The sequence below is a fragment of the Prosopis cineraria genome, unplaced genomic scaffold (assembly GCF_029017545.1).
Source record: "Prosopis cineraria cultivar Desert tree isolate PC_DT_omini unplaced genomic scaffold, ASM2901754v1 PC6, whole genome shotgun sequence".
Lineage (NCBI taxonomy): Eukaryota > Viridiplantae > Streptophyta > Magnoliopsida > Fabales > Fabaceae > Prosopis > Prosopis cineraria.
This window is the reverse complement of record NW_026555337.1, coordinates 24,132,366-24,204,454: the sequence shown is the minus strand read 5'-3', so window position 1 is coordinate 24,204,454 and position 72,089 is coordinate 24,132,366. Positions and strand designations below refer to the sequence as shown.

The 72,089-nt window shown below is 30.4% G+C and overlaps 2 protein-coding genes across 2 annotated transcripts; both read left to right on the top strand.

Annotated features, from left to right (window-relative positions):
* The first annotated feature begins 40,846 nt into the window (after positions 1–40,846).
* On the top strand, positions 40,847–41,503 carry LOC129314017 (receptor-like protein 35). Its single transcript, XM_054957397.1, has one exon. The coding sequence runs from the start codon at positions 40,847–40,849 to the stop codon at positions 41,501–41,503; it is 657 nt and encodes a 218-aa protein (XP_054813372.1).
* Positions 41,504–62,368: 20,865 nt separating this feature from the next.
* LOC129314016 (probable LRR receptor-like serine/threonine-protein kinase At3g47570) lies at positions 62,369–65,358 on the top strand. Its single transcript, XM_054957395.1, has 3 exons — positions 62,369–64,271; positions 65,062–65,192; positions 65,341–65,358. Exons 1-3 carry the CDS (start codon positions 62,369–62,371, stop codon positions 65,356–65,358), a joined length of 2,052 nt encoding a protein of 683 aa, XP_054813370.1.
* Positions 65,359–72,089: the final 6,731 nt, after the last annotated feature.

The window sequence follows — 72,089 nt, the reverse complement described above, 5'->3', positions numbered from 1 at the left end:
ATTTTGTGCTAGTCATGACTTATTTTCAAGGTGTGATAAGTTTAATATTAATTGTATATAGCTACAATATAAGTAACTTACAACTATTACTTTAATATTTTACAAGTATGACTTTATATATATGATAGTTATAGTTGAATAAGTAATTATTTCACATGATCAGTGTAATTATTAGACCTGTAAAGTTATATTTGTAAAAAGTTCTAGTGATATTTATGATTTAATGATGAAGCAGTTGTAAACAATTAGTATTAAACTTGTTAGTAATGCATGATAAGCTTAACTATTAGATATATAAAGCTATAGTTTAAAATATTGAAGTGTGTTGTGCTTCACAAGTGCACTGATCGTATCAAGTAATACAAAGTGAGTACAGTACTGCTCCCGTGAAAATTTATATTTTAAATATGATCGAGTAAAAGACTATGCAAATTCAATTAAGTTGAACAAAACACAATTAGTCGGAGAAGCTGATTTTGCAAATTATATTAACATTAGAAAATAAAGGAAAACACAAATTTCAAGTATGGATTGGGAGTTAGGATTATTTATCCCTCTTGCATTCATAACACTAAAATTACATCATCTCATAATTGTTGTTAATGAAAATAAGTGCTAACCTAGAGTTTTAAAAATACTTGAGCAAGTTGTCTCAAGTCACAAACAAATGTTTAACTAAATTAATTGCCTTATCTCTTGTAACAATTAATAAAATCCAATTTTAAGCTTCAACTATAATGTGGCTATGTAAGGTTAGCAAGTATACCTCTATCTTACTAATAAAACCATCCATTCATCATGCAAACTTCAAGTTCATGCACTAATTTACCCTAGTTCCACACCCATGCTAGCCCTTTCAAGCATTACTCAAGTGAGCAAATTAATTAAATGGTGGCCAATTACTTAGAAGCATTAGGAGAATAATAAAATAAACATATATATATATACACACATATATCGTTAATCACAAAAAAGAGAAAAAATTAGTGTTAATCCATACAAGGGTTTCAAACAATCCTAGAGCAAAGTATTTATCTAATCATAACCATCCACAAGCTACAAATATACAAAATAGTTGAACCTAGATTAGATTTCAAGATACAAAAAGGAGAAGAAATGGAAAAACTAAGAGAATGAAGCTCCAAATGTCTTCAAATTGTCATTCCCATGCTCCCAACTCTTTCAATTCCAAAACCCTAGCTCACAAATCTCCCAATAGTATCTCAAAGTTTGAAGAATATGCTTTGGATCCAGCCCACATCATATATACAACAACTATACAACAACTCTAATTTTTTAGCAGTCTAAATATACATTTATTTTGAGCCTATATAATGAAGAAATATATTGGAGTTTGTAAATGCAGTGTGTTGTAAGTGATTGTGAAATTTCATAAAAATACTATGAAATTCCTCCTCCAAATGTTTTACAATGATTACTAGAGGTGTAAAATTTTAGATATGTCATAATCATCGACTTATTTTACTCTACAAATGCATAATTGCAAAGTCTAAATAATCTGTATTTAAGTCATTGTCATTTTGATCACTAAGGTTATATGAGAAAATGGTCTGATAATAGAAGTCTTGGCTCTTCTCAATTCATCAATGAAGAACAAGAAAAAGAAGCCATTAAATGGTAACAATCTATCTTTTAAAAATATTGTCAAAATATTAAATATTTCAATATTTAATAATTTAAATATTATTATTTATAAATGTTCATCCGAAATTTATAAATTATTTTTAAATATTAATAGCTTAAACTAGCTTTTCATAAATTAATAGATGACTTGTATTTTTTATACATCAGTCATATTTTTAATATTGATTAAGTTTGTAAAATTTTTAGGTCATTTTTTGTAATTTTTTTTGATTAACTAATAATCTTCCTTCAAACTATTGCACCATCTAAATTTAATACTCTATGCAGACTATAGTATTAGGGGTAAAATCGAAAACATGACAGACCAAGGCCAACATACCAACAAAATTGCTTATTTGGAAGATAACACTTGTCCAATTAATGTGCTACAGAAAGAGCCACTTAATAAGAGAATAATGGAGGGATGAGAGAAAAAATTCCTCTGTTACTTTGGAAGTTCATTCCTTTTGTTTTTAATACAAAATTACAAAATATCAAAGTATTAAATTTTGGTGGTGCAATATTTTGGAACTTAATGAATATAAATTTAATGAATATTAAAAATATAACCAATATATAAAAAAATACAAGTCATCTATAAATTTTTGAAAATCTAGTTTAAGTTGTTAATATTTAAAAATAATTTATAAATTTTGAATGAATATTTATAAATAAATTATTAAATATTAAAATAGTTAATATATTTAATAATTTAATAATATTTATTAAATTTTATTTTAACAATACTTCAGGGTACATAGAGCTCTTGAAAAAAGAGTATAGGGGCAAATTGATATCACAAGACATATTTATAGTCCTACTTGTCACTGTAGTAAGTCCCACCCACATGCCTTATTAGTAAAAAACAACAAAGTTAACAGTTGGCTAACATAAGGAGTTTTTTGCTCCTCTAAGAAAATGGTTCAAAAAAAAAATTATCCCACTTATTAGTACAAAGTGCCTAGCGTTTCTTGAAAGAAGTTTAGGACGAAAAATAAACCTTAACCCTATATCTTAATAAAGAAAAGGACATAATAATTGGAATTTCTTAGTCTATGTTATAAACTAAATCCTTAGTAAATTTAATTATTCAGTTCAAATATTTAAAATATTATTTTGTAAATGGAGTAAAATAAGTGTCATTTAAAAAAATAACCATCATTAAAATAATAATAACAATAATTTTTTTTCCCAGTTCCAGTGCATGGGTGCATGTATTAAGCATAGTGCAGATATTTTATTCTATTTTTACCATCTAAGCTATCTTAAAATGACTAATTTGTATCACACGTCTAATATAATAAATATTTTCTTTTAATTCCTTGGGCATTTATATTTCTTTAACGTGGGGGATTGGCATTGAAAGTAATTTGTGCACACCGATACTGTTGAGTTATGATTGTAAATGTGTACTCCATCAAGTTAATATAATTAATTTATATTGTCAACACTACTATAGAAATTAGAAAAAAATGATGCCTAATAAATGACAGAAAAAAAAAAGGTGATATTTGGTGAGTCATTGAATGGAGGACACAAAAATATGAGGGTTAAATTAATACCCCTCGTATTTTGTGTCCTCAAAACAAAAAGGGCTGTCATATTTAAGTAGTACCCGAAAATGATGGCTAAGTAGTTATTGATTTTGATTATTGATAATTAATTAATTCATTAATATATATAATTATTGGTTCTTTATAGTGCCTTAGACAGAAGCAACGTAATGTGGATTGTGGCTATTGCTTGCAATTCATGAACGAGATCATTGCCCATGGTGTATGTCAACAAGATTCTCTTTATAAATACTAATGAGCAATTTAATTTATTTAATTCACACAAGGGATTTTATTACACTCATTGCATATTAATTTTACTGTGATCATTTCATACATTGCAGTACTGTGATGATTCATACACTTATGAGTAAGTTTTGAACTGATTTCTATACTACTTTTATTTGACATTGCTGGCTAGATAAATGCTGAAAATCCTACTATAGATTTGTATTATTGTAGGGAAGATGCTGTGAAGGCAGCCTCCCTATATATATATAAAAGCTAAATGAGAAAATATGATACTTATTTTAAAAACAGTTGGATTTACTCGCCATTTATATTAGACTATAAATGACAGGTATTAGAAATATCCATCATTTAGTATAAATGATAAAAAAACAATTTATTAGTGACGGAATTTTCCGTTACTAACTAGTGAATATTCTGTTGATGAACGGGTTAGTGACGGAATATTTTCGCTGGTAAAAATATTGTCACTAATTTGTTAGTTATGGAATTTGTAATTCCATCACCCATTAGCTCTAGAATTAGTGATGGAATACTGATAGAAAATTTCCATCACTAAATAAGGATAAGTTATTTTGATTTTGCAATGAAATGCATTTTGTCGCTAATCCGTCGCAAATTTTCCAACGAACTTATTCCATTACTAATTTTTAGGTAGACTAAAACATCATTGCCATGCCACCTGCTGGACCAACACCACCTCACCACTGCTTTGTTATCTAATGGGCTAGTGCCGCCTCAGCACCACCTCATCGCCACATCATTTGTTACTGCCATGTCAAATATCATTACCTTTAATAGTGCCTCGGCCAAGCTCCAACCCAGAACCTCACACTCCCTAGTGCCTTTGCGTCCACCTTATTACTGGTTGAGTTGAAAGAAATTTTCAGTTTTAATTGATAAATTAAATATATAATACTTAACCACACACACATATAATAACAAATATATTATTTAAATTACTATTAAACATAGTATTTAAATTTAATTAATTTTTAACTTTATATTTATTTATTAATATGGAAAAATTAGTTTATATATAATAATTGTTTCTATTATATTTTATTTTTAAAAATTATTTTTGATAATAAATTTAATATTAAAGTTATAAATATTCATTTTATTTTAATTTTTAAATAAGAATAATTAAGTGTACAATTAAATTATATTTTTTAAATTATTTATTTATAGCATAATAATCTATTATTAAATAAATTATATATAAATATATATTATAAATAATAAACTTAAATTAAAAATAATTAGCGATGGAATTATGACAGAAAGCTTTGCGAACGAATTTTTCATCTCAAATTCCATCATTAAATTGGAATAAGATATCCTAAAAATTAGCAACAGAATTTTTCATTGGTAAATTATTTTTTAGATTAGTAATGGAATAGTAATAGAATTTTAGTAACAGAATATTTTGTCATTAAATTCCATCACTAATTTAGTGATGGAATTAGCAATGGATTAGTGGTGGAAATTTATTCTGTCACTAAATTCCATCACTAATTTGTTGTTTTTTAGTATAAAGCGTTTACCCGCCATTTATATGATCCTCATCACTTTGTGAATCCATCCAAAACCCATCATTGGATAATATCTTAGATGTTGGTTTTCCATTTATGACCCCTATAGGGACTTAAAATACTCTATCATATTTTGATTTGACAAGAGCACAAAGACAAAGAGTTGGAAAGGAGTTACAAAACCAAGAATAAATAGATGTCCCTTTCCTATAGTGATTGAACCACTATGGGATGCTTGACCTCAGCACCATGAACTTTGTGCATTGTTTAACATCTCTAATCATCGCAGCTTGAATTAGTTCTTAAGAAACAAAAGAGATGTTGGAGAAAGATATATATATATATCTAACTTAAATATGGATGTGATTAATATCAAAACATCAAAGACAAGAAAATTAATGGCCTCACTCAACAATAAGTTTCTTGACTTTGAACTTAACAATATGCAATCTCTTGCATACAGCTGTTTTATGTTTTATGTTTGATAAAATACCTTCTACTTCTTGCACATGCCTACACCCTTCTAAAGAAAGCATTTCTAAATAAGGGGCATTCTTTTATGCATACTGGTAGAATTGTCAAGTCATTGTTGCTCAAGTTCAACTCTCTCATGTTGGAGAACCAACTAAGATAAATTTGAAGGCTCTTACTATTGGAAATGTTACATTCTTTAAGGCCAACACAAGATAAGTTTGGAAATGGCAAAACTTTTGTTAGTAACTTCCTATAACCTTCATCTAAATTTTCACATTTTTAGGGCAATAGAAAATCCATACTTGGCGGCTCATTTATCCCTTTAATCTCTATGCCCTCAAGCTGAGTAAGATTGCAAATTGGTGAAGGCAATTTTTCTATGCCAGTTCCAAACATAGACATATGTGTTAGTTACACTTTCTCTAGTATTTCTAGAAAGTACTTCACACTTGTGGAATGCGAAAGATTAAGCTATTTAAGATATGGTGACTTCATAAAATGCAGAAAGGTTTTAAGTTGGGCACAACCATACACATTCAAGATGTCAAGTTTTGCTAATTCTCTGGCTGAGTCATGTAATGTCCATCTTGACATTACCAAACACACATGACACCAACATGGAACAAAGATCATGATAACCAAGGTTAGACTAATCCCATAAAGAGTTATCATAATAAGGGTTAAAAGAATATTTAAGGGAATAGGATCCTAAGAAAAACCCTTTTCAAAATTCATTTAAGCTCAAATTATAGGTTAAAATAAATCATATGCGAAGACGGAAGCATAGGAAATTCATCACACATTCAAATAATAAGTAGAATTGAACAATTCTAGCATCAAGGCATAGTGTGCTGTAGCAGACTATACAAAGCAAAACATCCCTCTCTATGCCTCGCGCCACGATGTGATGGACAATGAGCCGTAGTGCGCGTCCCTTGTCATGATAGCAAATTGTTATCATGACAACTCTCCAAGCCAACTTCTAGAGCCTGCCTATCCAATATTCGATTTAGGTGATTCAAATGTCTATGTGTAGCTTTTAGAGCCACCTAGCTATTAGCATCAGTCTCACACCCAAACACTAAGTCAAATGAGATTTGAACATCTAAACCCAAAATGGCATATTTTCTTTCAAAAACCACTACCAAAGTATCCAAACTCCCAAACCAAGTGCCAATACCCGTGGAACCACTTGAACTAACTCAAATGGACCATAAACAACATGTACAAACATTTAAATCACAACAACCCAGACAATATTTGACTACCAAAACCCCATATTTGGCATAAATTCCTCTAGGGGTAAAATATGCAATAATCTTTCCAAATGGCCAAATAATATAAATCAATATAAAACTATCACTTGCACTAGTATGTCAACCTCCCACAGCTATAATAACACAGATACAACATCTCAGGCTGAGATACCTACAGTTTATAGTAAAAATTCAAGCAACAATGAATCCTAAGTTGACATATGCATATGCAATTTGTTGCAAAACCCAAAATAAATGAGAAGGACTATAAAATTACAAACTAGTCTTCTCAATGCTCGATTGCATCTTCCTTTCCTTTGCCCCTAACGAAGCCTTCACTTATAAAATGTAACCACGGGGTGAGTCGAGGACTCAGTAACCATATAGTCTAATTAACTTCTCGTGTGTGAGATCAATTTGTGTGTATGTGAAGTGACATTATAAAACATGTAACAAGTCACATAAATCCACACATATGGTTATAGTGTGATATGCATGATTAATACACCACCTAATATCCTCCTTATGTCTTTCAACTAAATTTGTGTGTCAACAACTCAATAAGACCAAGTCCATGTGACTGGACTGGCCTAACCTCATCATTAGTAAGAGGTAGTCTCGGCCAAGAGTTCCTTCGCCCACCATGGACCATAAATTTTCCTTGTCCATGAATAGGGGTATTGATGCCCAATCTACCTTATGTAGTATTGGGACTTTCAGATAATATAATACTGAGCACTAGGGTCTCCATGGTCCCAGTGTACTATATGAAGTTTCAAATAATGTTCCAACAACACACTAGGGTGAACTCCCACCCTCTCACAATGATCATGCCAAACATGCTTGATACTGCAACACATAATCATAACATATAAATTATCATAAAATTCTCATTTCTACTTAATCATACAATTTTGTAATTAGTTATACTTAAAAATAGCATTTAACTTTCAAATACTAAAACATTAAAACAACATTTCATTTCACTTCACATAACTTAAAAAATCATAATTTCATATTATCACTATGCTAATACAAAACCAAAGCATTAACTTGAAATCTACCACATAACTATCTAAACACAAAAAAAGGGAGAATAGACAATCTAGTTATCTCAATCTTTTTATCACTAAAAGGGTTACTGTGTGTGAACACTGTATTTTATCGAGGCATATAAAAAATAATAAATTTAACTCAATATATATATCTATAAATACACAATGAAATTTAATCCTTTTTAGGATTATATTTTCAAAAAAATAATAATAATAAAAATAATCTAACAAAAAAGAAGAAGGTATTCTTGCTTAAATCAAAATCAAATTTTTCTCTGTTAATTTGATTTCCAAAATTATGATTAACATAATATGAAAAACAAAAAAAAAAGAAGTGCATTAAAAAAGAAGAAAAATACATTAAAAAAAATATAACTAGGCGGATGAAATGCTGAAAAGATTAGCAATTTCACCCAGTCCACATATACGGGACAAAAGAACAGGCTGACCAAATCAAGCATTAAGGTTGAACACAGAAGCACACACGCAACATGGAGTAGAACTCACACACATGCAAAGCAGAGTATAGAGTAGCCCTAGATTGAGCTTTTTGGCTAGAGTAGAGTAGAGTGAGCTACACATGATGGTAGGGTGAAGGAAGAAGGCAAAACCCAAGACAAAAAGCAAAGTAGAGCAAACCAAGCGGCGCACGGCAGTCATGCATGAAAAGAGGAAGAGGAAAGTAGAAACAACGATGAAAAGGCAACTAGGGTCCAAGCATTTCAACTACCCCTGAGTACTTTTGACCAAACGCAGAAGAAAAGCAGAGAAATTAGAATAAAAGTGAGAAGATGATGATGCACACAAACACGGTAAAGGCAAAAACTTGACAGAAGGGAAGGAAAAGCAAAAATAGAGATGATGATTGGAGAACAAAACATGTAATGGTAAGTATTAGTTGGCTCTTTATATAAAATCCAAGCCTGGAACTGAAAATGAGGGAGAGTTGGCTGAATCCCTGTGGAGAGGAATCAAGCAAGAAGAGTCTGAAACCTCTGTATATTTTTCTGGGGAAGGGAACCAAGAAGAACTGAGGGAATTCATGGCTAATACTGAAAGTAATATGAGTCTCTGAAGGCGAGAGAGATTTGAAAATTCGCAGCTTGCTCCAATAGGTTCGAAATTCATGAGCTAAATTACTCTGACTTTGATCGATTAGCTTATGTTACCTGGTTCAATATTTTCCTCTTGTTCTTTCTGACTATGATTCAGTGTTAGGAATCTAGAGTTGAGAATTAGATAGAATTTCTGTGTGTTTTCTTTCTTCGGTGAGCTTGCAGGGGAATCTGGGTTAGCTTAATACATGTATGCATTGAACGAATGATATGGGTTAACTCAATATATGTATGTGTTAGAGGAATGTTTGGGTTCATCTCTATATCTGTATGTGTTGGACGAGTATTAATTCTGGCTGAATAATTTGTGTATGATTGAAGTCATTTAAAAGTTGAAAGACAAATTAGAAATTTAAGATATCATTTAGTTAAAAGTTGGTTTCATGACCTGGCGGTTGACATTGCATAAACTATCCAAATTTTAGTATTTAATGGTATATTAGTAAAATATGAGAGTGTGGTTATGGGGTTTGAATCATATTGTTTTTGTTTTTTATTTCTAAGTTTTCATGCCCCTTAGTGATTAGAAAATGTAGTTCAATTGAATTTCTAGCCTCATGGTATTTGAAGATTTATCATCGTGTTTACTTATTAATCATGAGAATTTGTTAATTTCATGGTGACCGTTTTGGGTATGGTTGTATCATAATATTAATCCTTATCCTTTTTTTTTGATTCATTAGCAATGTGAGATTTTAAGAAATCCACATAGGCACTCAAAATGATCATCTACTATGAAAATCAATAAGGTTTTGCAGGTAGATAGATCCAAGTTGTATATATTGATTGGGATTCCAATGATCCTCCATAATAATTAATTTTTTTAACTTAAATCGGTAAAATATCTAAGTTTTTCATGTGAAAGGTCAAGGAATTTTCAAAGAGATTTAAATTAATTGTATCATCATATGGGATAATAAATCCTCACAAATAATGTGATTATCAATCTATATATAAATTTTTGTAAATAAAAATAAAATAATAATTGTTTTTTAGAAAATTAATTAATTAAATTAATATATTTACGTGATGACCATAAAATCTTTTGGCCAAATGAGATTTCCTAATCTCTATAAATTACTAAGATAATTATTTTACTGTGAGTTAATAAGACTCTGCTATTATGATGATTACGAGTTTTACCATACTCTGTGAGTGATAAAACCTCCTGTTAGCATATCAAATAAATTTTCAATATATAAAAGAATATATATTAAAATAAAATGTTGTGTAAATAATCTACAATTTCATATGGTAAACACAATACGGAATTTTAAAAGGCATTAAGGTCATTTGAATTATTTAAATGTCCACTAGTGACAATAAGTCTCCGTAGACATATTAGAATTTTTTTTAAATATATATATATATATATATAACAATAATACTTTTCTATTTTGGCAAAGTGAATTTTCAAAATAAAAAAAAATTATAACAAAGAAAATAGTTTCAAAAATATAAATGGAAATAAAAAAAATTATATTTGCAAATTAAACCATACCAACTCACAGTTTATAAAAATTGTTTTGTTTACGATTGATAAGTTATTTTTATTCCTCTTTTTATGAAAATTTTAAATAAAGAAAACCATTGATAATATTCTTAGCCCGAACTATATGGACTTTGATCCCTATCACAGGGTATATAGGTCTCAGAGTCAGATTTTGAGTCAAGTTCTCCCTTGGAAATAAATAAATATTTTTCACTTAATTATTATTATCTTTATATCAAATACATGAATAAGAAAGGGATAATTAAAATAACTTTAAGACCATATTAATTAAACATAACAAACTTTAGGTAACCGTTCTCATGAACGAGGTGTTGTGGAGTGCCTAACACCTTCCTCACACTCAATCGACTCCCGAACCCATTTTCTATTTTTGCAGACCATCCTTATTCTCCTTTAAATGGTTTCTCAAGTGGCGACTCTCATTTCTTTGGTCTTCTTTTTGAAGGCTAAAACCTTCATTCTTGTATGCCGTCCACGTCGCATTTACGGGTGTGACAGTTGGCAACTCCGCTGGGGACTTAGAGAGTCAAGCCTGTATAAGTTTGTTATGCTCAAAATATAATATGGTTTTTCTTTTTATTACTATTATCCTTTCTAATTTGTGTGTGCTTTTCCCCTTTTTTCCTCTTTTCTCTCTTTTCGCTTTTCATAACATGTCTTAGGATAGATAACATGCGGGATAAACCTTAAGATAGAAGACTTTTATTTGTACATATATTTATCTCTTTGTTTGACTTGATTGGTAGATGAGGGATAGGTAATATTAGGAATAGGATGAAAAGTTTGCATGCTCACTTTACACATTAAACACTTACCCTCACACACATAATGGGCCCTATACCCAGGTCTTAGGGTGCCTTAGGTTAGCAGAAGTTGGTAATGTTTTTCCAGAGGAATGTTCATGTTCCCAGAGATTACTATGAAAACTTTGCCCGAGTTGCTACTTATTTATTAAATTTAGTCCTTGAAGGGTTGAAAAGCTTTCAAAGGAATAAATTTATTAAATGGGGTTTCTATCTTCATGGTGGAAGCAACTTGATTGTTAGATCAACCCAAGAACTTTGCACATAATAAATCAAGCCTGCTAATATCCTTATAGTATGTTGATGAGTACTCCTAAGATATCCCAACTAAGGATAATAATTGATGTAGGATAAGAGAAAACTTTATTCCACATCATTTCCTTAAACAAAGAATAGATAACAAATTTATTAATTTTCTTTTATGGGTATTAAATGTCATCAATGTTAAAATACACTATTTGGATTATAAATATCTCATAAAAGCCATCAGTGAGAAAAGAAATATATCTCTCTTAATTGATGGGCATTTTCCTTAAGGAGCAGTAAGGAATCAGAGGAGTGAGTAAAATTGTTAATGAGTTAATATTCATTAATATAGTAAATATAGTATTAGACTTGCAAAAAAAAAATTAACTACAATTATGGAAATACTCCATCTCTTATAAAATAAACTCTAGTTTTTACTCCCTTGAAATTCAATAAGGATTTGGAGGGATAAAAGCTATGACTAAATTTAACAAGTTTACTCCTCTAAAATTATATTTGTGACATAGTTTCTTTTCCTTTCCTTTCTTTTCTTTTTTTCCCCTTATTTTAATAGGAAATAAAGTGGATTGTTAAGAAAAGTTAGCATGCAAGTGAAAAGCATAATGAATGCCATGGATGCAATTCCAACGGGAGTATTATATAGAGGCATAGGGATAAAGTTGGAGGCAATGATGGAAACATTAGACAACTTAAAGGGAACTTGTTTGACACATCAAAAAGAATTCATTATCTGATTTTAGGAAGAAATATGGGGATCTTTTGGACTTGCTTTACGTACCAGTTCAAACTGTTGCAGTGGTTGTCTTGGGATAGTATTAGGATGATACATTGAGATGTTTTACATTCCAAAACTTTCAACTCACTCCTACAATAGAGGAATTTGGTGCTTTCTTGGGGATGCCTCTTGAGGAAGGAGATCAAGTTTATAAATACCCAGGATATCTACCATCAAAAAATAAAATTGCAAAGCTTCTCGACTTAAACATTGAGAAAGTCAAATTGTTTTGTCTAGGAAATGAGGAAGGAATTTCAAGAGCATTTATGGAGAAATACTTAGTCAAATTGGCTGAGCAGAAAGATGGATTGTTTTCAATAGGGTTTTTGCTATAATAATTTACGGAATAATTCTATTCCCATTTGCTATATGGGTAATTGATTTACACACAATCAGTGTATTTTACATGGTAGAATATCACTGAATTAACCCCGTACTAACAATCTTGGCATAAACTTACATGACCTTAAGCCATTGGCATACTAAGAAATAGGCAAGATTGAGGTGTTGCCTTTACTTATTAAATGTGTGGATCATGAATCACTTATACGAAAAAGAATTCCAAGAAGGAAAATGGCATGATTCTTATAATCCACTTACTACATTTAAAAATAAAGAAGGCAAGACCATATTAGATTGAAAAGGGTAGAGCAAAGTTTTAAATCAACTTTCAGAAGGAAGAGTTTATTGGAAATTGATATAGTGGAATAATGAAAAAATAATTTATCAATGTGGGGATTTCTTAAATGTTCTCATGGGCCCACGGAGAGGAATAAACTACAATCTTGCATTATTATTGAGACAGCTGGGTTTCCAACAAAAAATCCCTTCAGGAGGTGTAGTTCAGAGAATTTAATTTCTTCATGATGATGCCACAACTAAGGATCTAAGTTAAAAGGTGGCAAGTGCATGGGGTAAAGTTTTATATAGAGGGAAGTTAGAGTTAGGGGTGCGTTTGAAAAGGGTAGAAGAAGGTTATCTAACTTGGTTAACAAAAAAGATTAAGGGAACTAATCTAACATTTGCTCACCCTGATCCCTTGCTTAGCAATGACATAACAGAAGTACAAAAGGAATTAACAAGGCCATTCAAAAGAAGGGGTAAGGAGATAGAAAGGTTTACTAAAACAGATCAGGAGAACAAAGAAGCTTTAACCCACTTGCAACATGAGTATGCTTCTTTATAAGAGCATGTAGAAAGGATGAAGAGGTAGGATGTGTGGCAAAAGAGTATAAAGATAGATCAATTGAAAAAAGAGAATTTGAAGCTCAAATGCACAATGTGTGACATGCATATATAACTTAAAGAGCATGATCAAAAGATGAAGGATAATATAATTAAGTTAATAAAAGTCACTAAAGAGAGGGATGCTCTCAACGATGAAGTACAAGCCCTTCGTCCTTTAAATAGTTTATCACAAAAGGTGGGGATGGTTACTAAACAGTTGGAGGCAAAAGCGAATGAATTAGCAACAGTTAGAAGAGATATATCTGGCATAATTTAAAATTTATTGGAACAAATACACCAACAAACTGATGCAATAGATGATTGGAGGACACTTTATTCTAGAAAAGTAGAAGAGGCAAAAAAATGGAGAGATCATGTTGAAAGTTGGATTCAATTAGAAATATAACCATTCCAAAATTCTAGAAGGTCTACACATAAGTAGACCACATGAGCCATCCTTTTAATACTTTAATAGAAATATCGGATTTCATTATACTATGTGATGATGTCATTGGGGAAATAAGGGTATTAGAGTAATCATGGTGATACGAGGGAATTATATGTAAACATTCTTGTAAAACATTTAGGCTGTTTGTATTTGCACCAGGAGGTTCTCTTTTGCAATAAACATCATTTATAAAGAAACTAGAATTCTTATAAATTGATTGCCAACCTTATATTCTTATGAATACAATACGTATCTTAAGGGAATAAGGAAACTATGATAATTCTTCAAATAAGTGGTGATTCACATTCAAGTAACCTAGTATTTGTATGCTAACTCTATGTGACAATCCATTAATTTTCATTTTTTTAAACGATCTATAATTTATTTATTTATTTATTTATAAGGAAGATAACATTGCTCTGGTAAAGAATTCATTTAACCAAACTCATCACTGTACCTGAATTTATTTGACTCGTGCCAGAGTTAAGGCTTTAGCAATAGAGGTTCGTGACCTTGAGCATGAGGAAAGAATGGAAGAAGAAATATCATCTTTGAAAAACCAAGTGACCCTTATACAAGCTCAAATGGGTGAAATGATGAAGTTGTTACAAAATATGAACACAAGTGGGACAGTTAACACTAGTAACACTCAACCCCCTAGTGGAAACCAAGGAAATGAGTCTTTACAACCATAAAGGGGGGTTGTTAATAGTACCGCAGTTGATAGAAGGATTGATCCTATAGCAAAATCCCCTGAACAACCTACCCAAGAGTGGAATGAGGGAGAAGTATATACATATAACATCCCGGTCATAGATCTAACTGAAGGTTTTAATAATGCATCACTTAAAGGCATGGAAGACAATTACAAAGATAGCTGGAAGGAAGAGATGTCAGAAATGAAGGATCAACTTCAAGCTTTACAAGGTCTTGTCACCTGGGGATCTCTTAAGTTTGACTAACTTTGCTTACCACCGGAAGTAACTGTTCCAAAAAAATTTAAAGTACTAGAGTTTACCAAGTATGATAGTAGTGGTAATCCTGGATATCATTTGGTTACTTATTGCACAAAGATGTTAGTTTGGTCAAGGGAAGAAAAGTTCCTCATCAATTTCTTCTGGGAAAGTCTCATAGGGAGTGCACTAAGGTGGTTTATGAAATTTGATCGCTCCAAATATAAGAAATGGGGTGATTTGGTTAATGCATTTATGAAACAATACAGGTTTAACTTAAGCATAGCCCCAACAAGGGAACAGTTAGAAGGGATGAAGAAGAAGGCTAATGAGACTTTTAAGGAATATGCCCAAAGATAGAGATCAGTTGCTTTTGAAGTTCAACCTCCTTTAATTGAGTCTGAATTATGAACCTATTTTATTAACGCTCTAGTTGATCCTTATCATAAGATTATATTAGGAACACAGGCTCAAGATTTTTCTAATCTTATTGAAGTAGGTGAACAAATTGATACAAGCATACAGAGAGGAAGATTAGAAAATACACCTTCAGAAGCTAAGAAAGCACAAGGGGGAAGAAAAAGGAAGGAGATGTCAATTATGTGCAAGGACCCTACCAAAAATCCTTCAATTGTGTCCATAACCCTTCATATTCTCAACCAAACAACTTTACACGGTTTGATTCAGCATAGCCAAGGGAAGAATTTTATCATGCCCCTCTAAATGCTCAATTTAATCATCAAATAGGTAATCAACACCATAGTGGATTAAGACTAGTAAAGCCGCCTCAAGACGAGCACCCGTTACCAAACTTTAATGTTACACGGATAGAGTTGTATAAAGATTTAGTTGCAAAGAATCTCATGGGGCCTCAACCTGTTAAACCTCTTCAACTACCTTTCCTAACTTGGTATAATCCAAATGCAACATGTGAATACCACATGGGGGTTGTTGGCCACTCTATTGACAAATGTGATACTTTTAGAAGACATGTACTTCTTCTATTAGATAACAATCATATTGGGATTAAGATAGGTAACAATCCTAATATTACCATCAATCCTATACCTGAGCAAGAAAAGGGAAAGCCATTTGCCATGATTGATAATGACATTAGCCTCTAAAAAGCAATAGAAGACATTCCTTATACCATGAAGTAGCTGTATGAGCACTTAAGAGAATTGGGTTATATTCAGCAAAGCTTTAAGAGCAATAAAAGAACTACTCAAATTATGGTTGATTTTTATGAATATCACCAAGAGCCTATAGGTCATGACATTGAAAAATGTATTCCCTTCAAAGAGCTGGCTCAAAAAATGATAATATTAGGGATTGTTGATAGAAAAAATATGAGAAATATATGTGTAGTAGATAAGAAGGTTACTTATTTTGTAATCAATAAGGAGTCGCAAGCTACAGAACGAGAAAATTCATCCCTTAGGACAAATAAGCCAATTTATGAAGTGAAGGAATCGGCTGAAAAATCCCTTTTGCTTGTCAGCAAAACATCTCATAATGTCGATGACAAGAAGCTTATCGCTCTCCTCCACGTACCAGTACCATTCCCATATCATAGCAATCATGCTGTGCCTTAGAATTATGGCTTAAGAATTGAAGGCCCTTTTGGTAAAGGGACACTAAACAAAGTTAGTAATGCTGACAGTACTGTTAGTGGAATTACACGAAGTGGTCAAATTTATGCTAGTGAAACCTATATGCCAGGGAATAAGGGTTTAGAAGTTAGAGAAAGCTCAGGCACTAAAGAATTTACTATGAAAGGAAAAGAAGAAGGGACTGATGAATTTTTAAAGATCATAAAACAAAGTAAATATAATGTTGTGGAGCAATTGAATAAGATACTAGTGCGAATTTCTACATTGTCCCTCATTTTGAATTCTGAAGTGCATCAAAAGGCTTTATAAAAGGTTCTGAATGAAGCTTATGTGTGCCCAAACATAACTCCTAAGAAAGTGGTTAATCTGGTTAATGCTGTGAAAAACTCTACATTGATTGCATTCTCTGAAGATGAGATCTTCCCGACAGCTTCTCTACGTCTAAAGGCACTCCACATTACTTTGAAGTGCCATGGTTATGTAATAGCCAAGGTTTTGATTGATATAGGTTCTGTGTTAAATGTCTTACCTCGATCTACACTTTTACCTGTTGATGCATCTTGTATGAAACATAGTGAGGTGGTAGTTAAGGCATTTGATGGGACAAGACAAGAAGTCATAGGCAATGTCTACCTTCCATTATAAATTAGACCAAGCACTTTCATGGTAGAATTTCAAGTTATGGACATCAATGCTACATATACTATGTTACTTGGTAGACCTTATATTCATGATGCTGGAGCTGTATCCTCGACTCTACACCAAAGACTCAAGTACATTGATGATGGAAGACTTATTACCATAAGAGGAGAAGAAGAACTGATAATTAGTAAGCTGAGTGTGGTACCTCATATTGAGAATACTGAGCAATCTTTTAAAAGTGCATATCAAAACTTTGAGTTTGTTGAGGTTAACTAATCAAGTAAGGAGGTGAATCAAGTTGTGGCTAAGATCATGAAGAACCATGGATTTTAAGTTGGGAAAAGGATTAGGAATAAAGTTGCAAGATGAAAGAGCCAATAATACTCCCAGAAAACCTAAAACATCAAGGTTTGGGTATGAGCCTTCTTTAGAAGCATCAATGACAAGGCAAATGAAGTTGAAGAAAGGAAAGAATAAAGATAAGCTAAAAATAACACATATTTGTGAAACGTTTCCAAAACCTATAGAGATAATCAATCAAAATGGTTTTGTAAATATGATGAATAAAGAAGACAAAGGGAGCTCAAAGGAAGTATGGATACATCCAGACATTCTAGGAAAAGAGTTGGGCAATTGGGAATCTAAGGAGATTGCTGATGTCATGTCACTAAAGTAATACTTCAATTTGTTGTTTCACTTTTTAAGTTAATTTGTGTACTCCTGAACCTTATTTTATTTAAGGAATGAATGCAACTTTTTTTCTTCTTTGTCTTCTCCCTTTGCCCTTTCCTTATTTTCCTCCTTGTCATTTTTTTTCTTTCTTTCTTTCTTTTTTTTCCTTCTCCGCTCTTACTTTCTCCATCCATAATGTTTTTCTCATATTCCTATTCGTACCTTATACGTATAAATACTCATTCACCTTACATAATAATCTTCCAAGGAATTAGAATTCTCAAAACTCCTGTCTAACCCATTGGTTCCTGAGTATAGTTTGAATGAACCATGTTTCACTATGGATACATATGACTATGAAATTGATGAAGATGAAGAAATGCCCCCTAATATTTGTAAAAATGATAGAATCTTCTGAACGAGGCATCATGCCACATAAGGAGTTAATTGAAATTGTAAATTTAGGGACAGAGGAAGATAAAAAAGGAGTTAAAAATTGTTGATAATCCAGAGAAAGAAGAGATGATTAGTTTGTTTCGAGAGTATCTTAATGTGTTTTCATGGTCATACTTGGATATGCTAGGGATTAATTCAGATATTGTTGCTCATAGGTTACCTTTACATCCTGATAGTAAACCTAAGTAAAAATTATAATGAGCCCTGATATGTCACTTAAAATTAGAGAAGAAGTAAAGAAACAATGGGAAGCTGGATTCTTAGAAGTTGTCAAATATCCACAATGGTAGCACTATTTCATGATATGATGCATAAGGAGATTGAGGTGTATGTGGATGACATGGTAGCTAAGTCTGCTGAAGAAGAAAGCCATGTTGTAGTTCTTCAAAAATTGTTTACAAGCTCAAGTTAAACACTAATAAATGCATATTTGGAGCCTCATCAGGAAAATTGTTATGTTTCATCGTCAGTAAGAAGGGCATATAGGTAGATCCTGACAAGGTCAAGGCAATTCGTGACATAAGGCCACCACAAATAGAGAAAGAGGTTCGCAGCTTTTTAAGGCACTTGAATTATATATCTAGATTCATAGCCAATCTAACTGCTACTTGTGAACCACCCTTTAAATTATTATGAAAAAATCATATTGACAAGTGGGATGAACATTATCAATAAACTTTTGACAAGATTAAGGACTACTTATTGAACCCTCCACTATTAGTACCTCGAACACCTGGTTGGCCTTTAATCCTTTACTTAACCATAAGACCTACATCTGTGGGTACAATGCTGTGGCAACTTGATGAAGCTAGCAAAAAGGAAAAAGCAGTTTATTATTTGAGCAAAAAGTTCACTGATTGTGAATCCCGTTATTCACTAATTGAAAAGACATATTGTGGTTTAGTATGGGTTACTCAATGGCTAAGGCAATACATGTTGATTTCATAAATGGATCCAATCAAATATATTTTTGAGAGTCCTTATGTGTCAAGTCAAGTTTCTAAATAGCAGGTAATACTCTTAGAATATGATGTGAAATACATGACTCATAAGTCAATCAAAGGAAGTATCATTGCAGATTATTTGGCAGTAAATTCCGTGGAGGAGTGCCAACCTATAAATTTTCAATTCCCAGGCGAGGATGTTCTTGTTGCAGAAGAGGAAGAACAAGGAGAAGAGAAATAGAAGATGTATTTTGATGGGGCAGTGAATATTAATGGAAATGGGTTAGGAGCAATGCTGGTATCCGCAGAAGGTAGACAATTTCCACTAGCCATCAAATTGGGCTTTAACTGTACGAATAATATGGTCAAGTATGAAGCATGTTTAAATGGCTTACAAGCTGCTGTGACATTAGGCATTAAGGAACTTGATATTTTTGGAGATTTTGCTCTTGTTATTTATCAAGAAACTGATAAATAGCAAATTAAAGATTCCAAGTTAATCCCATGTCAAAAATATCTTACCCAGTTGATTAATAAATTTGACAAGGTGAGATTCCATCACTTACCTTGTGATAAAAATCAATTCGCTAATGCTTTAGCGACACTAACTATCATGGTTAAATTGGATTGTGGAATTCATGTTCAACCAATTAGGATTGAGGCTAAAATTAATCCCGCATATTGCTTGAATGTTGAAAATGAAATGAAAGCACAGCCATGGTTTCATAATATAAAAAGTTACATAAAAAGTGGAGAATACCCTTTGTAAGCAATGGAAAATAACAAGAAGACTATTTGAAGTATGGCAATGAATTTCTTCCTTAGTGGGGATGTATTGTACAAAAGAACTTTTGATGGTACACTGCTTCAATGTGTTGACTCAGGGGACGTACGGAAAATTTTAGAGGAGATTCATGAAGGAATATGTGGAACTCATGCTAATGGCCATACTATAGCCAAACAAGTTCAAAGACATGGTTATTTTTAGCTACCTATAGAAAGAGATTGCATTAAATATGTCAAAAAGTGCTATAAATGCCAAATTTATGCTGATCAAATACATGCCCCACCTCAACCGCTTCACAACCTTATGGCCCCCTGGCCTTTCTCTTTATGGGGACTTGATGTTATTGGTCCAATCAATCCTAAGGCCTTAAATGGACACTGTTTTATCCTTGTAACTATTGATTATTTCACAAAGTGGATAAAGACTGCTTCTTTTGCTATCATCACCCAGAAGGCCTTTCTTAGGTTTCTGAAAATGAACATTATCTATAGATATGGTCTACTATAATAGATTATTATAGACAATGCACCTAATTTGAATGAGATTAAAGTTCAGAAGTTATGTGAACAATTCAAAATTAAACACCATAACTCAGAACCTTATCGACCTCAAATGAATAGGGCAGTTGAAGCAACTAATAAAAATATTAAGAAGATCATTAGAAAGATGAAAATTACATATAAGGATTGGCATGAGATGCTTCTATATGCTCTTTATAGGTATCGCATGACTATGCGTGTGTCAACTAGGGCAACACCTTACTCATTAGTATATGGCATGGAGGTTTTGATTCCAATTGAAGTAGAGATACCCTCATTAAGGGTAGCCATAGAATCCATGTTGGAAGAAGATGAATGGATTAAAACTTGATTTGAATAACTGAATATGATAGAAGAAAAGTGATTAGCAGCCATACGTCATGGGCAATTATACCAAAAGAGGTTGCCAAAGACTTTTAATAATAAGCTACGTCCAAGAGAATTTAAGACACGAGACCTAGTCTTAAAAAAAATTCTCCCGAATTAGGAGGATTACTGAGGTAAATGGGCTCCTTCATACGAAGGCCCCTATAATGTGAAGCAAGCCTTTTCAAGAGGCGCCCTTGTTTTGGTAGATATGGAGGGCCAAAAATTATCAAAACCTATAAACTCAGATGCTGTGAAGAGATATTTTACTTAAAGCTAAAGTACCTGCTAGGTTGAAAACCAGAAAAGGCAACCTAGGCAAAAGTTAAAGAAAAAAAAAAAGAAAAAGAAAAAAGATCAAATAAAGATGTCTGCTAGGTTGAAAACCCAAAAAGGGCATCTAGGCAAAAGTTAAGGCAGAAGAGGAGAAGATCTAAGCAAAAGTTATGGCAAACTGAAATATTGTATCAAGGGGTTAGAAAGACTATCATCTTACTGAAATGAGGTGGATAGACACTTCATGTAATCAATGCTTACACCACATATATCGATAGTGACATGTGGATCCAATGCAAATGTTGTAAAGGATCTAATGAGGAAAGCTTCTTTTGTCCCAATATTTTATTCTTTTGAGATTCCTCCTATTAAATCTCTCTCATTCTTGTGACTCCAAGTAGTTTATTCAGTCAATAAACTAGCTTTTCATGAAATATAATCTCTTATTTAGATAATCCTTATTGCATTCTTTCTTGTTCTTAAAATCAGCCTTATTAGAGACACAACACTTTGTATTATACTTTTTATATGTGATACAAGACTCTCTCCCTTATTCCCACAAGTTTCAATAATAAAGGTTACTCTTGGGGTGTTAGATGAAATTAGAGGCATGTACTTTACCTAAGTTGCACTAGATTCCTTTATCCACCTATCCTATATGTTGCCACTAAATCTTGAGAATGGGTTGGTTAAACGAAATGATTACATAAAGCAATGATATCTTCTACCTAGAGTGAGGGCATATGTTAGTACTGTTTTTATTATTATTATTGTTGTTGTTGTTCTTTATTTATTTACAAGAAATTTAATAATAAAATGATGATAAAAAATGAAAAAAATGAACGAAAGAAGGAAGCAGGAGAGAGAGGTTACATAATAAAATTATCATTACAAATAGTATATCACATTTATAGTGCGAAGCCCTGTAAAGACAGGTACCTACCAAAAGCCCTACTTGAGTAGGCATTTCTTTACCGCTTAAAGCCTTGTAAAGACAGGCACTCACTAAAGCCCTACTTGGATAAGCACTTTCTTACCGCTCAAAGCCCTGTAAAGACAGATACTCACCAAAGCCCTACTTGGGTAGGCACTTCCTTACTACGCGAAGCCTTGTAAAGACAGGCACCCACCAAAAGCCCTACTTGGGTTGGCACTTCTTTACCACTCAAAGCCCTATAAAGACAAGCACTCACCAAAGCCCTACTTGGGTAGGCACTTTCTTACCATTTGAAGCCCTGTAAAGACAGGCCATCATCCAAAGCCCTACTTAGGTAGGCACTTCTTTACTACTCAAAGCCCTGTAAAGACAAGCACTCACCAAAGCCCTACTTGGGTAGGTACTTTCTTACCATTCAAAGCCCTGTAAAGATAGGCACTCACCAAAGCCCAACTTGGGTAAGCACTTTCTTACCATTTGAAGCCCCATAAAGATAGGCCATCATCCGAAGCCCTACTTAGGTAGGCACTTCTTTACTGCTCAAAGCCCTGTAAAGACAAGTACTCACCAAAGCCCTACTTGGGTAGGTACTTTCTTACCGTTCAAAGCCCTGTAAAGACAGGCACTCAACAAAGCCCTACTTGGGTAGGTACTTTCTTACCGTTTGAAGCCCTGTAAAGACAAGCACTCACCAAAAGCCCTACTTGGGCAGGCACTTCTTTACCACTTAATTCCCTGTAAAGACAAGCACTCACTAAAAGCCCTACTTGGATAGGCACTTTCTTATCGCATGAAGCCCTGTAAAGACAGGCACCCACCAAAAGCCCTACTTGGGTAGGCACTTTCTTACTGTTCAAAGCCCTGTAAAGATAGGCACCCACCAAAAGCCCTACATGGGTAGGTACTTCTTTACCGTGTGAAGCCCTATAAAGACAGGCATTCACCAAAAGCCCTACTTAGGTAGGCACTTTCTTACCGCTCGAAGCCTTGCAGGGAGAGGTTTTCTTGAGTAGATGACAAAATATATGTTTCTTTCTTCATTCATAAGAATGTCATCTCGTGAAATCCTCGCTTAGAAAAGAAAATGGAGAAAGGCATCTAGCCAACATATATTTTATTTGGATCATGGTCAATTGTTTATGGCATCTTTCTATATTTCATTTGGTCATTTCTATTTGCATTACATTGCTAAAACTAAAAAATCATCATGTCATTGTGTTTGTTATACAATAGTCTTACATCTAGATATTACATAGCCAACCAAAATACATGTTCTATCTTTACCTATGACTTATATAAGAATTCAAAATCACTCTATTTCATATGCTTACATAAGAAACAAGTAAAAAGGGGCAACTATGAACATTGTATTTTATCCGGGCATATAAAAATAATAACAAATTCAACTCAATATATATATATAACTACAAAAATGAAATTTAATCCTTTTTAGGATTATATTTTCAAAATAATAATAATAATAATAATAAATAATCTAATAAAAAAGAAGAAGGTATTCTTGCTTAATTCAAAATCAAATTTTTTCTCTATTAATCTGATTTTCAAAATTATGATTAACATAATATGAGAAACAAAAAAAAGAGCATTAAAAGAAACAAGAAAAACACATTAAAAAAATATATAACTGGGCGGATGAAATACTGAAAGGATCAGCACCAGTCCATGCACACGGCACAAAAGAACAGGCTGAAAGAATCAAGCATTAGAGCTGAACACATAAGCACACACGCGCCACAAAGCAGAACATACATACGCGCGAAGCAGAGCATAGAGTAGCCTTAAATCAAGCTTTTTGGCTAAAGCAAAGCAAAGTGAGCTACACATGACAGCAGGGTAAAGGAAGAAGGCGAAACCCAAGACAAAACACAGAGCAGAGCAAACCAAGCAGTGCACGGCAGTCACACAAGAAAAGAGGAAGAGGAAAGCAGAAGCAACGACAAAAAGGCAATTAGAGGCCAAGCATTTCAACCACTCCTGAGCACTTTTGGCCAAATGTAGAAGAAAAGTAGAGAAATTAAAAGAAAAGTGAGAAGACGGCGATGCACACGAACACAGCAAAGGTGGAAACTCGGTGGAAGGGAAGGAAAAGTGAAAATATAGATGATGATTAGAGAAGGAAGCATGTAACGATAAGTAGTAGTTGACTCTTTATATAAAATCTGAGCTTGGAACTGAAAAAGGGGGAGAGCTAGCCGAATCTATGTAGAGAGGAATCAAGCGAGAAGAGTCCGAAACTTCTGTATATTTTTCTGGGGAAGGGAACTAAGAAGAACTAAGGGAATTTGCGACTGATACTAGAAGTAATATGAGTCTTTGAAGGCGAGAGAGATTTGGAAATTCTCAGCTTGCTCCAATAGTTTGAAATTCATAAGCCAAATTACTCTGACTTTGATCAATTAGCATATGTTACCTAGTTGAATATTTACCTCTTGTTCTTTCTGACTATGATTCGGTGTTGGAATCTGGAGTTGAGAATTAGATAGAATTTTTCTGTGTCTTTTCTTTCTTCGGTCAGCTTGCAGGGGAATCTAGGTTAGCTCAATATATGTATGTGTTGAATGAATGATCTAGGTTTAGCTCAATACATGTATGTGTTGAAGGAATGATCTGGGTTTAGCTCAATATATGTATGTGTTGGACGAACGTTTGGGTTTATCTCTGCATCTGTATATGTTGGATGAGTGTTTATTCTGGCTGAATAATTTGTGCATGTTTAAGTCATTTAAAAGCTCAAAGACAGATTAGAAATTTAAGATATCATTTGGTTAAAAGCTGGTTTCATGACCTGGTGGTTGACATTGTGTAAACTATCCGAATTTCAGTATTTAATGGTATATTAGTAAAATATGAGAGTGTGGTTATAGGCTTGAATCATATTGTTTCTGTTTTTTATTTCTAAGTTTTCTTGCCCCTTAGTGATTAGAGAATATAGTTCAATTGAATTTCTACCCTCTTGATATTTGAAGATTTATCATCATGCTAGCTTATTAATCATGAGAATTTGTTAATTTCACGGTGACCATTTTGGGTTTGGCTGGATCATAATATTAATCCTTATCCTTTTTTTTTTTTGATTCATTGGCCATGTGAGATTTTAAGAAATCCACATAGGCACTCAAAATGGTCATCTACCATGAAAATCAATAAGGTTTCACAGGTAGATAGATCCAACTTGTATATATTGAAATGGATTCCAATTATCCTCCATAATATCTAAGTTTCTATTGTGAAAGTCCAAGGAACTTTCAAAGAGATTTAAATTAATTGCATCATCATATGGGATAATAAATCCTCACAGATAATGTGATTATCAATTTATATATAAATTTTTGTAAATAAAAATAAAATAATAAATGTTTTTATAAAATTAATTAATTAAATTAATATATTTACATGATGACCTTAAAATCTTTTGGCCATATGAGATTTCCTAATCTCTATAAATTGCTAAGATAATCATTTTGCTGTGAGTTAATAAGACTCTGCTGTTATGATGATTACAAGTTTTACCATACTCTGTGAGTGATAAAAGCTCCCGTTGGCATATCAAATAAATTTTCAATATATAAAAGAATATATATTAAAATAAAATATTTTGTAAATAGTCTACGATTTCATATGGTAAACACAATATAGAATTTTAGAAGGCATTAAGGTCATTTGAATTATTTGAATATCCACGAGTGACAATAAGTCTTTGTAGACATATTAGAAATTTTTTGTTAAAAATATATATATATATATATATATAACAATAATACTTTTCTATGTTGGTAAAGTGAATTTTCAAAATAAAAAAAAAGTATAACAGAGAAAATAGTTTCAAAAATATAAATGGGAATAAATAAATTATCTTTGTAAATTAAATCATCCCAACTCACAGTTTATAAAAATTAATTTGTTTGTGATTGATAAGTTATTTTTATTCCTCTTTTAATGAAAATTTTAAATAAAGAAAACCATTGACAATATTCTTAGCCCAAACTATGTAGACTTTGATTTCCATCATAGGGTACGTAGGCTTCAGAGTTGGATTTTGAGTCAAGTCCTCCCTTGTAAATAAATAGATATTTTTCACTTAATTATTATTATTATATCAAATACATGAATAAGAAAGGGATAATTAAAATAACTTTAAAACCATATTAATTCAACACAACAAACTTTAGGTAACCGTTCTCATGAACGAGTGTTGTAGGGTACCTAACACTTTCCTCATACTCAATCAACTTTCGAACCCACTTTCTATTTTTGCAGACCATCCTTATTCTCCTTTAAACAGTTTTCCAAGATTTTTCTCAAAATTTTGGTAGCGACTCCCATTTCTTTAATCTTCTTTTCGAAGGCTGAAACCCTCGTTCTCGTGCGCCGTCTGCGGCACATTTATGGGTGCAACACTGTGTCAACTAATGACTCCACACATGTCTACTAGCACCACAATGTTTGATCAAAAGCTAATCTACAAGATTAAACCCTTAATTGTAATCCATGCACTAATTACCTCTCTTATAACACAATTTTGGATACCCATAGTAGCTAAAACCTTGGTTTAGCCCCAAAATTCTCCCAACACACTCTATTAATTATATTTAACACCCAAATACAAACAACACCATTTCATCTCCCACATTGCTTTTAATCACCCAATTTCTATCTAAGGTTCATCCAAACCCTAACAAAAAACTCTAAATCACTATATAATCCATAAATCTAGGTTTAGAGACTTGATTTAACTTCCCAAGACCTTAATTAAGGTAATGGGTGTAGCCATTACCTAAGAAAGCATGAAATTAAAGCCCTAAAATACTTCAAACCTTAGAAAAATTTGCATAGAGGGAGAGGGAGAGGTGCAGGAAACTTACCCAAAGCTAAGTCTTGCTCCATATCCTTTCAAGTGACCTCAAAGTCAAGCCCTAGTACCCACCGGTCGTCTCCCATCGTCTCCTCGTGTTCTCTCTATCCTACTTCTACTTTTCTGTCTGATATTGTAATATGATAAATACAGAAATTTGCACATACATCGTGGTGCATTGGCTCATCCACCGAGTTGCATGGCACAAAGAGCTCCACACACATTTTGAATCTCTCTTCGTGCCATGGCCCACTCAAACTTCGATCTAGCCCTCTTTTAAGGCTATCCAATAATCTAATAACTATATTAGTCTCCCAAAAATATCATTAATCAAAAATTTACTTAATTTTACCATTACTGAAAATTCCTACAATGAAAAACAGGATGTTACAAGTCATCCACTCTAATAAATATGATTGATATCTTAGTATCGTTGAATAAGATCAAGGCCATGTTTATGCCTAGGCATGAACATCATGTTTAAATAAGCATTAACATTCTTACAATTTGTGTTGTCTCCTTTTTCACTATGTACTTTCAAATGATGTTGCACTCATTTATTCTATAAGGGCATTTAATTTCCTCGAGGCATAAAAGAAAAGCTATTAGTTGTAATAGTTATTGTACTCAATGGTCTATCAACCTTTTTGATCAATTAATGATAGAGTACATACAAATAGATTTTTTTAGTTGGTGTCCGATATCCAAACCAATTATATGGGTGTTTTATATTAGTTGGTAGTAACTTCTCCTAAAGAGAAGGATTAGGTGAGAGAATAGACTAAATGTGTGTTTTTATCACACCACCTTCATAATGAAGATGAGACCAGTACAAATTGTGAGACTTTAAACCATTCTTGTAAGTCTTGTATGTAAAATGATTTGTTTTTACCAAAAAAAATCAAGAAAGAGAATCCCTCTATAATCAATTTTCAAGTAATTTGCAAGTGAAATGACATTTATTTTGCTCAAAATATGAAATAGGATATAAAAAGTGTATTCATTATGAATTATAATGCTTAGACTATTCAAGTTGGTGAAAAAGAGCTTTCATATTATGAACTCATTGCATGGCAATGTTTAAGGGCAGGTGTAGGGTGGGATCCCTTGCCGGAAGGATGGTTAAAAATACTTGAAATTCAATTAAATCATTTTTTTAAAATTTTTTTTCAGAAATCTAACTATCATTAATTTATTTTTTAGGACTTAATTGTCATTCTCCCAAAAAAACATATCTGAAAATACACACACATATATCAATGGATCTAAGCATACAAACGTCAGGGAGTCTTTTCTAAAAGTTTGAACTATAGAGACCTAATTCAAAACTTGTTAAAAAATTGGGACCAAATATTTATTTTTCTATATTTTTATTGGAAATGGCAAGCTGGAAGAGACCGGGGTGGGAAGATGCTTACCGAAGTGCTTGAACCGGGGGAGATGATAGTTGGCATTCTCAAAATGTTAATATTTTTTCTAATTTTTTTTGTCGAAATCACTCCAAAGAATTTCCACTTGAAAGTATGGTTCTACTTTTTTGCGGTCACTCGGATTTTCTCATGGCTTCCTCTATTTTTCCTCTTGAGACTATCCTTTTATGGGATAACGAAAATACCTCATGTGTGTGTGATTCTTATACTGTCTAAACGGTGAGAAGGATAGAGGAAAAATTCTCTACGTCATTTTCTGTAAACTTTTAGGTCATTCTTTCTAATTTTTAGGTTAACTAATGATCAAATTAACTGATATTTAATGCACAGTTGATATTGCTATGTTTTTAATACATGAAGGGCAATATTGCCCCACCATTGACTTTAGGGCGCCAGTGCTCATAAGAAAAAATATTCAGAAGCAAATTAGTACTTTAACCCTGCACACACACACACACATCTTAAAGTGAATGGTGAATTATAAAATGGTCCACATGCTTGTAGAATAGCCCGATGGCCTAGTCCCCATTAGACTGCCTCGCATTCAGGAGCAAAGTCGCATTTTAAACCCTGCATATATATATTATATATATTTTAAAGTGAATGATGAATTATAAATGTTCTACATGCTTGTGGTATAGCTCGATGGCCTAGTCCCCGTTAGAGTGCCTAGCCCAGTAGCTTTGTGTTATACTTACATACCTAGTGTAAGTGTTCAAATGGCATATAACAACGTAAATCTTTTTTTTTTTAATTGTTATTGTTACGATTGAATATGCCGTATTTTCTCTTACAATTATTATTCTAAATTTGATTTTTTAATTAGATTAAAATAAGTGTTGTGTCACTAAAGAATTAGCCCAAGTTAAATAAAGAATGATCAACGAATTATTTTTAGGGACAATATTAACAAAAAATGTCTTGTATATGTTTACCTGTAATTCACCCTTGATACTAGCTTTGCTCTTTATAAGATCCAACAACGTCTGGAATTTACTGGGAGTTTTGGTCAAGTAATGTACTGTTGATGTTAAGTTCATCAAATACCATTGTACATTATCTACGGCAAACTTTCTGTTGATTTTTTAGGCACAAGGGCTTAAAAAATTAAGTTCAGGCCATAAAAATTTACTTGAAATTTAGTCAATAATTTTATCACAGTAATAAAATAGAATCATAAATATGAATTATTTAAAAAATGACAAGGAATATTTTATCTTTGAGGAAGATCCTATATTATATTTTGTGGCCCCTCCTCGACGTCACGGGATATATCAATTGACTTAGATTTTTTTTTATTGGGCAGTAATTGACTTAGACTTGGAAACATGTGAACGTGAGTAGAAAGATGAGATGAGACTTTTTTTAATTGCATCAATGAATGAGCTGTAAAATATTGAGGAAATTTCCTCAATTATTGAACCTCAATAGTTTAATTTTTATTACAATAAAATCCTGTAAAAAAATAAATTAAGAAGTACTACTTATTCTTTTAAGAATGAATAGTACTACTTATTAATTTAACTCTGAGTGGTACCTACTCTATTGTATTATATTTGTCTTTCTTTGATAAAATTTTGGTGAATATGACAAGTCGTTTTATAATTTTAAAACAATATTTAATAATATTTGCTTTTTACCCTCATTTGATTCAACAATTTAACTAGTTTATTTAATACAATTAAGAATTTCATCTTTTCTAACTCTAACGCAATTAAATGAGGGGAGAATTTAATAAAATATATCAATTTTGTATCTTTATTATGTTTGTTTTAATCTGTGTATAAGAACTTTAAAAGACCAATGTTATATAAAAAGAGAAACTATAAGTAGTAAATTAAATATTAGCGAAAATATGAAAGCTAATAAAATAAAAATTTTTATTTATATTAAAAAAATTCTGAATACAACCTCATCGCATAAACAATTACATACCATGCAAATCAAAAAATTTATGTTTATGCTAGACAATTTAAAATTTTTATAGGATATTTATTTATAATTTTTTTTGCCCTTGTATATAATTTTTTATATTTCTATGTTATTTTTTGAATGAATTAATAGCCAAAATTTTTTGTTAATGGTAAAGGCAATATTTTGCACCATTTTCAAATGTTGAAATGGGACATCACCTACAAAAAAGTTTAAAATACTATACGCTTCTGTATAAATAGTTGAAGGATAAAAATGTTTTTAATAATTATATTTTCTATGCCATTTTATTCGAAACAATGGGAATCAGTGAATGCATGTCGATGTCGCCTTGTCTTTTCTCTTCTATTGTAGTCATGGAGAGAAAAATAAGTCCTGGACGGTGGCAATTCATTTTTTTACCCTAGTTTATGTTTTTCTTACTGAAGTGTAAACACAAATATTTATGCTACGAAAAAATGGCATTGTCAGGGAGATTTTTTGGTCTGTAAAAATGAAAACTGCCCAGTCTTTTCTCTAACAACTTGTTGATTATTAACAGGGCCAAAAAGAAATTGAATCTCATTATTTTTATTCGAACTCATTTATTTCAAATTCAATTCAGCTTAAAATTCATGGCGCAAAGAAAGTGGCACAATAGTCAATAATAAAGTCTCTGATAAAATTAGAACGTTCATATTACTCCTTCGATCCTATTTATAAAGTATTTGGGACATTTTTCATTTATATTAAGAAATTTATTATGTTTCTATATTTATTAAGAAATAGCTCAACATTTCAATTAATTAAACGAGGGTAATGACTTAATGAGTTATCTTATTATTATTTATGCAAATGCTTTCTCTAGCTGAGGGTAAAATTTGGAAGATTATTTCATCTTCTTGTTTGATATATATATATTTTTTAAACACTTTACAGATAGGATTGGGGTTAAGTCTAATAGCAAGGACTAGTTCCCCACAACATGGTGAACTGAAGTTTGAATCCCACTATAAGAGGTACCCACATGTAGTGATTGACTGTGTCTAGAATAGGATTGCTTCTAATAGAAGGACACCTATGAGTAATCAAAAAAAGTTTTGATCCCCAATTAACCAATTAATTAAATAAAGAGGTCAAAGTAAAAATCAGCTATGCGTTGAGCATCTAATAATGCTAAGGATGCTTCATGGAAGGCGCATAATGCAACTCAATTGTGTTCTTGGTGTATTTTGAGTCTATATAATGAAAAAACATTAAGGTTTGTAAATGTAGTAAGTTGTCAGTCATCGGAAATTTTATGAAAAGGATGATAAAATCACTCCTCCAAACTCATTGCAAATATAACTGGAGAAATATAATAAAATTTTAGATAATGTTATAGTGCTCGCCATTTTTTTCTATGCCGACACATAATTTCAAAGTCTAAGTCAATCCATATGCATAGAGAAAATGGCACAAATAATTAAAGTAGGGGAATAAAATTAACATATATATATAAGTCATTTCATTTTGAAATTTGAACATAAAGTTTACATAAAGAAACCAACATAATAATAGAAGTCTCTCTCTTCTCAACCCATTACCAAAGCCAACAAGAAAAACAAGTCATTAATGGTACAATCTATCATTCTAGTTGGTGTCCACATTTCTTTTTTTTTATTTTTTTGGGTCAAACTTGCTCATGTGCTCATATTTTGAAAAAAAAAAAATGACACCATGATGGGGTTTTGTTTTTGGCCGTGCTGTATACTCTCTGTTAGAAATTGAATAGTCGGTGTATATTATTTTTGCCAAGTTCAACTAATTAAAATATGATTTTATAAATGCACTAAAGTAGGTGTTATGTACAAAAATAACCATAATAATAATATAATAATAAATTTTCCAATTCCCATGCATGTGTGAATGTATTTAATCGTGAAAACTTCAAATACTTTATTATATTCTTATCATCTAATTAAGCTATCCTAAGATAAAATATATTAATTTCTCAAGAGAAAATAGACAATAAATTTCTTGGCATAATAATAGTCTTTGGTAGAATTTGAAGAAGTTGGCTTCCCTCCTCCTATCAAACCCTCCTCGTACTCTCCTCCCATCTTCTCCACAATTGGATTTGAACTTCAATGGTTGAGATTTAATATATTATAAAAATATTATTATAATATTAAATAATAAATAAATATAAATTATTAAAATTTGCTTGAACAGTTCAGAAGTGTGATAACAAATATTTCATAAAATATTTTTTCTAGTTTTATAATATATTAAATGTCAACCTTGGAAGTTGAGATTCAATGGTGGAGACGGTAGGAGGAGGGAAGCCAAAACCATTTGATTAAATTGAATGGATGTCAAAGATTTTATCATATGATATTTAGAAATCATTGAATCTCAAATTTTTAGAGGGGACAACATACATGAGTAGTGTTTTGTTGTGGGTATTTTATTGAATTTTTGGAGAAAAATGTGTTGTGATAATTTTCAAATGTTAATTCATTAATAGCAGTTGAGTAAATTTCAGATATTCACCCTATCCAAATCCAATTTACAAAGCAAGTGAAATCAATATAGGAAGAGTGAACCTGATGCGCGCATGTGTTTTGGATGAGAATTAATATGGCGAACGATTCAATGAGGATGGCAAGTTATTAGACTATTACTAATGACAAGAATCAGGTATTATGGTAACATTTGATTGGAAAATCAGACCTCATGGATTCGAGCACATGAACCTAAGTTTTATATCCATTATGTCCATTAATTATGATGTGATCTTAATTTAGAATTAATTTTCTTCTAAAATCCTTAGTTTTGATTCTCCTTTTTTTATCATCATGACCATGATTCAGTTGAAATATACCAATATTTTCCTGTCATATATTTCTCTTCCATTATGATTACTTTTTATATATTTAATTAATTAAGAATGTCTTTCCGCGTAATTATATTATCTTTATATTAAAACTAGAGAGGTATCTCTCCTAAAGAGGTGCAGCCGAATTAGTCTGAGTCATAGACTCAGGGTACCAGAGCAAAACCAAACCAAAAACAAAAAAAACAAAAACAAAAACTAGAGGACAAATAATTACACTTAGATCTAGGCAAACCCACATTCTCCTTTGGATGTTGTCAATTATCTATAAATCTGTTTTCTTTTTTTATTATTGTAAATGATTTGTTACCTAACAACATTTTTCACAAATCACATAATTATTTATTTTTTATTAATTTTTAGGTGAAATAATTAATATTAGTTTTACCATACTAATACTAAGTTATGATGAGATCCTGGTTTGGTATTAATTTTTTTATATAATTCTTAGTTTTTCATTCTCTTTTTTTATCATCATTTTCTTGATTCACTTGAAATATATCAATATTTTTTCCACTCGGTTTCTCTTCCATTCTCTTTACTTTGCATATATTCAATTATTTTTTATTAAAAGGTAGTCAAATAATATATCCAGGAAAAAGAAAAATTATAAAACTAAAGTCACCGACAAAAAAGAAGCATTAAAAAGTCACCAGTGGGCCATTGAGAGCGACATTTGATTATTGAAGTCAAACTGAAGTGTTTAAGAAGGCTTTGAATGTTTTGCTTAATAAGATTCATCTTTACTTTCATGCCAAATTCTATCAAAATTAGAAGCAAACTAACTGTGGATGTTGATGTCTACTCTATGGTAAATTCTTTCTAGCATTTTTAATATTTTCTTATAGTTTTAAACAAATCTTTCATTGCCTGAATACCCAAAGGATATATATATAATCCAAAATCTTTTATGTAGTATTTAGATTAACGGATTTGTGTTTAGATTTTAGATTTAAAATTTCACATTAAAAATTCATGTATTTAAATTTTTTTGTTAAGATAGCATACAAATTTTAAAGAAAGAAGATGGACGAGTTGGGATTTAAAACAAAAATAGAAAATTGAAAGTGACAATCTTATCTCTATTCTTCAGTTAGTGGGAAACAAGAACAAGGGATAAGAAAAAGGACAAGATTCATAGAGGCACTGAGAGTTAAAACATGAAGAGAATGCGATTACAATAAATGGAATTTCAAATAATTAAAGCACTGAAAAAATTTGAAATTACATAGAGGTTATAATAAAACACACTTGGAGAATTTGAATCAAATCCAATTCCATATACTTGTATGTACTCAAATATAGAAGAATTGATCCAAACCCAAATCCAAAGCTCCAATAATCCAAATATAACATCAAAAATTTAAGGTCAATTAGTCTCTGCAATGGTTCATATAATATAATTTCCAAAGTCATGAGTAACTGCAGGGATGACTATTAACCGACAATGTCCTTGTTAAAACATCTTTAATTAAGAGCATCTTTTGGAGTAGTTACGTTATCTTTATATTAAAATCAAAGGACCAATAATTACACTTAAAGCCGGACTGATATTCTCCTTTCGGCGTGCCAATTATCTTTAAATTTGTTTTAACTTTTTTATTGCTTTAAATGATTTGTTACCAAAAAAATTTCTCTCAAATAAAAGAATTATTCAATTTTGTTTAATTTTTATAATTAACATTAATTTTACCACGATAGTAAAATACAATCATAAATATGAATTATTTAAAAAATGATTAGGATATTTTATTTTTAACAAAGACCTTATATTATATGTTGCCCCTTCCCCTACGTTCAAAGATGAATTGACTTAGACTTGAAAACATATGAATATGAGTAGGAAGACAAAATGAGATTCTTTTTCTTTGGTCCCATCAATGAGCTAGAAAATGTGGAGGAAATTTCCTCAATTATAGAATTTGATAGTTAATTTTTTATCATAAATGCTATAAAAATGAATAAATTATTAAGTAGTACTAATTTATGGTGGCGAATTATAATTCCTTTAAAATTTAAAAACAATATTTGGTCAAAAAAATTCAAAACAATATTTAATGATAATTCCTATTTTGTCCTCACTTGTTCCAACAATCTAACTAATTTATTTATACAATTAAAATTTCACATATTCCAATGCAATTAAATGTGAGAGGAAAATTTAACACTGGAAGAGTTATCCACATTTAGTACCCAATTATGTCTTGAATAAATTACCTCCAATAGGGATACATATGAACAATTGTAAATGAGAGGAAAATTTAGTAAAATATGTAATAGTTTTACATATTTTTATATGCAAGAACTTTAAATGACCAATATAATAAAATGGAGGGGAGTATAACCAACAAATTAGGTACTACAAAAAATGAAAACCATTAAATTAAAATATTTAGGATAATGAAATTTTAAGTCCCTCAAGTTCACCTCAATTATTTAATTTGGTGCCTGAAATTTAATTTATACTGATTTAGTCCCTTATGTTTGTCCCAATTATCAATTTTGTTTTTATTGTTTTAATAGAAGGTAACACTATTAAAATATGCTGATATGAAATTAAAATTTTTATTGTTGAATTTTTTCAGAACTCATTTTCTATATTTTCAGTATTCATGTTTGCATTTTAAGTACTTATATGTTTTCAATAACCATTCCATGGTTTTAGTATTGGAATCAGAAAATGAGGATCGAAAACGAATAAAGTGGCTACTAAAAAATTGAGCATTGAAAATGCTAATGATGACTATTGAAAATATAAAAATGAGTATTGAAAGTATGTAAGATGAATAATGAAAAAAAATCAATCAAAATATTTTTAATTCCAACTAAGAACCATGATCTCTTTTCTGAATTTCATAATTTTATTATATTTAATTATAATTAATATTCTTATAAAGTCTTTAAATATCATTTTCTCAACAAAATGTTATGTTTGAATCATATATAAGCGATGACTAACAGATTAATGAACCAAATTCCATAGATTTGATATTTGCATTCACTTTTCAAACATAATTTTTAAATAAATCATTACAAATTCACAGTCGTCGAAAATCCAGATAAACACTATTTTTATTTTGTTAACAAATACAAACTAATTTTTAAGATAGAACAAATATATAGGCAAACTTATTCTGAAAAATATTATTTTGAACTATTTAAAATTTGAAATTTCAAATCTTGATTATTAACCAATTAAATGAAATTATTTATTCACTAAACATTATTTTATTTACTAATAATCTCAATAATAACATATCTATTATAGTGTATTGAATAAACCAGTTAACTTCATTAATATTTTTCTCTAGTTAGGCCTTATTTTTTTTAAAAAAAAAAAGTTATGTTCAGGTTATACCTCCTTATGATATTATTAGGTTGTCCAGATATGAATAAATATAAGAGAATGTGAGAAGTCACATATCAAATAAAATTGGGGGTCAATAACTAATATAGAACAAAAAGAAATGACCCATAAATTTGAACTTTGAGGTTTTGAGTTAAAGTGTGATATTTTTCCGCTACTCTTGTCTATTTCTCCTTTTTCCTTGTTTTTGGGCAGTCACTACCCATTCATAACCAATATCTAATTATAATGAATAAAAGTTGGGTGCAATTCTCTTTTTTTTTTTTTTTTTTTTTTCCGGTTACGAGTATAGGTTTCAGTCCTTTCGTTGTCATATCTAAAAAACCTAGCCACATGTAATGAAAGTTTTTTATGATAACAAATAGTACAATTTAATGAGATTTAGAACGAAAAAATAACTCTTTCCTTTCACTTAGCTGCATTTGATTTCATCTTTTTATCTTTTATTAATGATTATTAGTTCTTGAATGAGTGCATTAATTTCATTGATTCGTACAGTAACGTTCTAACAACCATTAAGAAAAAAATCCAGACGTAGTGATTACATCTAAACGAAATCTGTTGGTAAGCCCAAAACAAAATAAAATCTGAACGAAATATTTTATCACTTTATAAATGGCTGACTTAATTTCATTAATTAAAACTATGTTACAAAATATTCTAAAAATGGCAAAAGTTCTAAAGATCTTAATGTCATAAAAAATTAAAGTGAAATGACAAAATTACCCCTTAACATTTTTCATCTAACTTCATTTGCAACTCAATTTCTTTTATTTGTTAGTGATTTATAAGAAATTTGCAACTAAATTTTTTAATAGGAAATATAAAAAGTTAACTAGATCAATTGTTTGAAAGTTTTTTGCAACTTGAAACCATGTTTCTCGTATTTGATATTAATTTGTAACCTGGCTTCTCTACTTTTCAACAAGCAATATTGAAAATTAATTGGCTAGATCATATGTTTGAAAGTTCCATGGGTTGATGGATATTTGTGTCCCTCAATTATTTGTGCAAAAGCATTTGATATATTATTTTTTTGTGGTGCATTATTCAGCTTAAATAATTAAAAACAGTGTAATATTGTACTTGCTATTAACAAATATTAACGTTAGTTAAACTAGGAAATTACAAATACAAGACCATGTAAGTGAGTTGTTTAATGGAAATTATATGGAGAGTTCAAATTTTGCCAAAGACTCCACTGTATTAATGCCATGGATTTTGCTTCCTTTGGTCATATCAATGATGAGTTGTAAAGTGACTAGGAAATTTCTCATCAATGAATTTTGTAGGCTTAACAAGTGCTATTACTGTAAAGTTTCGTGAAGAAAGCAGTAGAATATAGATGCATTGGTAATATTTTTAATTTATTTTTATTAATTCATATGTGCACTCATATTTATTTTTCTCTAATAATAAAATATGCAATCATAAATGTTAATTAGAATACTCAATAAATATTTATTTTCCTATATTACTTATAACTTGGGACAATGTCTGTAATTTTTGGGGGTTTAATGTAATTTTATAAGTCAATTAACAATTAAAAGTAATATTTATTAACATTAAAGACAACATTGCATCATTTTCAAATATAAAAAGGGGACATTACCGTACAAAAAATTTAGAATATCATACGCTACTGCATGTACAAATAGTTTAGATATAAAAATGTCTTTTAATCCTTTTATATTTTCATTAAATTCAAAACAGTGGCGTTCAGTGAATGCATATCAATATTGTCTTTTCTTTTCTCAACTCAATACTGTAGTCATGGAGAGAAAAAAGCAAGTCATGGACTGTGACAATTCATCATTTTTACTCTTGTCCGCGTTTTCATTAGTGAAGTGTAAAATCAACTATTTATGCTATGAAAAAATGGCACCGTCAAGGAGATTCTTTTGTGTGAAAAGAGAAAAGAAAATTTTCCAGTCATATTATTCCAATAACTTGATGATTATTGATGTGGCCAAAAAGAAAAAGAATCTTATCATTTTTATTCATGCTCATTTATTTCCAGGTAAAGTTAGCTTATAAATCCTTGACATAAAGAAAGTGGCACAATGTCAATAATATCGTCTTAGTTAAAGTTAGAACGTTCATATAATTGCTTCCCCCAGTCCTATTTATAAGATATTTAAGATATTTTTCATGTATTTTAAGAAAAAAGTTATTATGTTGCTATATTTATTAAAAAATATTTCAATATTTCAATTATGTCCTTATTAATTAAAGGAAGATAATGAGTCACCTTATTATTTATACAAATGTTTTCTCATGTTAAGGGTATTTAGCAATGTTTGTTATTGTTTCCTTTTGATACTGATTTCAAGTTTGATCCTATTTATTTCAACTTTGATCCTATTAATTATACACACTTTAATAACAAACTTTCTCTCACCAACATTTAATTGAGGGTAAATGAGGAAACTTTTGATAAAAGATTAATGAAATGATTTGCAAATAGGATCAAAAAAGATTTTCTCTTTCTATATTATAAATAGAACCGGATGGAGTCCATGTTGCTTTCATTTTGGTTATTCGGTAGCTTATGGAAATATTTTCTTGTAAGAGTATTTTTTGGTTTGAGAATCAAGTTGTTAAAGTAACTTTGTAACCCATGAGAGGTTTTATAAATGAGAAAAGAACTATGAGATAATTCCCCCCCCCAATAGAGTTAAGGAAAAAAGAAGGAAATTCGAGAACCATGAAAAAAAAAATATTTTGTGAGATTTTATGATATTTGTATATTTTTATAAATAATCAGATTTTTTCAAAAGGCATATTTCTAATTATTTTAAGATGCTAAAAAAAATGTGTTGCAAAAGAATGTCATTAACAAGAGGAGATACACAAAAATATCATGAAATTTTAAATTTATCAAATAATAAACCAATTTTTATAAATAGAAGCCACCAATATATCATAAAATAAAAAAGTAACATTTTATTATTGCAACTAAACATAGAATGATTATTTACATTTGTATCAACAATAAAAAAAAAGAATGATTATTTACATTTCTTTGGATTGCATATAGGTATTATTACATTTGAGGCACGGTTGAGCACCAAACGTGGGCATCTCTTCTTACTGGAATTCGAACTATAGTTCATCATGTTGTAAGAGATTAACTTTTTTTGCTAGATCAAACCCCACTTGGTATCAATCATTTACTTTGCAGTCTTAAAAAAAAAAAAGGTCCTTAGAAAATAACAATGAGGATGATAAAAGCATATTCCATGCACCCACCGAAAAAGAAAAAAGAAAAAGAGAAATCAAATTCTAATCCGTCAAGAGCTTGATATTTGATAATCCCTAATTTCTGTGTTTATAATCTGCCAAAAACAATTTGATATGCCAAATGACAAGCCAAAGATATTTTTCCCTGCCTTCATGTTCCGGAAATTAAGAAAAGTTTAATAATAATTTATATTAATTAAATCTCTTTTAAACATAGTGGTAGCAATTTCGATTATTTTAGTTCAAAAATTGTTCTTTAATTATAATTTTGTGTATCTTTTAATTACTTGTTTGGAATAAAGAAATTTATTGGATATAAGAATAAGAAATGGCAATGTGTGTTTGGTTGGCAACAATTTGATAGAGGGAAAAACTTATATTCTTAACTTTATGTACTTAAGATGCTTGTTTCCAATTAAATCAAGACATATTAATCTTTTGTAGATTATTTAATTCATAACTAACTCTTGTTTTTTAATATTATTAACTCATTAAAATTCACTTATTTTAATTTGATTTGATAAAAGTATATTAAGTATTTAAGACTAAGTATCTAAGTCTTTCCCATTTTGTCATTTTGCTATACTTTACGTTTCGTCTTATCTTTCTATACTTTACGTTTTTAATCAAGTGAACTTGAATGTCTTAAGCGTAGAAAAAGGGGCACAATAATTCCAGTCTTACTTGAAATTATCTCCAAAATTTCTTATTCATTTTTTCTTTCTGTTCTCTTTCTCTTAATTTATGATTCTTTTTTTCTTCCTTTTTGTAGAAAACTTAATGGCTAAGATTTGAGCAATCTCATCGTTACCTCCCTTCGGTATAACTCATTTTCAATTGCGTTCTCCATAAAAACGAAAACGATGATAGTTTATTATATTGGCAAGAATTTGAAAAGTCCCCTTTGTTTTCTCACCATAAATATAAATGTTTTTATTAGATTCTCAATTTACGTTCTGTTTTTATTATCATTGATGAGCAGTGTTTATCAATCTCAAAGTGTATTATATATATAGCATGACCTAACCGTCCTCTTCAATCCAAAATGACCAACCTTTGGTTTCGTTTTTCCTCCTCCATGTTCTCAATGCTTTGCTGTCTCGTGGTCTGCCCAACTTTGTGTCACACCAATTTCACCAAAAATGATGAATTGGCACTTCTTGCTTTCAAATTTTCTGTGAGAGACCCGTTCAATCACTTGGCCAATTGGTCTAACTCTTCCTCCATTTGTGATTGGGTTGGGATTACTTGTGATGCTAATGGTGAGAGAATTAGTGTACTGAATCTTGCTGACATGAGTCTCATAGGCACCTTGCCCTCACAAGTGGGGAATTTGTCCTCCCTTGTTGAACTTGACCTTCATAGTAACAACTTTCATGGTGAGTTACCAAAGGAGTTGCAGCAGTTACACAAGTTGGAAATTCTCACCCTGAGCTATAATGAATTTGACGGAAAAATTCCAGCTTGGATTGGAAGTTTATATGCTCTTCAGCGCCTGAATTTTCGTAATAATAGTTTGGGGGTGTTATTCCCCACAAGTGTATCGAATTTGTCAAAGTTAGAGACATTGGATTGGACTTCTAATTTTATCCATGGATCCATTCCACTTGAGGTTGGAAGGCTTCAACATTTGAAGATTTTACTTATACAAGTGAACAATCTTTCTGGAAAAATACCTCCAACTATTTCTAGCTTATCCTAACTTGAGCGGATGTCTTTGTCATACAACTATTTAACAGGTATGTCTTTCATAGTATCATAAAAATTCATATTTCTCCAATCATGTCAAACAATTTTTTAGGTAGTAGTGGATTTGGATCTTCTTCATACTCTACCTCAATATATACATCCTCCTTGCCTAATCCCATTCATCCTCTTAATTATTTTTTTGATTTATTTATGCGAGATTGCTAATTATGATAAAATAAATAGATTATTCACTATTGTCATTTAAATAGTTTTGAAAATAAGTTCATAATACTTATTTATGATACTCATCAAATGAATAGTATATTTATTTTAATGTCATAATTAACAATTTGATACCATTAGATTAACCAAATGAATAATTAACTAGACGGATGGGATTTGGTTTGGAGGAATATTGCATTGAAGTGGGTATGGAGAGGATCCAAATCCGTAGTGGTGTGTCTTAGGATAAGCTATTTACAATAATTATTTATAATTTTAATTTTCTTGGGATACTGGAAACTTTGTCACTATGCTTTAAACACACAATATAGTGTATTATCACTCTATTAGTTTTCTTTACATCGTCAGCACCAGGTATTTTACGTGCTTTTTGTTAGTTTTTGTCCTTTCCATTTGGGTTCTTTGAGCCATAATACATAGACTAAAGTTGGGGGTAAAAGTTTGTCTAAATAAAATTTGGAAATTAAAATTAGGATACATGTCAATCTCTACAATGTGATTTATGTACGCACGCTCTTTGTAAAAAGCCAGTTTGACAATTGAAGCTCATTTGGTTTATTTATTTGGAAAGTAAATTTACATGTAGTGTGACAGAAGAGGACACGATTTTTTATGACATGTATGTATGTATGTATGTGTGTGTGTGTGTGTGTGTGTGTTATAATTATATAATTTAATTTGGTAAATCTAAGAAAAATATTGAAATTATAATTATAATCATAAAAATTATAATAAAAATATTCAAATTATATTTTATATTTTAACATATCAATATATATATCTATTGTAATCTTAATTTCCTTGAGAATTTAACCTGTTGAAAGCTTTCGAATATAAAGGGGTCAGAGAATTTCTGCTAGGTCTCTTGCAAGGAAATTTTCATTAAATTGTAAAGGATTTGAACGGAATCAAAAATTAAGTTTTTTTACTTCAATCCAATTTTAATAAAGGAAGGGTATTTTATTAAAAAATTATTTTAGTATATTATTTTTATTTTTAGTTCTATAAAAAATTATTGGGATTTATATAAAAAATTTCTAATTTTAAATTTAACTGTAATTAGGTACCATAGATGATAGACCCAACAATAATATCCCGAGAAACTTTTGAATTCAGGTATTGGTTTTCACTTAATCCACAAGACTCCTTTATCTTATCAACTTTAATTTTCTCATATTTTTGATTTAGTTTTGTAAGTCCTATATAATTAAAAAAATTAAATAAAACATATTTAAATAGTTTTTTCGACCCTCTTTAAATAGTCAAGTATACAAGTTTTTCAATTAGGATTGAAGCTATTTTTATCAACACAAATAATTTGAATTAAATGTTGGCCCGTAAATGTCGTTCAAGTGTAAGGGAGCTATACTTCCAATAGTTTATTAATTGTGGGGCCTATATCAATTTTATATTAAAAATTTATAAATCACTATAAATTTTCAGATTTAAATCTGAAAGATTTTAACTCTAAAGAAAGTATGCAATTCAAATAATCAACATTGGAATTTTGTTTGAATGAATTACATGGTGAATGAGGATGTGGTGTCTTTAATGCTAGATTAAGACAAGTGATCAGAAACTTGATATTCAACTCCATGCAAAACGGGTTCTTCTTTATGATTTATTTTATTTCCATTTTCTTTTAAATGCAAATTCAAGAGTTATTATATCTTGATCACAATAACTTTAAAAGAATGCATTCATAAAATTATTTTTGTTAGTTAGTTTTTTAATCATAATCATTTTATGTGAGCACTCATAATAATGCGGTTTTTTATTTTATTATCATATTGCAGGAGATATTCCCAAACAATCAGTGCTCTCACAAACCTAAAAATTATAAGCCTTGGTGTTAACATGTTGTCTGGCCAAATACCAAGAAGCATTGAAAACTTGACTATGCTTCAGGAATTATATCTCGATAACAACAACTTAGAAGGTCCTTTCAACAAATCATTATATATAACTTTTCATAAATTTTGTTTGTTATTATTGGTTCCATGATGAATGGTGCATTCCTCAATTGCATCTCTGTGATATTGTTTAGAAATATTATTTTGTTATAATTAACTCTTCTTTTGGCTTAAAAACGTAAGCGAGCATACAATATTGTTATTGATTCTATGAAGATTTTCAATTTCAACTCCATATCTTCCTATACGGGTATTTGAATTATCAAAGTTAGCACATTTTATGCATTATGCATGAAATCAACTTTCCAAAAGTATGCTTCATAGCTTATTCAAATTAACATTCCTGACAACATTAATGTTTGATCATTCTTTTATTGTTATTTTTCAATGATATATTGGTGATAATAATTTTTTTTTAATTTGAGAAAGATAAAATATTTGAATGTTCTTTGCAATCTTTTATTAGCTAGCAATGCAAATTTTTCACGTCACATGTTTTATAGAATTCCTTGCATAGTTACAATAAAACCAAGTAAAACTATTCAAATAATTACTATCTTGATATTTTACTCAATTCGCGGGTCGCCAAGTTTTTGTTAATGGTGTTCACATTTGGGACTTGGTTGTAATTATCCCAATATTACTTTCTTAATACTCCCTTCATTCAGTATTTTAAACCGAGTTACACCCCCAATATGTTAATTACTTGTATTTAAATGAATATTATTTTTTCATGTTTGTCATTGTTTAATAGGTTATCTCACTTAAAGGTGAAATGGTTGGTTGGTTTATTTATTAAGAGTATTTTTGAAAAAGAAAAACTCATCTATTATATATTGAAAAACTAAAAAATGCTTTATGCTTTTGAACATCCAGCCTCAGCAAAAATACCTTATATTTTTAAATGAAGGAAGTATATGACATTTTTAGTAATTCTCGTATACTTGGCACTTATATTCTGCAAATTAAAGACTTGTACAAGCTGCCATTTTAGCCAAAACATAACCTTTCTCTCATTTGCTTGCTTACTTGTAGGTTTAAAGTAAGCATATTATGTGTGTGAGATTTTTCTTTATATATAAATGATTATATAAAAATAACCCATTAATTATTGTTCTTTTAAGTGATGGCGCTAAGGACATGTGTCTAAAATGTAAATTTTGTTTTTGCCTGATGCATAAGAGGACATGCTAGCCATGTTTAGCCCTTCGTTCTATTTTGCCCACTCTTACGTCATCTACTATATTCTATTCACCTTTTATATCGGATATGTATGTCTTTCATTATATCAGATACATTCATCTTTTCTCCTAATCATTTTAAACAATTTTATAGATGTTAGCGTGTCTTAGGATAAGTTATTTACAATCTCCTATTCAACATTGATTTTGTTGGAAATGGTAAGGGGATATATATATTGATTATATATTTTAATTTTGTTGCATATTGGAAACATCGTCACTATGCTCTAGACACATGATAGTGTTGGGTTTTTGGGTGCACATGCATCGGAATAAAGTTAAAAATTTCCCAAAACCTCCAAAAGGATCCATCGGCTTTGCTAAAATTGAATAAGAGATGGTATAGAACTTCTCAATTTGTTTGAGAGATGCAATTTTGCAATCTCCATTTAGCAGCTCAAATGACAAGTGTTGCTCCTTGAATGAACACCCTCTACCAATATCCACACAAATGGGACCACGAACACAAACAATGTACTAGCTCCTTATGTGATGTTGAACAATACTTAGTCATTGATATCCAAAAGGCCACACATATTTTGGGTGTGTGACTTTAGTGAAAAATACCCTCTGCTTTACTGTCAAGTTTTTCTCTCTATATAGGTGGTTTTCAAGGTTTTAATCATTTGAAAAACCCAAGCCTCCTTATCTATATAAAGGTGGGCTTCTAAGTCTCATTGAAAAGCTCTAATTTAATTTAAATCACATATTTAAATTAAATAATATTATATATACGAATTTTATATATTAAATATATAAAATTCGTCCTCCACCCGCTTAAAAGGAGATATGATATTATTCTCTTATAAAATATCTGTTTGAAAAATTATGTATATCATATATACATTAATTTTCATCCACCGATATCTTTAATAGGATTTTATCATTTTATTTAGGATGTTCATTTTGAATTATGAACTCTTCCAAAGATATTATATTTCAAAATAAATCTTCTAAAGATTTTAATTCCTAAATTAAAATTAATATTATTATTCTCAATAATAATAGAAGATCTTCTATATTTTTTCTATTTCAAAAATAGAAAGCTTTTTAAATAAATGAGGACATTTTAAATTCATTGAATCTTAAATACTTTTAAAATTTAATAAATTTGGACATTTTAGTTCGTGTTAGACCATTCTTGTATGCAACTTTGTAGGCTCATATAATGTTGGCAATGGGACTAAAATACAAGAGCATGAGTCACATTTCATACTATCACATGACATCTAGATCAAGCATGAGACATGGAGACATCACTCTTGTATTGCTTAACCATACTTTCTCAATCTTGAAGTAAACTCACAAGACAAATGAAACTTATTTCATTTGAGCATGGTTATGCATTTCTTAGCCTTGCACATCAAGGGAGCTAAAGATATCTCTCTCATAATGAGAGGAACAAGTCCCATCTTGACTACTCATTTTCTCCACATGGATTCCACTATGCATGCTTACTCACAACCTTTATGATCACTAGTTAAAAGTGACTTTTGATCATGTCAAAACATACTATTTCTCATATAGGAATCTATGGTAATCTTAGGTCTTAGAGTTAAATGGCACAGTTATAGTGAGATATGCTTATGACCTAGTCCATGTAGCTATCTCATGATAGGTTGGTCTAGCACCTTGGCTTGCAACAAGTGCCTATGGTTTTAATTTGTATCTCCATACATAATTAACACAGAATCATCAATCAAAATCATACTAATCTCAAGTCATTATTATTCATTGACCAAGGACATTGAGACTAATTCTTTAATTATTCATAGATCCTTATTATAAAGAAAACATGCAAAACAATATAATGAATTCCTTTTATCAAATATAATGTCTCTATCCAATTGATTGGCCTATGGCACAATCTCCAGTAGATAGTGTGTTGCTAGATTTAATTTTCTTTGCACTGTCAGGAACAACATAACTATTTACATGCTTTTATTAGTTTTTGTCTTGTTCATTTGGGCTCTTGGAGCCATAATTAATGCAAGAGATATTTTTTTAAATGGTTTTTAAATTTATATGATTTTATACACCCTATATATTGTCAATCATCTCCAAGAAGTTATATTGTCTCACTTTAACAAATTTCTATGATGTTTTTATACATAAGCACTCATATCAGTGTTATCTTTTATGTTGATTAACATAGGGTATTTTAGTCCAATTTTTTTATTTTAAACATAATTACTATGATTAACCAACTTATAGAAATGGAGGGAGTATATTTGTTTGTTATATGTTATAGGATACTCCTTCCATTTCTATGTGTAAGAAAAACTATCACTTTTTATTTTTTTTTTATATAAGCAAAATTACCCAATAAGCATTTATTACACATTTCCTAAATCACCTCTCACAATTTACATTAACGAGAAATAATTAATGCATGCTTATGTTGATTAATATAGGGCATTTAGTCTAATTTTTTTTATTTTCAAACATAATTATTATAGTTAACCAACTTTTTTAAGCTGTGTGATACAAGTTTTTTTCTTATATATAGAAATGGAAGGAGTATATAATAGTAATTTGATTATCTTACTTTAGGGCCCTTAGCTATACACACTTAGGTTTGTGGCTTCAACAATTCCCAATATATGGAACAAATGTTCACATTTAGAAGAATTATTTAACCGTATATAGATAAGCATACCTAAGTATTACTACACAATAAATATATGTCAACAAGTGGCAATGCAATATTCCTATTAGATTATGTAACCACTCCTTGCTGCCACAATCACATAGCTAAAATATGTTGCTCTGTGTCCAATTTTGAGTTCCTTTAATTTTTTTTTGGAACTGTTTTGGCTTCCATAAAATATATTGTGCAATCATCATCTGCCCATGTGATGATTACACAAATTATTTGATTTATTCCCCTGTAGTTATGTTTTAAGTTTGTGTTTATATATATAGAAAAAGTATTATTAGTAGCAGTTCTACTACAATTGATTTAGAAGGATATGTCATATCTCCTTTCCTTTCTCATTCTCATTTACTGTTATTTTCCTTTATTTACTTTGCAGGAGATATTCCAAGAGGGTTCAATTATCTTCAAAATTTGAAGATTCTATCTTTAGATGGTAATGAGCTTTCTGGCCAAATAACATCAAATATCTTCAATATGTCAGAGTTACAAGAGATTGACTTAAGTTGGAATAATTTGTCAAAAAGTATTCCCTTTGATATATGTCATGGACTTCCAAAATTACAAGGGCTGTATCTTCAACATAATGAATTGTCCGGAACCCTGCCATCTAATTGGATACAATGCAAAGAGCTCCAAAACTTATATTTAGAAAACAACTTCTTCACAGGTGTGTGCTTCTCCACCATGTCAATTAATCTTCAATTTTAATTTGTTTGTAAATATATTTTAATTTCACTTTAATGATTTGTGATTGGTCATGGCCATAGAAGAAAAATAGAAAATATTTTTATATTTTCACTTAAATTAAATTCGACCTTTTCTAAAAAGTTGATAGAATTGCTCTTTGAAACCTTTTTAGAGAATTGTTTGGAATGCTATAATTTCGTGAACTCCTTTTCTTGTAATATCACATGTTTGTATAAATGCGTATTTAATTTTAAGATTATATAAAAGGCTTGTATTGTAATTTTGTGTGTGTTCTAGAACTTCTATCGTTATATAAGATTGATTCTTTTTAATTACCGTTTACAAACGCTGGTTAGGACTAGATACTTGTCAAAAGTATTCTGTTTGGAATGTTGGATAAAATGAACTATAAAAAAATATGTGGCTTTGCATATAGTTACGTTGTATTGCACAGACAATATATTTCAAATAGTGTCACTGCTTAATTGCTTTATATCAGACTATGTCACCACCAAGGGTTCACACGGTACAACAATAATATTTGTCTTTGCTTCCAGTATTGGTTTTCATTAATTAGTTGGTCAATCTAAATCCATCTATACCTAATGGTTTTTGATACATTATTATTGCTAGCATTCTAAATGTGAGACAGCGTTCAAATCTGTTTATATTTAATATTGAAGACATCAAGTGTTAATAAAATCATCATTGATTTTCTTGGTTCAAGTGTACTCCAATTTAACCTCTTTCTTATACATTGCACAGATCAATCTATTTGTCTAAAATAAATATTTTAACACATTGTCTTGAAAGATATATGTATTAATTGTATTTTGTTTTAGAAAGACAAATTAATAAAATTTCCTTTTACAATTAGTTGTAGAAAATAATTGTATTTTAGTTCAAAAAGAACTTGAGTTATTGTTAATTTTAATTGTGCTAGTTAGTATGTCTTCTCTTTTGGAGCATCCAAGTTTATTTTTCTTCAAATTATGATGTTCTAACTTTCTACTTCTTTTAGCAAATAATTTTCTTAGCATTACTAAGAACAGCATTGCATATTAATTTTCATTTTCAATTTTTGTTTTATTATATCATGTTTCAATAATTCTTTATGTATAAAAATAAGTCTTTGGTTATTCTTAAGGGAAAATGACAATTAGGGATCTGGAATTATTGAATTCCAAGAATGGATCATGATGGTCTTTACTCAAAATTAAAAAAATATATGAGTTTACAAAATTGCCCTCACATGGAAAATAATAAAAAAAGATATTTCTGAAATTACTATGATAGGTTTGGACTATTGTTAATCTTAGTTGAAAAAACCAAAATTCACACTTGGGAATGGGTTATTTCCCAATATAAAACAGAAATTCACTTGTGAAAATTTTAAAAGGCACTCATGAATATAAGATAGTTACTTGAAAATTCACTAAAATCACTCTAAATATGAACCCAATCTCTTGGAAAATTTTATGCTTATCAATATATAGGTAAACTACTTGAAAAAATTAAGAAAAGACACTACTGAAATTACTATCATGGGTTGAGACTATTATTAATCTTAATTAAAAAAACTAGAATCCCAAGTATTATGGGTTGGGACTACTAAAGTTACTATCATGGGTTAGGACTGTTGTTAATCTCATTCCCAAGTGTGGGTCCTGATTTTCCCAATGGAGATTAACCATAGCCCCAACCTATAATAGGAATTTCAGTTCTCAAAGGCAATTTTGTAAACTCATATATGTTTTCAATTTCAAGTAAGGACCATAGTCCACTATAGGGATTTCAATAATTCATGGTCCCTAATTGTAATTAATGATCTTATGAGGTCCTTAATTGTCATTTTCCCTATTTTTAAATTTTGTGATGCGAGCTTGGAGACTAGGACACGTCTTCTCGTTTGGAAAGACAAATGTTATGGAAGCAATTTTTTGAGAGAACGGAGATATGATGTTGATATCGAAGGAAAATTTTCAATTATTTCTACTTTTTGTTGTAAGCATCATTATAATTTTATGATTTTAATTAACATTGAAAACCTAATCACTTCGTCCAACAACTCATTATGCATTATTGTCATATTTTTCAAATGATTTTCTTTGCATCTTTAGAAACAATGACTACATTGCTAAGATTTTTTTCCTTTCATTTAGGATTTTTGAACCATAATGTAATAAGTATTTGTGAAGATCATCAATTCATCGAAATTAAATACTTATGTCAAACAAATATATTATATTGATTATGATTTGCTAAAAGTTATGATATATTATTATAGGTGATTGATCTAGAATATTGTCCCCTTAATTCTACAAGCAATTCATGCATAGACTCAGTGCATCACGCCAGCTGTGCTCCATCCAATAAAAGTGTGCCATTTTGATGGTTTTAAATATAAATTTATTTTGTCATTGATGATGATAGAGAGAGAAAATGCAAAAAATTAAAGAGGCACTCTATTTCAAAAATAAAATTATTAAAAAAATGACACAAAATTTTATTTGATTGAATTGACGCAATTTGATTGGATGGAGAACAAACAACGTGCAAGAATTTCTCCAATTATACATTGGCCAATATGGAAAGAAATATTGTAGGAGATACTCTAAACAATAATCATCCTACAAATATGAAAATTATTTACACCATAACATGTTAACTTGTCTTGCCTCATCATCGAAGAAGCATTGAAAACTTAACCATGCTTTCAAGAAGTCATATTGTGTTACTGTCATATTGTTCAAATGGTTTCAAATATATAAATATTTACCCCTCTAATACACTATATTCGATCTGCTCTTAAATGTAGAAACTAGTTGACTAATATATACATATATATATATATAAGTAACTTAATTAATTATCTATAAAAACTATATTTTATATTTTCTAAAATACATATCCTTTTAATAATTTACATTAGAATACTATAAACAAAGATTAATTATAAGAATCTAAGTATATGTGTGGTTTGGGAAAAAAAAATACATATGGGAGACAAAGAAAATTGAGATTTTATATTTAGAACAAAACAAATTCTCCAACTAGTTTTTACATTCAAGACAAGAGGAAGTATATCAAAAGCCAATGGCCATATTTTGAATTCCAGTTGTGTGGGTGGGTGGGGGTGTGTGTGTGTGTGTTTTTTTTTTTTTTGAAAGTGTTTTGGCTTCCATTTTTAAATATATGTCATTCTTCATGAGATGTGGGCAATTTTAGATGATATTGAGGCATTTATCTTTGCCCTATTTTTTGTTTGCATACTTAATAGCTTATATTGTTTGGCTTAAATCGCAAATTAGTCCCCAAACTATAGGTTCATAAACTTTAGGGACTCTAAACTCATTTTTGATATAACGTTCCCCTTCAACTTTTGAAAATGGTACAATATGGCTCTTAACTTTGACTATTAGTTGACAAAAAAATAACAGCAAAGGACCAAAAAATTAAGACAAGGACACAAAAATATAGAAAAGGGCCAAGAAAATTTTATTGATCCTTTTATATATATATATATATATATATATGATTTTTGATGTCCATTTCTATCATTTTTTGGTCAACTAATAGTTAAAATTAACTTTTGTTAATGATAGATGTTAGATTGCACCTTTTAAAAGTTGAAGGGAAATATTACGTAAAAAATGAGTTAAGGGTCCCAAATGTTTCTTGGACCTATAGTTTATAGGCCAATTTACTCTTTTACCCATATTGTTATCTAAGTTTTTATTTTTATTGTCACATTAAATGGTATCATTGTCAATTGGTGCTGTGAGTAAATTTCTTTTATATAATCATTTTATGTAGACATTTTACGAGTAGCTATTATTTGATCTGGAAAACTGCTTATGTGAGAAAAAAAAAAACTATAAGAAACAATAATAGAGAAATGATGTTGAATATCTAAAATTTATCAAAAAGGTTCATCTGAAATGAAAATTTTCAATTACTTTCTATAATATGCATGATTTACCATACATTGAGACTTTTATTATTATGTGATTTTTCTTTATCTGTGACATTGCTAGAAATACCCTTAACACTATAAGATACCTTCAACTAATGTGAACTTTATATCTTCGATATTTATAATTTTTTAGGCCATGCATTGACTAGACCATATAAACAAAATAGAGAATCTTCATTTTTTATTTTCATCTCAAAGAAATTCTTCTTTCACATATTATGTATTTCCCTTTTTATTCAATTTTTTCAATGAATTACATAGGAAGTAGCGGTTAAAATTTCTATGCATTTGAAAAGAAATAAAGCAAATTTATTACCCAAATTTCAAGTTCATTCTCTCATTTTAACACCTCCCGCATAAAATACATTAGAGAATCTGGATACATTTTTTATGCTTAGAAGCTCATTTAATTTGCAATATGTTTTTTTACTTGTTATGTTGCAGGAAATATTCCCTGGAGCATTGGAAACTTAACTAATCTGGAAGTGTTGAATCTTTATCAAAATAAATTGGAAGGTACACTCTCAGCAAATAATAAGTGCTCTTCCTTTTTTCTTTAATAAAATATTTTATGCATAAGCAATCAAATAGCGATGTTAGTACTTTTTGTTTCTTTGGTATATTGCAAGGTGCATTCCTAAAAAAAAATTGATGATGTCACATGGCATGTTTTGTTTTAAATTTAACTTTTAACAAGCTTTTTGGCTGCATATCAAAAGGTTAATTGGAAACATGAATATGTATGCTTCATGCAAGTGGGTTGCCTTTAACACCATAATTTATTTTAAATCCCCACTCAGCGTTTTTTTTTTTGGCCTTTTTGTACACAATCCTCAGAAATATCATAGAACAAATACAGTTTTTTAAAAATAATATAACTTGATACTAAATTATAAATTAGATCTATAGAATATTCTACTTTTGGTACTTAAATCCCACTATAAAATAGATGTGACTTATTCAATTTTTGTATAATTTTGTATTTTTTTAATTTTTATATGTTTTCTTGGAATTTTCATTTAATCTGAAAATGCAGAAGATAATTGCTCCACGAGCCTTTATGCTTTTTTATTCCTATATATTTCTCTATATATTTTATTGAGCTTTCTAAACTTTTTTAATCCTTTAATATTTTTTTGGTACAAAGCAAGCACAATTTTTTCTATTTAAAAAAAATATTTATCCATCTCCATTCCCCGACAAACATTATTCGTTAGTTTTTATGTATTATCAATACAACTACTTATCTTTTTAGTATGACTAAAATAATTGTGAACTTGTGTGGACCATCATCATTCAATTTTAAATATTTTTGAAGTCATGTGAAGATCAATAAAATATATATTGAAATATTAAATAATATATATATATATATATCGAAAAAGCCATATATTTCTTGTAGTTACATAGCATAGATTATTACGTGTTGAAAAATAAGTATAATATTTAAAATATTTAATTTATTATTCAAGTTATATAGTAAAAAATCTATAATTTTTTACGATCTATTTAGTTATATTATTTTTTCTGGCTATTGTGATATCATATTAAGAGTGTGTAATGTTAAATGCATATATAACCCAAAAAAGAAAAGAACAGAAAAATTGCATGCACTTCCACGTATCATGGGTTATATTTTTATTTATTATTTCAACAATTTAGATAGTTATCTACAAATTATAAATAATATTACTATTTTTCCTTTTCACATTGTTTTTCGTGAGTAATCACATACATCGTGTCTTTGTTAGAACACTACATGAAATATTTTGTAAGAAGTGGAGGATGTTTGAAGCAAAAAAATTATATTTTTTTTGTAATAAACTATAATGAAATAAAATAATAGAGGATTCGGCTGCACAATTTTTACTCGTCAACACACATAACAATCTTCTATATAATGAGTCGCTTCCAACAACTCATAATGCGTTAGTTTTCTTAGATTTTGTTCATATCATCTGGGACATTTTGACCATAATGCCAATAAATATTCTTGAAGAAATTATTGATACTTGAGATTTCAAAATTATGAACTTTTGAATGCCAGTAAGCTCTCTCATTGGGGATACAACCAATTAACTATGACAATTTATTGGAGTAGAAATTGTACTTCTTCAATTAGCCATAGTGTGTTCTTTTAGTTTTAATTTACATAATTTCTTTCAAGGTAAAGCTGTTATTATGTGTGTGTTTGGAACTTTTGATATATGCTATTTAATGTTCTTCTTCAACATTCATTTACCCCATTTTATTTAATATTAAACACAAGTATATCCTTAACATTTGGATTATAAACAAGAAAGCAAATGAAAATAATAATTGTGATATGGCCAAGAGGTGTATTTTAATTTATCGAAGTTAAATATATATATTGTGCGAAACAAATATACTGTATTGATTGATTTGCTAAAATTAGTTATAATATTATTATAGGTGATTGCTCCATAATATCCCCTTAATTCTACATAAGTGTATTTTTGCTATCATATATTGGAAGATATATTCTTAAAAATCAATCATCTTACAAATATGAGAAGTATAAATTTAACCACATGTCTTTAACTTGTCTTGCCACATCATCCAAAACGCATTGAAAACTTAACTATGGTTCAACAAATCATAATATTTTATTCCCATATTGTTCTAACAGTTTTCATGGCATTGCTTGAGATAACTTCTCTAAATGACATGTTAATTGTGAATACTTTCATGAGCCTATTTATTAAAGAAAAAAGAGAGGATCTAGTTTAATCTTCAAGGTCACGCGAACTTTCAGGTCATATACTAAGAGACATTGGAAACTTGACTAAACTTCAAGAGTTATATCTCAATGACAACAATTTCCAAGGTAATTTTTTTTCATCAAATTACATATGATATTCTAGGTACTCTGTCTGTGTTACTTTAATTTTCATATGCTCTACTATGAGCAACAACGCATTTTTCTTTCTTTCTTTGTTTTTTTTTAATTGTGTCCTCTTTTGGTGTATTTTTTGGATATTTCATCTTAGGATATGTTTCTAAAGGGATTGGTGATTGTCAACATTGGAAAATTACATACTTGAATTCTGATAAGCTTTGAAGCCAAATATCGTCAAAACCAAATATATAAGCAAAGTCTTTGCAGCACATGTTAAACATGTTTTTTCTTTTGGGAAAAAAAGCAAATAATCAACAACTCAATAGTATATATGTTAGTATCAATATTTTTTAAAATGGTTTTCTTTGTGCCATCCGAAAGAACCATATTTCCTTTTTCTTTATCATATAAAAGGAGATATCTATAAACAAACTTTGGAGATGTTCGAAAATTATAAAAATATGAGCTCAGATGCTAATAAGCTTTCAACAAAATCTTTAATAATATATGAGGGAAGTTGATTTTTTTTTTAATATCAATGACAGTAATTTGTGAGGATGCATGTCCTCAAATGTATCTAATGCATTTCCAAAATTTTAAAAGAACATTTATTGGATAAGGCTAGCACTCAAGAAGGGGTGAATTGGGTGTTCTTTGATATTTTCACAAACTTTTCCCAATCCAAAATAAAGTTTGAATCAAAACAGAATTTAAGACAAGGAGCTTTCTAAATTAGATGAGGTTAAGAAAATAAAAGCTTTGCACAAGAGATTTATACTGGTTCAACCCAACCACTTGGTCTACTTCTCATCCTCAACATTACATTTGAGATTTTCCACTACAATCACAAGTTTGAATGGGTGTTTGCCACTTCAACAAAACCACAAGGCTACACCACTCTTTATTTCAGTCAAACAAACACTTACAATTCACTTGGGATTTCAGAATAATTAAAAGCTTTCCAAGATAATAACTCTCAAAAAGAGTATAGATATGAATACAATGGAAGTTTATGAACCAAGTGAGAGCATTTTCACAAAACTTGAATGCAGTAGGTAAGAATTCAATATAATAACACTTAATACACAATTTGTTACCCACTCACTTAATTCTATTTATAGTTTAGGGTCATTATAACTATTAGGACACTCAAAAAGTGGTTTAGAGCTATTAGTGTCATGTAGAATAAAAGGAAAGATGAAAAAGCACTTTTTTCTACAAACTACATTAAATGCACTGTCAGAGTCTTAGACAAGCATGTGTGAGATTAAGACACATGTGTATTAGTTAAGGTAGAAAGGCTTGGTTCATTCTTTATTTAGTTCAAGCATGTGGTCATTCTAAGACAAGCATGTTTTAGGAGTTAGAACCACCTTGCTTCTTTTGTGAACTCAAACATGCATGGGTCAATACTAAGACAAGTACATATTTGATGTATAGTTAATATAGGCTAAGACAAGCTGGTTTGACCTATGAGATAAGAGAATTTTAGCTTTCTCAATTGAAAGACTCTCTAAGATAGATTGAAGAATTCTAAGTAAATGAACTAAGACAAGCATGTGTCAATCCTAAGACATGCGAGTTTTGGGTTAAGCATAATCTCAAGCTAAGTTATAGGAACTAGAACTTGCATGTGTTAATCCTTACTTGAGCATGAAATAGAACATATAGTCAAGTTCTTGATTGAACACTAGATCTTGCATGTGCTCATTATGAGACAAGCAAGTCCTACGCAAACTATTGTCGGAAGGACTTTTTACATTGATTATTTTATATTTTTTTATGTCAGTTATTGAGGGAAGTTAAAAAAAAAATGATGTGGAAAGTCTGTTTTCAACATCAGTTATTTAATTGATGTGGAAAAGACTTTCCACATCGATTATTTAGTTGACCTTTCACATTAGTTTTTTTTTTTACAAAAAACTGATGTTAATTGTTTTTGAACATTGATGTTCTATATAACTATTGTTGTAATTGTTTTTTTGTTTATCTATACATCCAAAACTTAAATTTGTAAATTTTACAGAATATAATAGCCAGCCAACATAATCAATGACTATACAACAAGTTGCAACTATACTAAATATATTTTTCTAAAATGACCTAACATAATAGTTTACCCATAGTAACTAACTAATTATTAATCTATATTTTTGTTCAACTAGAAAAACTAAAATTTTGTTCTCAACCTCTTCACTTTGAAAAGAACTCCTTGAGAAGTTGTTGAGCCAAAATATCTCGATTATTGTCAATCTCTTCTTCATTATAGGGTTCCAAATTATCAACAATCTAAAGAATATCTATCAACACATTACCATGGGAAACATATCAGTCAATAGTTCAGGCAACCAAGCAAAACTCGTATAGGTCCTCCCATATATTGCCTTCAAGTTGACCAATCTCAGCACACCTATCAAATATGTATACCTTTTACAACCCAGGTATAAAGACTTCTTTGCATCACTCTACAAACTCTCATAAGTATGTGCTCACAAAAAGGACTCCATTCCAACATCACAATCATATCCTATACTCTATCATCCTAGGCATTCACAACGACTTCTTTCTCTTAGGATATGGAACTCAATCCTTTGGCTTCACCATGCCATATCAATTTTCTATACCTTAGATTTATCCCACCACATAGCAAATACTCTCTTATTTCAACAATGCCTAGTAGACTCCCATTTAAACATTTCACACAAGGACAAAAATATAGTCCATTTTTACTAGGAACATTCCTTTTATCAAATTCAAGAAAATGTTCCACACCTTTCCAATATTCTTCACTTGTTCTCCTAGAACTCATGCAACTACGACCCATTGTTTAACCACCTAATTAATCAACATACAATCTGTTATATTTAAATTTTTCCTAAATTAATTTAAAATTTTTTGATAGAGTTTTCCCTTAAAATAAGGCACCACTTCGATCAAGTTCTACTCAAATCTATGCTAGTTGAAAATTTAAGTGAATCTAACAAATTTTTAAAGATATAACAATTCAATAAAAAACATGAATAAAAATTATGACTAAATTATATACCTTGTTAGTTTCAAGCATATTTTTTCATTAATATAAATATTACCAAAAAATTTTAGCAGAGTTTTCCCTTAAAATAGGACATTTCAAAATTTCAACAATCACAAAATTCTATCTAGCAATAATTTGAAACATAACAATTCTCAAACCTTAACAAGAATAAAAAAAATTCATCACAATAAATTTAATCCCTCTAATAAAAGAATCTAAAAATCCCAACATTTTAGAGAAATAAAATAATTATAAAAAATAAATAAATACAATTTCAATAAAAAAACATACAGAAAAAATAGTAAAAATTCATGTCTATAAAAAATATGTATGAGACTTACTTGGAGTCTATATGAGAAGAAAATGCAACTCCCAAAACTCACTTGAGGTAATACACTATAATGGAAGAGAAAGAAGTAGCAACTTCCGATTGGAAAATTGAATCTCAAGAAGTGTTGGATTGGAAGGCGCAGCTGAAAATTTAAAAAAAAATTAAAATCTCAATCACGATCGTGTACCAATCAAATTCGTTTAAGTCAAGGTAGATAAAAGAATTATCTTTTAAATGTCACACTTCTTTGGCTTCCTTTGGACCTTATGAGTTGACAATACAAATCTGCTCCCCTTACTAGTATTCACACAAATAGCTTACTAAGACGAACAGCGTGCTAACGCTTCTAATATCTAATGTCCGTATGTGCAGAACCATTGGATGATCTAATCTTCTAGCCTTAGATAATCATTCTCTTTCTAGAGTATTTTTGTGGCTCTTAAAATTTTATCGTCAAGTGACTTTTAATTTTGAAGCTCGACCCTTCTCTAATATAGATTAGATTTTTGGTCTTCCCTTATGAATTTTTGAAAATAATCATAATTATTTTAAAAATCATATCTTGAACCAGCAAAAATAAAATTTAATTTATCTCATAAATTCAATTTATGATATCATATCTTATTTGAATTTATTTTATAAATTCAATTACAAAACTATATGATATCTTCTCATATCATGTTAGTTATTAAATTTAATCTATTATATAAAATTAAATTTAAAAATAACACAATATAATATAATGTATAATGTATAATGTATCTATATATATTAGACATATATACAAACACAAATATATATATATATATTCAAGTGTATATATATGTATATCTATTTACCAAATAAATATTCAAATACATACACATACACATAAAATTCATTTACCCTAAATAAAACATTGCATTCATTGAATCTAAACACATTTATGATTCAATGAACTTAGACATTATAGCTCAACTTGGACTATTCTTATGTGCGACCTTGTAGACCCATATGAAGATGGCAGCAGACCAATAACACTATTAGCCCACAAGTCACAAGTAGTCTTTAGCAAGACATTATGACTACCCAATTCATATAGGGATCAATGATCTGATATAACCTATCATATAACCATATCATATTCCATTTGTCACATGATATTTTGGTCAAGTGTGTGACATTAAATTATCATTCTCCTTTACTTGACCATTACTTTCTCAATTTATGAGTGGATTGTTTATAGCAATGAAAACCCCCTTTTCATTGTAGTATGACCATACATTTTCTCAATCTTACTCATTGAGGGGCCTGGTAATATCTCTCAATTAATGTGAAGGACAAATTCCATCTTGACCACTCATATTTCTCTACATGAATATCACTAAACTCAATTATAACCTTTATGATCACCAAGTTAATGGTTAATTTTGACTAGGTCAAAATTCAATGGTCATCATGTAGGAATCCATGATGATCTCAAGTCAAAGGCCTTAATGGCAAGGTTACATATGAGATAAATTTATGACTTGTACCATGTAGCTGTCATAGCGGATCGATCAAACCCCTTATACCCTTTCAAGTGCCTACGACTTTGATTTATATCTATATAATTAATCAAAGTCATACTAGTCTTGTTTCATCTATAATCCATCATAGATGACCGACCAGGGATATTTAGGACAATCACTATAGTTTGTCTAAGGATATAGTCATCATAGTGAACATGCAATTAATATAATAACAAAAGAGAAATTCATTAAATAACAATGTTCATAATACAATGATTGGTCCTAAGGCACAATTTTCAATAAAAAGTTTTACTCATAATGGAAGAAAGAAGAAAGAAAATGGAGACTCTAAATAAAATTAAAAAAAAAACTTGACCCACAAAGATAGAAGAAGAAAATAGACCTCAAAAGCTCTAAAATGACATTAATGGCGATAACAAAAAACTCAACGGTGATGGTGGTGGACTTTGACAGTAGTGGCTCCAACCGATGATAGCCTTGCTCCTAATGATGGCTTGGGTAAAGATGGAAGCTTGAAAATGAGAGAGAAATTGGGAAGAGAGAAAATGCAAATGAATTGTTGAAAATGACGAGATGATTTGGCAGATCTGATTTAAATTGGAAATGACATCGGTTATATTTGTATAACTGATGTCATTTCCTAGTTTCAATGTCAATTACACAAAAAATGACATTGAAACTTTAACATTTTTTTATTTTTTTATTTTTAAGGTTTTCCATATCAGTTCCTTGTATAAATGATGTGGAAAACCTCTTTTACATCGGTTAGCCAACATAAAAAAACTAAGATTTTATGTTAATGCCACCACTTTTTCTTAACAACGTATCTTTAGATAAATTGACATTAAAAAATGGTGTAAGAAGGGTTTTTTAGTAGTGTTAGGGCAATTGCACTCACAAGTACTAATTAGACACGCATGGCATCTCTTATGAGACAAGCGTGAATTAGAGTTCAATGTAGGCAATGCTTTTGTGCTCTATGACAAACGAGTTTTAGCTCTAACACAAGCATGAACTAGATCCAACTAAGTCCTCTAATACATTTTAAGATTGAAACACGCGTGTGTCAATTCTCAAACAAGTGTGTATTAGACAAAGAACAAGAAATGCATTCTAGGTATTTTGCAGTGAAATGCTAGGACTTGTGAGCCTATGAATTGTTCTAAATGAATGATTTCTTACCATGCAAAGTTTAAATTAGCTCTCAACAAAGTTTTTAACAAAATATCAAAGACAAGATAAAATATAAACCTATAAGTTAAGTGTGCTCTTGCTTTTCATGCTCTTGAGGACTTGTCACTTTGATATATTGATATGCCCAAGTGACAAACCCTTTTCTCTTAGTTTTGTAATAATCAAAACATATGATTCAACAATGTTGTCTTTTCATTTCAATAAATTATTTGGCTAGAAATTTAATGTGTCATCATTTGTCATCAAATAGATTTTAGTGGATATAAATTGTATAAAATTAGCCGTCTTCACAATACAAATTTAAATATTTTTGTATTAATTTTTTATCCATTATGAGGGTTTGAACCCCTTACCTACCCACACTCCACCTATCCTTACTACCTGAATTAACTTCAAGTTTTTTATTGATTTAAATATTAGTTTCAAAACCTTTATAAAACAAAAGTTTTTTAAAATTAATTTATATTTCATACAAGCTATTTAAGCTAGATGTTGACTTGTTTGCTACATGGAATTTAAGATTGCTCATGTTGTCCAAAGATAAATAATATGGCTTTCTAAAGTAATTTAAAATGTTCACCAAAAATTATTTTGATTTGAATAAAATGTTTACTATACAAAAATTTTGCAAATCAATTCAACATCTTAAAAATGCTAGAATAGAACTTTTGTTTGAATGAATTGCATACGATCAACAAGTAAAGAGTTTTATGCATGCCTTAGAACGAAAAAAGAAACAATATCCAAATTTCAAAACTTTTTATTTTTTTTTTCACTTTTAGCAAAATAAAACGGCCACTAAATATTGAGGTAGCTGATGCCGCATCACCCCAACTAGTATTCAAATGGAATGTATTCCGCTCATAACAATTTTCTAAAAACTATATTTTAATTTCACTTTATATATGTTTTGGGATTGTTACCATAGAACAAATAGAAAAAAAACTTGTCATTTTAATCTATGAAGTGAAACTAAAATTAGTTGGATTATATTATTGACCCAACATTATGGTGATCAGTATCATTTATTTGTCTAATTAATTAGACATGTATATTTTCTTTTTCCTTAATTCTAGTATTAACTTAAAATAAGTCTACATAAATCTAAAATAATAATATTTTTGCTTTCAGGTTTAATACCTGCAGAAATAGGCAATCTTTATAAGCTTGAACGGCTTGTGTTATCCAACAACAAATTGAGGGGATCTATTCCGTTGAAAATTTTTAACATGTCAACTTTGCAAGTGTTGGAACTTTCAAATAATTCTTTATCAAGTAGCCTTCCATCAGATTTTGGATGTGGCCTTCCTAATCTTGAAAAGCTATATTTATGGGGCAACAAACTTTCTGGAAATATCCCAAATACTATTTCCAATGCCTCTAAGCTGGCCATTTTGGGGTTGGAGGAAAATAATTTTAGAGGGGTTTTACCAAGAACACTTGGGGATTTAAAATACTTGGAAATCCTTCAAATAAATGGTAACAGTTTAACCACATCAGATAGTTCCAATTCCAAAACCAACTTTATTACCTCATTGACTAATTGCAGGCATTTGAATATTTTGGATCTCTCAATGAATCCATTGTATATAAAACTTCCCAAGTCCATTGGAAACTTCTCTGCTTCTCTACAAGAGTTGGACATAAACTCTTGTGGTATTAATGATAACATACCATCAGAAATCGGGAATCTTACTAAATTGATTAGACTATCTTTGGATGAAAATGTTTTGAAAGGACCAATTCCAATAACAATTGGTAGCTTACATGCTCTTCAGTTTTTGAGCCTCAAAGGCAACAACTTGCATGGTTTAGTTGTTGATGAGCTTTGTGAGATCAAACCACTTGGCTATTTACATCTAAGCCAAAACAAGTTTTTTGGAGCAATGCCACCTTGTTTAGGAAATATTTCCTCTTTAAGAGAACTTCACTTGGGCTCTAATAAGATGGCTTTTGAGATACCATCTTCCTTTTGGAATTTGAAAGATATATTGCAAGTAAACTTGTCTTCCAATCAATTTTTTGGGAATATTTCATCAAGGGTTGGGAGCTTAAAAGCTCTTACTTTATTTGATTTATCCAAAAATCATATTTCAGGCATCATTCCAACAACTATAGGCGGCTTGCAAAATCTACAAATTCTCTATTTAGCGCATAATGAATTGCAGGGATCTATTCCTATTTCATTTGGGAATTTGATAAGCTTGAAAAATTTAGACCTTTCCCAAAACAATTTGTCTGGGGAGATTCCTAAATCTTTGGAATTACTTATTGATCTTAAGTATATCAATCTCTCTTATAACAAACTCCAAGGGGAGATTCCAAGTGGAGGAGTTTTTAAAAATTTGACTCCAAAATCTATTATGATGAATCAAGCTCTTTGTGGCAACCTGCAATTCCAAATGCCTCCTTGTAGAAAGGAAACAAGACAAAGATTCACGATAAAATATCTTTTATTGAAATGCATATTACCCATAGTTATGTCAATAATTTTGGTTGTCTCAGGCATTATCCTTTTAAGACATAAACGACAGAATTCAAGAGGACTAGTTGAAAGGGATTTCCCAACTTTAGGAGTGCCAAGAAGGATTTCTTATTTTGAAATCCAAGAAGCAACCAATGGATTTGATGAGAGTAACATACTAGGAAGGGGAAGTTTTGGTTCTGTGTTCAAAGGAAAGCTTTCAAGTGGAATGATTGTTGCAGTTAAGATCTTCAATGTTGATTCACAAGTAATGTTAAGGAGCTTTGAACAAGAATGTGACATACTGCGTAATGTGCGTCATCACAATTTGGTAAAGGTTATAAGCTGTTGCTCTAATGATGTTTTCAAATCTTTGGTAATGGAGTTCATGCCCAAAGGGAGCCTTGAGAAATGGTTATATTCTCACAACTATTTTTTAGATTTTTTTCAAAGGTTGAATATAATGATAAATGTAGCATCTGCTTTGGAGTATCTCCATCATGGCTTGCGAGCACCAATTGTTCACTGCGATTTGAAGCCCAGTAATATTTTACTGGATGATGAAATGATTGCTCATGTAAGTGACTTTGGAATTTCCAAAATTTTTAATGAAGGGGAATCTAAGACACACGGGGAGACAATACCTACCATTGGCTATATTGCACCTGGTAATTATTCTAAACATGTCTTGTTTTTTTATTCCTTTTCTATTTGTATTCTAACAATATATATCTTAACATATTATATTTATAAAAGCTTACTACATATATTTTTGCAATATTATATAAAATTAGTGCATGACAAATTAATAATTATGGTAAATACTACATGTGATATTAAAACACATTAATGTTCTTGATTTGATTCTTATAAATATGAAGTTTAATTGATGAACAAAAATTTATCAAAATTATCTATGCCTAGAACTTGGTATGTTAATTCTTCTAAAAAAAATGTCCTTGGATATTTCCTTCTAGTTTTTTCTTTAGACTCTTCTATTCAAATAGAAAATGAAAGAGGTTTCCTATTTTATAAGTTTTCAATCCTTGAGCTAGGTTAGTTTAATTTGATCATTGTATATGTATATTAAAATTTCAAACTAATTTATATTTGAACACTAAGATGAAGGTGTATTCTAAAATATGTGCACAAGTGGATGTATAGCTATATGTGCATGCCTGTATGCCTTTGCATGGGGTTTTGGTGTTTGAGCTTATTTGTTTCTTGTAGATGAATATCCTTTTGCATATGATCATAAAGTTTCATATCAATCTTTTAGGTTAACAAAAAATATACATATAAAAAAAATTACATTATCATAAATTAAAATACATGATGTTAATAAGAAATCACAACCTGCCACTAGAAAGTGCAACATAACTTATTTCTCAATTCTAAATGAATAATCTTCTTTAGTTATTAGTATAAATTTTATTACTTGAACCCAATTGTATGCAGAGTATGGATCTTCTGGAGTTGTTTCAACAAAAATAGATGTGTATAGCTATGGAATTATGCTATTAGAGGTGTTTACAAGAAAAAGGCCAACAGAAGATATATTTGTCTCAGGATTGAGCTTGAAGAGTTGGGTAAGTGAGTCAATGCCACATGCAATAATTCAAGTCATGGATTCCAATTTATTGCAAGGAGTACTTCATGAATATCATATAAATAATATATTGAAATGTACATCCTCCATTCTTGAATTGGCCTTAAATTGTTGCACTGATGTTCTAGAAGTACGTGGCAATATGATTGATGTTGTAGTATCATTGAACAAAATCAAGGCTTTGTTTATGCATGGACAATGATGTCATGTTTAAATAAGCATTAACTTTCTTTCAATTTGTATTGTTATTTGTTCTTTGTTTTTTTATTACATACTTTTAGAATATGTTGTACTCACTATTTATTATATGGTAAAGTAGCCATTTGATCCCTAAATTATAGGTGCAAGAGCATCTATGACCCTAAACTCATTTCTGATACATTTGTATGCCTCAACATTTAAAATCGTAACAATATGGCCGCTAGCTACCACTACGTAGAAGAATGTTGATCATTTATCATAATAAGAGAGAAGATGGTTTGACTAAATTTTCCCAAGTTGGCAACTAGCTAGTTGTGCATGATAACATTAAGCAAAAGAGTATATGGGTAATTTTAGTCAAAATTGGCGGTAACTTTCTCCTAATGTTTAAACTAGGAAAAAAAAATGAATCACTCTAACTTATGTGAACTACCCCATTTGAACTCAACTCCCCCATTTGACATTGAGAAGAATGCATTGGAAGGAACTGTGAGAGAGAAATAGATTGATTGTACAACATCCAATAAGAGAGGCATGCAATTGAATTGGAAGTAAGAGTAATGGTGTATTTTATATTTTAGGTTCGAATCACTAGGGACTTTTGAGAGATCTATGTCATATACATCATACATCATAGAAAATTGGTCATCATAGGGGCCTATTTTTTTTCTTTCAAAAAAATTAAATAAGAGAAAAAAATCAAAAGCCCATCTGTTACTACCCTTTTTTTTCTTTTAAAATGATTTTCTCTTTAGCATTTTAAATAAATACATTGCCTTTTTTATTTTGTTTTCCATTTGGGAACATTGCAAAAAGTTAAGATTAAGTCGTAGCTTATTCAAAGGTATGTACTACTCACTATGTTAAATCACTAAATTCAATCATATTGAATATATTTTGATTGCACTTTTTTTCACCATAAGGCTAATGATTCTATTTTATTATTAATTCAGCAAAATACCAGAACATGAGATATGGGTCCTTAAGGAAAATCAAAATACTAGTCTTAAACCACTTGTAGATATACAAATAACTTGTAAATTAATTATTGTCAAATTTGACAAGCCAATTGATGGAGATTACCTGGATCTAAACTTAATGGAACAAGGAGTAGGCTGTAAAGTCCACCTATATAAGACCAGGGTTGAATTGAGTTGAATAAAAACTAAAGCAAATGATGTAAGAATTAGATATAAGTTAGGAGCAATATCACCAAATAAAGCTAAGTGAAGGGTAGAGAAGCTTTTCACAAAGTGTCTATCCTAGTTCAACTCTAGCCACTTGAGCATACTTTTAATTCCCAAGATATACCCAAGATGTGTCACTAACTTTACTATTTTATTGATATAAACTAATATAGTATTAATGAATAGGAAGACAATATTTATTACATCATTCAAAAGAATTCCAATTAGAGTATGTTGGATTATGTCCTTCATGAATTTCATGACAATATACCCACAATCCCTGACTTTTTTTGTTTGCTTTGGGCACTACAATCATATAATGGATAAAAATAAAATCGAATAGTTGATTAATAATATGACATGACCTATATAGTGACGTTGCTAACATAATTAATGATAAATACATAAACCTTGACAACTGTCTATGATGTTGCTGTATCAAACTGACTGCTACCCTTTACTAGTTGTCGAAATTGTTGATCAACATCAGTGTGGTACATGACAATGGCCCTAACGTGAAATAGAAAACTTGACATGAGAAATATTCATACAAAAAGAATTACATACATATACACAAACAAATTAATCAACTTACTGATTAATTATTTCCATAATATGTGGTCTATTATAGGGATGGCCACTGTGAATAGGGTCAAGGTACCACACCCTCCCAAAAGTTAGATTGATCATAAGTAACATCCAGTATCCCTTATGATAAAAATTACAATTAGAAAGTACCATATAAATAATTAAATGTTGAATAAATTAAAGTGAAGCATCATAAAGTAACTTACCTTTCATAATAAGGTGCTATGAATATTGTCTTTTTGTCGGCACCACGTTGCTGGAAGTACTTTGAAAGCTTCTAAGATATTTTCAACCCTTGCTTAGGACTCATTATGTCATGGCTATAAGGAGAGACTATATGAGGACTGATAAATATAATCCTCCATGTTATATCTCTTCCAGTAAGCATGGTAGTGCAGAGGTTTCTTATATATCGAATAAATAAATAGAACAATAAATGATTGAAGTGTGTGTGTGTGTGTATAGCTAAATGTTTAATGAAAGGCTTCAAAAACATACCTCATATATAAGTTACATAGAATAGTGGTAGCCTCTGCGTGGTTGAATAAATCATTCAACACCTCATTGTTGACTTGGTTAAAAGACTGTGGATCAGCATACATGTTCGATAGGAAAGGGTATAGTACTCCTTCTTGCATCTCGGTATAGGTCTTTAGCAACTATCAATTTTTGTCATGTACGACTTGATGCTTAAAGGCTTGAGCCTGAGGAGCTTTAGGCAAATGGGCTTGGGGGAGAACTAGTGTCTTTTGGGAAAATGTAATAGACTCCTTGGATTTGTCAGAGCTCTTCTTATCATTTCCCCTCTTCCACTTAGTAGTGAATGTTTTCATAGCCTCCAGTGCTTTCTTTTCTACCGGCTTATCAATAATCTAATTTTTCTAACATATATATAAGATAGTTAGATATCAACTACAAAAAAAATGCAAAAGAAGTTAATTTTCAATTATGAGTTTAACAAATATACCTTTGGAGATGGTACTAAAATACGAAGAAGATGAATTGGCCTTGCAACAAAACTAAGCAATGCATCTACTATTGTCCTTGCATCCGAAATGGGGTAGGGTAGATCATGATTAGGATCCTTAGCTGTCTTCAAAGAGACTTTCACTGTCCCTTCAGGGATGTATTCATTGTGAAGCATCACTTGCCTAGTAACATTGTATATGCACCCCAGTGCAACCACATGTCTATCTTCTGCCAAACAATTAACATCGGCCTCACCCTACACAAATTAAAAAAAGAAAAAAAAATATGTGAGATGAACAATAAAAGTAGTATTATATGCAAGACTACAGTAAAATGAATAATAATACCTCAAGTAGGAGATGAGATAGGACTGTGTAACTATCATTCACATTAGGGCTATTGTCGCCCAGTAGAAGTACTAACTTATGCCAATTCAACAGCATGTCTATGAGAATAGATTGTTCTTGTATTTGCTGCTTCTATTTTGCTGGCTCTTGCCTCAACTCTTGAACCTCAATAGAAGAAGTAGCCTTTTTACTGTGCTTGAACCTATCTCTAGAGTAATCTTTTCTTATGACCCCAAAGCCAACGCCCCGAACACAACTGGGATGGTTAGTATTCCCTAATGACTTCTCTAATATATTCTCATCAACAATTTGAGTGCCTGCTAATGCCTCCTGAGTCAAAGTCTCCTGTGAAGCAAAAAAAGCAAAGTGAATAAGTAAAAATTAATAACATTATATCAATATATCATTAATTCTTACTATTGTTTTGACAACCGCTTTTGTTTTTGGGTTGTCAATATTGCCTTCTTTATTTTTTCAAGTCTCAGTCCAAATCTTGCCATAGGATATAGAACCCTCCGATGCCTGCTCTTTTTCAATCAAGCCCTTTTCAATGCTTGCATACCCCTAGCGTCCAACCTTATATGTATATTCATTCTTTTTTGTTAACTCTTTAGTTTTGGTGCTTAATGCCTTTGAGAAAAAAAAACATGACAAGTCAATTAAAATAAAAAGGAGTTGACAGCAAAAGTAACAATACATAAATAAAATAACATTACAATTGTCGAAATGAGGGAACGAATTGTATCTTCGATACCCTCTATGTTAGGGTTCGCCACGAATTTACGAGTAACAAAACTTCTAAAAGATCTTAGGGATATCCCAACTTTTTATAGAACAAACTTCTTGCGCCTCTCCTCAATCTCAAATCCTAATTGCAAGACAAACATGTCAATTTAAATAAATAATTACAAAACAAGTTTTAAAACATAAGCAAAGTAATAGTGTCTTATTGTCAAAGTTCTCCACACTGCATCCTTCATTACAGGAGTTGCATTCTTCCAAGATTTCAAAGTAATAGGCACTTAGGACTTTGCTGCCATGCCAATATAATTGATGAAGTTATGACTATCAACTACTTGATTCTTATTGTTCCCCTTGATGGTTAACTTTCTTCCTTCATTTCTTGCTTTAGTAACTTCTTCCATCACAACCAACCCCCTCTTTAATTATTATTTCTGCCTATCAAGGTCAGCCTTCTTCTTAGTTGGGTCATCATTTTGCCTACTTGGACTATTGGACCTAGAGCCAGTGTTAAGATGATCATGTTCAGTAGCCATTTACCTATGAAAGCAATAATAATCAAGATTAAATAAATAAAAAAAGAATAAGTCAAAAAATAAATAAAAAAAAATAACAACACGTGCACTTTCTTTAATAAGTCAATAATAACATAACTACCTGTTTATATTGTTCATTTTCTTTTTCTTGTTTTAACTACTTTTTTAACTAATTTCTTCTTCACTTTAACAACCTTCTTCTTTTGTTGAATTGATTTTCCCCTTCTAGAAATCCAAATTCCCTCATTATGATCATGTCTTACGTGGAAAGCATTATCTTCAATACTGTCTACACCATCATCATTTTCAAATGATGTCCTATGAAATGGATCAACTTCAACCTTATTATTTCTTCGACTTTGCTCGTTTTCTGCATCTTCTATTTCTTCAACTTCCTTGTTGCTTCATAAAATAATAGACCATTTCTTATCAGCTGGATCATAGACATAAAAAACTTTTTTGGCTTAGGAAGGAAAAATGAAAGGATCCTTTATGAACCTTTCCTTGTTCAGATTTACTTTAATTAACCCAAAGTCATCGACATCTACCCCATTCTTATATTCAACCTACTTGTAACCAAAGACTGAAACTCAAAAGGAGATGTAATCTAACTCCCAAATGTGCTCAATTACCCCGAAGTAATGCATTTTTACGTAAATGGGTTTTTATCTTTCACACTAGAAATGCGCATGCTATCACCTATGTTGGATACACTACTATTTTGCATCGTGATTTAGCATCATGCTCCTTTGTGTAGAACTTGTACCCATTGCTAGTATAACTCGTGTAAGAGAAGACATGTTTTCTCAGACCTTATGCCAACCATCTTAATCTATTAGGAATTGAATCATATCGACATTGTACTTCCTTTTGATATGCTCTCTCAACTAGCAAATGAACTGTTTATTATGTAGTTTGATGATCTAACTCTCTAATTGATGATGGTGCTACCTTTTTAGCTTTGCCTTGTAAATTTTTGCATACTCATCAATCTCTAGAGAGTTGTACAGCACAAAAAGGTGTACTTTTTTCATTGGTCACTTAAGATAATAACAACTTTTCTTCTCGTAGTCTGTTCTGTAGCTTCATGATCAATATCTCTTGAATTCTTTAAATATTGACCGCAGAAGTGAATAGCCTCTTGATTAATATATCATTCAACAATGCAACCTTCTGGTCGACTCTAAATTTTCACATACCCTTTCAATACTTTCATATTATGCTTAAAGAGGTACATCTACCTTAAATAAGCAGGGCCGCATAATTGTGCCTCCTTACCAAGTGAATGGTTAGGTGAACCATGATATCAAAAAATGTAGGAGGGAAAAACATCTCTAACTCACATAATGTTTGCACAATTTAGCTTTGCAACTTCAATAACTTATCAGGATTAATTACTTTCTATAGAGGCACTTAAAGAAGTAACACAGCTTTGTGTTTGTACCTCACACATTATCAGGTAAAATACCACGTATAGCCACTAGAATAAAATTTTTCATTAAAATATGGCAATCATGAGTCTTTAAACCTTTTAACTTTAGGTCCTTTATTAAGACAAGGTTTTAAATTTGAAGAGTAGCTATTTAGAAACTTAATTGTAGCAAGAAACTCACATAAAATTTCCTTTTTTTTTATAGACAGTGTGTGAGCTACTGCTTGAAGAAATGTACAAGCTCCCTTCTCATGTGGTGCAAATTCTTCTCTTATCCCCATTTCAACCATGTCTAACCTTATATTGATGCCATCCTTGGTCTTTCCTAGAATATGAAGCAACATCCCAACAAGATTATTGCACAAAGTTTTCTCAATATGCATCAAATCGAGGAAGTGTCACACATTTAAGGACTTCTAATATGGCAACTTAAAGAAAATTGATCTTTTCTTCCACCCGCTTGTTCCAACATGCTTCACAAATGGTTTTCCAAATTCAATATCAAGGTCTTTTACCTTTTGAAATAACTCATCACTAGTTAACTACTTTGGTGGCTCTTCTTCTATTTTTCCATTAAAAGACTTTTTCCACCAATGATATCGATGTTTATCACCTAACCATCAGTGATGCCCCAGGTACACATTCTTCATACCATGCTGCAATATCATTGAATGTGTTCCTTCTTCATAAATAGGACATCCAAGTTGTCCTTTAATACTATACCTTGATAGATTACCATATGCTGGAAAGTCATTGATTGTACCAAAAAGCATGGCTCTTAAATTGAATATCTCTTCTCTGCAAGCATCATATACCTCCACACTCGTCTCCCACAGCAACTTCAAGTCTTCAATCAATAGTTCTAAGTAAACATCT

What these genes read in the sequence shown, in the direction of transcription:
- LOC129314016 (XM_054957395.1), top strand. Translation starts at nt 62,369, where the DNA reads ATGTCAACTTTGCAAGTGTTGGAACTTTCAAATAATTCTTTATCAAGT. An exon ending in CATTGGCTATATTGCACCTG is followed by an intron (nt 64,272 to 65,061) that starts GTAATTATTCTA and finishes AATTGTATGCAG; the next exon opens with AGTATGGATCTTCTGGAGTT.
- LOC129314017 (XM_054957397.1), top strand. Translation starts at nt 40,847, where the DNA reads ATGACCAACCTTTGGTTTCGTTTTTCCTCCTCCATGTTCTCAATGCTT.